Raw genomic sequence first — 70,264 nt, forward strand, 5'->3', positions numbered from 1 at the left:
ATACATATATATATATATATACATATATATATACATATATGTATATATACAGCTGACTGTTTTTCTACTTCCTGCATTTAAAAAAGAAAAAAATAATTTCCTTCCAAAATCAGACAGAATACCCTGAATATTCCTGATTAAATCAGACAGAAACCTGAATATTCCTGATTAAATCAGACAGAAAACCCTGAATTTTCCAGATTAAAGTGTCATTGTTGACTCTGACAGTAATGTTTAACCTCCTGCCTGCTCTGAAACATGTCCTCAGTGAAACACAGACTAGTTTGTGTTTCATTAACTTCAGCTGAGGATCAGAGAGCAGCTCTTCAGTGTGTTTCTGGTGAAGCTCCTGGTCCTTAAAGGTCAGCTCCATGTCTTCTCTCCAGCCTTTATTCCCTCAGACTCTCTTGGAGGAATCTTTGACCTCGGAGCTGTTAATCATTCAGGAGGGAAACGGAGGAGCTCAGATTCCTGCATCAGAGCTGAGAAAACATGGAGGACTCGGAGAGGAAGCAGAACCTGAGCAGAATATTCCTGCAGAAGATCAGGAGCTTCAGACCGAAGGAGGTTTTTACTTGGTGAGTGACCAGAGAGACCGTCAGAAGGACAGACGGTTTACCTCCTAAACACCTGGTTCTTCATCAATGATCAGAGTTCTACCTTCAGACTGGGAATATTTCTAGAGTTCATAGAGGAGGGTCCAGATTTATCACTTTTAATGGACTTTTTCAGAACTTCATCAGTCCAGCAGATAGATGGATAGATGGATGGATGGATGGATGGATGGATAGATAGATAGATAGATAGATTAAACCTTTATTAACCCCTTACACTGTAGTCAATTTTCGCCTGAAATTTCTACTGAAGATGTACAGAAAGTAAATTGAATGCTGTTCTTGAACTGTTTGGAGTACAGGCATGGTTGGGGTCTCCTTTGAAAGCAGACAACCTGAATTTTCACCCAGTGCAGTCAGAATTACTCTAGGTGCTACTGAAACAGAGTATTTTATGTTGGAACACACTGAATTAGGATGAATTTTATTTTTGCCTAAATTTTTTCCCTAATAAAACACCTGAAAATCAGTGTGGCAGCACTGTGACAGCTTGAAAACACAAAAAAGCAACAGCCTGGGGTCTTACATAGTTCAGGACAAAATTTCAGCGCAATACTACAAGAAATGAGTGTTTCACACATGTTTTTGTACTAATATGGCCAGGCGCTGTCAATTTTGGACACCCTCTGTACACCCTGGGCAAAAATGGTAAATGTTCGTTTTCACATTATTTTCACTCCAAAAACTCATAAAGAACTCAAAAAAGGCACTTCACAGCAGCTCCAGTGTGGATCAGACACAGAGACAGGGAGGGAGACAGAGAGGCTGCAGCTGCAGCGGAGGTGTGAAAAGTCACAGAGTCATAAAAGGTCTTCAGAAGTGCTCCCTGCACCCCGAAGGACCTCAGTTTTCTGAGCAGTGGAGTCTGCTCTGACCTTTCTTGTAAAGTGCGCTGGTGTTAGTAGTCCAGTCCAGGTTCTTGTTCAGTGAACACCCAGGTACCTGTAGGAGTCCACAATCTCAATGTCCGTTCCCTGGATGTTCACTGGTGTAGGAGAAGTGTGTCTGTTCCTGCTAAAGTCCACCACCAGTTCCTTTGTTTTCACCGCATTGATCTGGAGGCTGTTCATCAGGAACCAGTCCACAAAGTCCTGGTTAAGTTCTCTGTACTCCTCCTCATCTCCGTCTGTGATGAGGCCGACGATGGCAGAGTCGTCAGAGAACTTCTGAAGGTGGCAGTTTGTGGTGTGATGGGAGAAGTCTGCAGTGTAGAGGATGAAAAGAAAGGGGGCAAGGACAGTCCCCTGTGGGCCCCCGTACTGCAGACCACAGTGTCAGACAAACAGTCCCCTGTGGGCCCCCATACAGCAGACCACAGTGTCAGACAAACAGTCCCCTGTGGGCCCCCATACAGCAGACCACAGTGTCAGACAAACAGTCCTCTGTGGGCCCCCATACAGCAGACCACAGTGTCGGACAAACAGTCCTCTGTGGGCCCCCATACAGCAGACCACAGTGTCGGACAAACAGTCCTCTGTGGGCCCCCATACAGCAGACCACAGTGTCAGACAAACAGTCCCCTGTGGGCCCCCATACAGCAGACCACAGTGTCGGACAAACAGTCCTCTGTGGGCCCCCATACAGCAGACCACAGTGTCAGACAAACAGTCCCCTGTGGGCCCCCATACAGCAGACCACAGTGTCAGACAAACAGTCCTCTGTGGGCCCCCATACAGCAGACCACAGTGTCGGACAAACAGTCCTCTGTGGGCCCCCATACAGCAGACCACAGTGTCAGACAAACAGTCCCCTGTGGGCCCCCATACAGCAGACCACAGTGTCAGACAAACAGTCCCCTGTGGGCCCCCATACAGCAGACCACAGTGTCAGACACACAGTCCCCTGCTCTCACAAACTGTGGCCGGTTGGTGAGGTAATCCAGCAGCATTGTGAGGTGAGAGTCCACTCCTGTCTGCTCCAGCTTGTCCCCCAGAAGCGTAGGCTTGATGGTGTTGAAGGCATTGGAGAAATCATACAACATGATTCTCACAGTGCTCTTCGTCTTCTCCAGGTGAGAGAGACATCTGTGCAGGAGGTAGATCACTGCATCATCAACCCCGATGCCGGGCTGGTAGGCAAACTGCAGCGGGTCCAATAATGAGCTCACCAGGGGTCGCAGATGACAAAGGACCAACCTCTCCAGGGTCTTCATCAGGTGGGATGTTAGTACCACCGGCCTGAAGTGGTTGAGGTCCTTGGGGTGCGATATCTTCGGCACTGGTACCCCACAGGATGTCTTCCACAGCTGTGGTACTCTCCCCAGCTTCAGGCTCAGGTTGAAAATATGTTCCACAATCCTGCTCAGCTGATCTGCGCAGGACTTGAGGAGCCTGGAGCTGATGCCATCTGGACCCGTAGCCTTCCTGATCTTCAGTCTGCTCAGTTCTCTCTTCACCTGGGATGTTGATAGGGACAAGCTGGGGCAGGGGGGCTGTGTGCTGGTTGTGAGTGTGGGGCCCTGTGGAGGAGGGGAGGTGTGAGGTGTAGAACCATGACATTTAGGAGGAGAAACATCTGAGTTCTGGTAGAAACTGACCCCAGATCAGTTTAAATCCATCCAGGTATCTCAGTCTGAAGATAGTCCAGATTCAATTGGATCATTGAAATTGGATCTTTTCAAGCAATTTAGTTTAATTCTCATTTCATTTTCAACTAATTTCCTGTAATTTTGGATCATTTTCGAGTCGTTTTACACAAATTTTGAGTCATTTTCTATCATTCTTGAAGTCTTGTGGAGTAATTTTGTGTCTTTCTGCAAATCATCAGTCAGTTTGGATCATTTTTGAGTCATTTTGGGTGAATTCTGATTCATTTAGGACAAATTTCATGTCGTTCTGAAGTCATTTTCTGGCATTATGGACCATCTTTTTAAAGTTCCTGTAGAGAATCAGCTGATCAGTTCTCCTGTTGGTCTGTAGGAGGCAGAGCAACATCTCCCATCATCCCTCACTGCTCCTCCAGAACACTGGAGTCACTCTATACTGGATCCAATGACGTAAATATACCTAGACTGCTCACTGGTTGGCGGACAACAGCGGCGTCATGGCCAAGTGGCGCTGACTTCCGGTAGTGGCAAGAAGCTGTGGTGCGCTGTTTGATCCTGTGTGGATACACCAACTTCAAGGCCTGCTTGTCATCACTGATGGGACAAAATGTGTTATGTTACGGCTTTTACTGTTAGCAGACAATAAAATCTCTGTCCTAGGCACGTTTTCACGGCAATCACAGCGTTGTTTAGCCCTCACAGACAAGCAATGGCACGCCCTTTGATATCCTTTCAAACAGTACTGTTTCAGTGTTTGATGACTAGTTCTGGCCTATTTGATGACACGCTTTGTGTTGTTTCATCACACCAACTGACTGAAAAAGATAAAAACAAAGCACAAGGCATGTTTCTACGGCAATCACACTCGTATAATAGCAAACACAGAGCCTCCATTCCAATATCCTTCAAATTTAGCCTCTTCACATGTTCTGCCTACAACAGAGACCACCACACAATAATGAGTGCTGAATGCTGCTGCAGTGATTGTGTCAATAACAAATATTTCATACTTTCTGCAGCATTAGTGTTTCACTTACATGGGCTCTAGAAAATATTCGAACAAATGCCAAATAAGAAAATTAGTTTTTTAAACAATTTTCCTCCAATTCTAATAATTTAGTTGGACTTTGAAAAGCAGCACATGCAGTAGTCAAAAATTCCAAATTATGTTTTAGTGTAAAGAGGGATGGAAAATTCACAAGCCTCAGCCTTGAGTACTGCAAATAGAGTTTTTTTTTGAGGTTCATAATGTCAAAATAAAGGTTTTTAAAGGTTCCAAATTGGTCAATATGGACTCAATACAGGCTCTTCTAAGGCATATACGCATGGATGTGATAATGAAATTGGACCGATCTTACCTTTTTATGAGGAGTCTCCTCAGCTGCAGTCACTGAAAAACCCAGCCAGTGCTGGTCTAGGGCCTCCTGGTCTGGTGTTCTCAACGTATTTCAAGCATTGTGACTTGATTCCAACACAGAAGTTTACTGTACCTTGGTAAATCACGAAACACAAAGTCACATTCCGTGCTGACGCTCGAATCTGACACCACGTCTTGCCACTACCGGAAGTCAGCTCCTATTTGCCACCTCTCAGCGGCCAGTGAGCGGTCTAGGTATATTTACGTCATTGACTGGATCGATGTGGACAGGAAGTGATGTCATGTTGGTTCAGAACTAGAACCAATCCTGTCCAGTCTGAGTCTTACATCTGTTGGTTCATTAACCAGACCCGGTTCTGTTCCAGGCGTCTGGTTCGGACCCTGGCTATGGGTCAGGGTCTGGCGGTTCTGATCTGTGGAACCGCCGTCTCCTCCCAGTTCCTGGCCTCCTTCCAGGTGAACACCCCCATGCTGCAGAGCTTCATCCACTACCTGCTGCTGCTGCTGGTCTACAGCGGAACCATGCTCTGCACTGCAGGTACCAGGACGCTAGAACCACTAGAACCAGAACCACTAGAACACTACAACTACTACAAACACTGGAATCAGAACCACTGAAACCACTAGAACCACTAGAACCAGAACCACTAGAACTGCTGGAACCGCTAGAACCAGAACCACTAGAGCCGCTAGAACCGCTAGAACTACTAGAACCAGAACCACTACAACTACTACAACCACTGGAATCAGAACTACTAGAACCACTGCAACCATTAGACCCATCGGACCCACCAGAACCACCACAACCACTGGAACCACTAGAACCACTAGAACCAGAACCACTAGAACCACTAGAACCAGAACTAGAAACTAGAAGTGGTTCTAATTGATTATTAATGATTATTAGTGAACAGATCATTATTGATTCATTAATGATTGTTGATTATTGATTATTAACTAACAACAACAATAACAATAATAATAATAATAATACTTTATATGTAAGCGCCTTTCTTTACAAGATAAAACCAGACATAAAGATAAAAACATACTTAAAGATAAAAACATACTTGAAGAGGCAGCTAGAGAGAATAAATAGTGTTGAACTGATGAGCTTTGAGTTTGGATTTGAAGAGAGACAGAGAGTCAATATTTTGGATGTCCAGTGGGAGTGAGTCCCAGAGTTTGTGAGCAGACGCTGAAAGCCCTGAAGGTTGCTCATGGTGCTGAGGAGGATGGAGGAAGAGAATCTGAGAGAGCGGGTGGAGGAGGAGATTTGAAGGAGATCAGACGGATAGGGAGAGGAGAGGTTGTGGATGGTCCTGAATGCATACAGGAGGATTTTGAATTCTATGGTATTCTATTCTAGGTCGGATGGAGGTAGGATGGAGGTGGTATGGAGGTAGGATGAAGGTGATGGAGGTAGGATGAAGGTGATATGGAGGTAGGATGGAAGTGGGATGGAGGTGGTATGGAGGTAGGATGGAGGTGATATGGAGTTGGTATGGAGGTAGGATGGAGGTGGTATGGAGGTGGTATGGAGGTAGGATGGAGGTGGTATGGAGGTAGGATGGAGGTGGTATGGAGGTGATATGGAGGTAGGATGGAAGTGGGATGGAGGCGGTATGGAGGTAGGATGGAGGTGGTATGGAGGTGGTATGGAGGTAGGATGGAGGTGATATGGAGGTGGTATGGAGGTAGGATGGAGGTGATATGGAGGTGGTATGGAGGTAGGATGGAGGTGATATGGAGGTAGGATGGAGGTGATATGGAGGTGGTATGGAGGTAGGATGAAGGTGATGGAGGTAGGATGAAGGTGATATGGAGGTAGGATGGAAGTGGGATGGAGGTGGTATGGAGGTAGGATGGAGGTGGTATGGAGGTGGTATGGAGGTAGGATGGAGGTGATATGGAGGTGGTATGGAGGTAGGATGGAGGTGATATGGAGGTGGTATGGAGGTAGGATGGAGGTGATATGGAGGTAGGATGGAGGTGATATGGAGGTGGTATGGAGGTAGGATGGAGGTGGTATGGAGGTAGGATGGAGGTAGGATGGAGGTGGTATGGAGGTCGGATGGAGGTAGGATGGAAGTGGTATGGAGGTGATATGGAGGTGGTATGGAGGTAAGATGGAGGTGATATGGAGGTGGTATGGAGGTAGGATGGAGGTGGTATCGAGGTAGGATGGAAGTGGGATGGAGGTGGTATGGAGGTAGGATGGAGGTGGTATGGAGGTGGTATGGAGGTAGGATGGAGGTGGTATGGAGTTGATATGGAGGTGGGATGGAGGTGGTATGGAGTTGGTATGGAGGTGGGACGGAGGTGGTATGGAGATGGTTTGGAGGTAGGATAGAGGTGGTATGGAGGTAGGATGGAGGTGGTATGGAGGTGATATGGAGGTGGTATGGAGGTAGGATGGAGGTGATATGGAGGTGGTATGGAGGTAGGATGGAGGTGATATGGAGGTAGAATGGAGGTGATATGGAGGTGGTATGGAGGTAGGATGGAGGTGGTATGGAGGTAGGATGGAAGTGGGATGGAGGTGGTATCGAGGTAGGATGAAGGTAGGATGGAAGTGGTATGGAGGTGATATGGAGGTGGTATGGAGGTAAGATGGAGGTGATATGGAGGTGGTATGGAGGTAGGATGGAGGTGGTATCGAGGTAGGATGGAAGTGGGATGGAGGTGGTATGGAGGTAGGATGGAGGTGGTATGGAGGTGGTATGGAGGTAGGATGGAGGTGGTATGGAGTTGATATGGAGGTGGGATGGAGGTGGTATGGAGTTGGTATGGAGGTGGGATGGAGGTGGTATGGAGATGGTTTGGAGGTAGGATAGAGGTGGTATGGAGGTAGGATGGAGGTGGTATGGAGGTGATATGGAGGTGGTATGGAGGTAGGATGGAGGTGATATGGAGGTGGTATGGAGTTGGTTTGGAGGTAGGATGGAGATGGTATGGAGGTAGGATGGAGGTGGTTTGGAGGTAGGATGGAAATGGTATGGAGGTGGGATGGAGGTGGTATGGAGATGGTATGGAGGTGGGATGGAGGTGCTATGGAGATGGTTTGGAGGTAGGATGGAGATGGTATGGAGGTGGTATGGAGGTAGGATAGGGGTGAGGGAGGGAAATTGAAATATGTAGACCAGGTGATGCTATTGATGCAAGATTAGAAGGAAAGTGAGGAATCAAGAATGACAACCAGACTCTGAACCTGAGGGGAGGAGAAAGTGAGGAGCTGTCAGTGGTGAGGGAAAGTGTTGATTTGGTTCTTATTAGAAGAATCTCTGTTTAGTCTGTTCAGTTTTAGGAGGTTTGAGGTGAACCAGGAGCTGGGTGTCATCACCGAAATAATGAAAATTAATGTTGTATTTATTGTGAATAATTGATTAATAATGACTGATTATTAATTATTCATTGTTAATGACTGAAGCTGAGACGTTTCCTTTAAAATGCAGGAGATGGAAATATCTTACAGGTTCTCAGGAGGAGCTGGTGGAGATACCTCCTGCTGGGCCTGGTGGACGTGGAGGCAAACTACACCGTGGTGAAGGCCTACCAGTACACCACCCTGACCAGTGTCCAGGTGAGTTTATACACCAGTACACCACCCTGACCAGTGTCCAGGTGAGTTTATACACCAGTACACCACCCTGATCTTTGTCTTCTCCTCCTCCTCAGCTACTGGACTGCTTCGTGATCCCGGTCCTCATGGTTCTGTCCTGGTGGGTTCTGAAGACCCAGTACCGCCCAATCCACTACGTGTCGGTGGTGATCTGCCTACTGGGAGTTGGAGCGATGGTTGGAGCAGATCTTCTGTCTGGACGGGACCAAGGATCCAGTAAGAATCTCAGGGTTAAACTGGAGAAGATCCAGTAAGAACCAGGAAACATCTCAGGGTTAAACTGGAGAAGATCCAGAGACCAGAACACATTAAAAAGGAACCAACTGTAAACAACATCCACAACAAAAACCTATTTTTATATAAACAGTAATCTGACTTGAAAATATCAGTTTTACAGTTTCTAAATGAACTGATAATGAAATTATAATTATTGTTACGACATTCAACATAAATATAAACGCAACACTTTTGTTTTTGCTCCCATTTTTTATGAGATGGATGAACTCAAAGATCTAAAACTTTTTCCACATACACAATATCACCATTTCTCTCAAATATTGTTCACAAATCTGTCTAAATGTGTGATAGTGAGCACTTCTCCTTTGCTGAGATAATCCATCCCAGCTCACAGGTGTTCCATATCAGGATGCTGATTAGACACCATGATTAGTGCACAGGTGTGCCTTAGACTGCCCACAATAAAAGGACACTCTGAAAGGTGCAGTTTAATCACAGCACAATGCCACATGGTGTATGTGGAAAAAGTTTTAGATCTTTGAGTTCATCTCATAAAAAATGGGAGCAAAAACAAAAGTGTTGCGTTTATAATTTTGTTGAGTTTATATTGAAGTAGGGCTGCACAGTGGGTAGTGGTTTTGCCTTGCAGCAAGAAGATCCCCGGTTCAAATCCCGGCCTGGGATCTTTCTGCATGGAGTTTGCATGTTCTCCCTGTGCATGCGTGGGTTTTCTCCGGGTACTCCGGCTTCCTCCCACAGTCCAAAAACATGCTGAGGTTAATTGGTTACTCTAAATTGTCCGTAGGTGTGAATGTGAGTGTGATTGTGTGTCTGTGTATGTAGCCCTGTGACAGACTGGTGACCTGTCCAGGGTGTCCCCTGCCTTCGCTCCAGTCAGCTGGGATAGACTCCAGATTTTCTACTGATTTTTTAATACAGATGTTTCCTTTTTACAGATCTTTTGCAGATTTTTGACATGCTGTTTGATAATTTTTTTTTCAGATTTCTTCCAGATTTTTTCATAGTTTTTTACAGATTTAACTGATTTTTTTCAGAGATTTTTCAAAAAGACATTTTCCAGATTTTTAACAGATTTTTTACATATATTTTACTTTTTAAAAACATTTTTTACAGTTGTTTTACTCATGTTTTACTGTTTTTTGCTTTTGTTTTTACAGATTTTCTTAACAGATTTTTGGGGGACTTTTGCAAAAAACATTTTTCCAGATTTTTTTGTTTTATAGATTTTCTACAGATGTTTTTTTACAGATGTTCTGCAGATTTTTTGACAAATTGTTTGACAGATGTTTTTCAGATTTCTTCCAGATTTTTTCATTTTATTTTATAGATGTTTTTACAGATTTCTTCAGAGTACATTTTTTGATTTAATTGTTCACTCAGTCTGTCACTTTAACCTAAATTGTCATTTAGTGTTTTTATGGAGGTGAACTCATTGGGAGTTCCTGACTGTTTGTTGGTCAGATGTTCTGGTTCTGGTTCTGTTCAACCTCTAACCTGCTGCTAGGTGACGGTCTGGTTCTGGTTCTGTTCAGCCTCTAACCTGCTGCTGGGGGATGGTCTGGTTCTGCTCAGTGCGACGCTCTACGCTGTATCTAATGTCTGTCAGGAGTACACAGTGAAGAGACGCACCCGGGTCGAGTTCTTGGGGATGATTGGACTGTTCGGTGCCATCATCAGTGCCGTGCAGATGTAAGAACTTTAGATTAACGTGAAGGCTTGGTCCACTTCATCACTAACCTGCAGCTGTTCTGTCTGTCCAGGGTGGTTCTGGAGAGGAACCAGGTCGCTGAGATCCAGTGGAGCTGGAGAGTCGGTGAGTGTTCAAACAGAGACGCTGTTTTCATTCAGTTTATACATTAATACTGGATCAGATTAAACCAACCCAATCTGAACCAACCAGAACCTCCTCAGAAACAGATGGTTCTTTATTAATGATCAGAGTTCTACCTTCGTGCTGAGAATATCTCCAGAGTTCCAGGTCCTTGAAGTCCAAAGAGGAGAACGTCCCCGGAGAAAGTTCTAGAGTAGACCTACCGACAACTGGACAGTTGTCGGTAGGTCTGCTCTAGAACTTTCTCCAATTGTCGGTAGGTCTACTCTAGAACTTTCTCCAGTTGTCGGTAGGTCTACGCTAGAACTATGTCCAGCTGTTGGTAGGTCTACTCTAGAACTTTCTCCAGTTGTCGGTAGGTCTACGCTAGAACTGTGTCCAGCTGTTGGTAGGTCTACTCTAGAACTTTCTCCAGTTGTCGGTAGGTCTGCGCTAGAACTATGTCCAGCTGTTGGCAAATCTACTCTAGAACTTTCTCCAGTTGTCAGTAGGTCTACTCTAGAACTTTCTCAAGTTGTCGGTAGATCTACGCCAGAACTATGTCCAGCTGTCAGTAGGTCTACTCTAGAACTTTCTTCAGTTGTCAGTAGGTCTACTCTAGAACTTTCTCCAGTTGTCGGTAGGTCTACTCTAGAACTTTCTCCAGTTGTCAGTAGGTCTACTCTAGAACTTTCTCCAGCTGTCGGTAGGTCTACTCTAGAACTTTCTCCAGTTGTTGGTAGGTCTGCTCTAGAACTTTCTCCAGGTGTCGGTAGGTCTACTCTAGAACTTTCTCCAGTTGTCGGTAGATCTGCTCTAGAACTTTCTCCAGTTGTCGGTAGGTCTACTCTAGAACTTTCTCCAATTACTTATAGAAAAATGGTGCTAAATAAGAAACTGGTTTTGCAACAGATGAATGTTTGTCTTCTTTTCACATTGATACAAGGTGCTGTAGATTGATAAAAGAGTGATATAAAGTGATAAGTGCTATAAAGTGATGCGAGGTGATATGTTGTGATCTGTTGTGTTTTCAGGGCTCCTGTTTGCCTCCTTTGCTCTCTGTATGTTCGCTCTGTACAGCTTCATGCCCATCGTGATGAAGCTCAGCAGCGCCACCTCTGTTAACCTGTCGCTGCTCACCGCCGACCTGTTCAGCCTCTTCTGTGGAATCTTCCTCTTCCAGTACAGCGTGAGTCCACATTATACACTGATAGTACTCTACATGTGCTGGTAACATTAAAGAACTCAAACAGATTAAGTTCCTCTGCCTTTAACCAGAGGCATTCATACCACACAATGAGGAGGAGGCAGTGAATAAGGCTCAGGGTTTGTCTCACTAATATGGAATTCTTTTGATTTGACTCAGTCAAACATTGATAAGTTGCAGACAGTGTTGGACTGTTGGCAGTAGTTATGGCAGATAATCCAGTGGGTCACTGTGACCTGCTGAGCTAATGGTTAATGAGAAAGTTAAAGTTTGACTCAGCTGTACTTCATAAAGTTCACCTGAACAAGTAAACCATCACTGATTGGTCATTCATCAGGTCTGTACCTTTCTATGCTGAGATGACATACAGTCAGGATTATTAATATCTGGACGATGACTCAGTTTTCATTCTGTGGGCTCTGTACACCACAATGGATTTAGATGAAACAATCCAGACAGTTGTTAAGTTCAGACTTTTAGCTTTAATTTGAATATTTGGGTCCAAAATGGTGGAGGTAGTATCATGGCCTCATCAGTGAAGCATGGTGGAGGTAGTATCATGGCCTCATCAGTGAAGCATGGTGGAGGTAGTATCATGGCCTCATCAGTGAAGCATGGGGGAGGTAGTATCATGGCCTCATCAGTGAAGCACGGTGGAGGTAGTATCATGGCCTCATCAGTGAAGCATGGTGGAGGTAGTATCATGGCCGCATCAGTGAAGCATGGTGGAGGTAGTATCATGGCCGCATCAGTGAAGCATGGTGGAGGTAGTATCATGGCCTCATCAGTGAAGCATGGAGGAGGTAGTATCATGGCCTCATCAGTGAAGCATGGAGGAGGTAGTATCATGGCCTCATCAGTGAAGCATGGGGGAGGTAGTATCATGGCCTCATCAGTGAAGCATGGAGGAGGTAGTATCATGGCCTCATCAGTGAAGCATGGGGGAGGTAGTATCATGGCCTCATCAGTGAAGCATGGCGGAGGTAGTATCGTGGCCTCATCAGTGAAGCATGGTGGAGGTAGTATCGTGGCCTCATCAGTGAAGCATGGAGGAGGTAGTGTCATGGCCTCATCAGTGAAGCATGGTGGAGGTAGTATCATGGCCTCATCAGTGAAGCATGGTGGAGGTAGTGTCATGGCCTCATCAGTGAAGCATGGAGGAGGTAGTGTCATGGCCTCATCAGTGAAGCATGGTGGAGGTAGTGTCATGGCCTCATCAGTGAAGCATGGGGGAGGTAGTATCGTGGCCTCATCAGTGAAGCATGGCGGAGGTAGTATCGTGGCCTCATCAGTGAAGCATGGTGGAGGTAGTATCATGGCCTCATCAGTGAAGCATGGAGGAGGTAGTGTCATGGCCTCATCAGTGAAGCATGGTGGAGGTAGTATCATGGCCTCATCAGTGAAGCATGGTGGAGGTAGTATCATGGCCTCATCAGTGAAGCATGGAGGAGGTAGTATCATGGCCTCATCAGTGAAGCATGGAGGAGGTAGTATCATGGCCTCATCAGTGAAGCATGGTGGAGGTAGTATCATGGCCTCATCAGTGAAGCATGGAGGAGGTAGTATCATGGCCTCATCAGTGAAGCATGGTGGAGGTAGTATCATGGCCGCATCAGTGAAGCATGGTGGAGGTAGTGTCGTGGCCTCATCAGTGAAGCATGGAGGAGGTAGTATCGTGGCCTCATCAGTGAAGCATGGCGGAGGTAGTATCGTGGCCTCATCAGTGAAGCATGGTGGAGGTAGTATCATGGCCTCATCAGTGAAGCATGGGGGAGGTAGTATCATGGCCTCATCAGTGAAGCATGGCGGAGGTAGTATCGTGGCCTCATCAGTGAAGCATGGCGGAGGTAGTATCGTGGCCTCATCAGTGAAGCATGGAGGAGGTAGTGTCATGGCCTCATCAGTGAAGCATGGGGGAGGTAGTATCATGGCCTCATCAGTGAAGCATGGTGGAGGTAGTATCACGGCCTCATCAGTGAAGCATGGAGGAGGTAGTATCATGGCCTCATCAGTGAAGCATGGGGGAGGTAGTATCATGGCTCACATGGGTTCATCTTAAATTTGTTGTAGTTCCTCCACCATTCTCCTGGTTTGGATGTAAATACCCTCTAATTAAAGCTGAAAGTCTGGAGTTGTTCTTCAGTATTAGTAGTATTAGTAGTAGTATTGTTGGTAGAATTACTAGTAGTATTCTGTGAGGTACTGCAGTAATCTGAAGCTGTTCTCTGTCAGTTCTCTGGACTCTACCTGGTCTCTCTGGTCATCATCCTTATTGGCTTCATCACCTTCAACGCTGTGCCGACACCCTCCGACCAATCTGACCCCGATGACCTCAGCATCTCTTCATCTTCCTCACTCTCCTCCTCCTCGGTGGACCCTGAGCGTCCTGAGCAGAGAACGGAGGAGGATTTGAAACGGCAGGACGATGTTTTGTGCAGCACCAAAATGTGACCCATCCATACTTAAAACACATTTATTTATTGAGTTTTACTTTACTTCCTGTACAGAATACAGAAAATAACAGAATAAATAAAAGTATAGATCTAATTTAATCCTGTTCTGTTAAGTTCTGTTCTGTTCTGCTGTGGTGAATCTGAGTTCTGTAGATCTTGTACACAGATCTTGGACACAGTTGGATGTTTCAACCAGACAATGAGTCCAAACACACATCAGATGTGGTAAAGAAATGGTTCCATCAGGACAGAATGAAGGTTCCAGACTCGTCTTCCCAATGTCCTGACTTAGACCCATCAAGAACCTGAAGAACCAAGACAGAAAAACAACAAATGTAGTGGAACTGAACCAGTTCTGTCCAGAGGAGTCAAAGATAAACAAGAAGAGCTTTAATGAATCCAAGGACTAAAATACAAGATTGTTTTTTTATTGTGACAAAGATTTGTGTGTTTCAGTGATTCCGGAGTTCTAGAAGTCGTTATAAACTGAAGGCTGCCGTCATAAATATTGTCTCTGCTGTTAAAGTAAACTTTAGTTCATGTTTAATATCCTCAGATGTGATGAAACAACTCAAAAATGATCCGAAACGACAAAATGTTACGATTTTTGGAGGCTCAGGCACAGGAAAGAGACAGACTGGAGCAGTTTATTCACAGAGAAGGTATTTACAGAAACAGTCCCGGAATATGTTACCAGAAAAATCCTCGAGGAACAAAGAAGGTCAATAAACTCAATACTGCCACTCCAGGTGGGAGGACTCAAAGAAGAAATACTCAACTTAGAAATGAACCCACTGCAGGTACCACCTGGACAGGGACGCAAAAAAACAAAACAAAAAAACTACAGAAATGTAGTTTCACTAACAAGAACTCATCCAAAGAGTAATTCGAACTAGAAGAGGCTAGAACCATAAAGGTGGCTGGGCTGCAAAAATAGATTCACAAAAGAGTGCCTACACTCACAAAACTGGCCTGGGCACTACTAGAGATCAGAGCTAAATACTCAGGATTCTAACGTGGTTGGATTACAAAAACACATTCACCGAAGTGTGGCTTCACTCGACCAGAAATGCTGAAAGTCAACCACAGAGATTACTCAGTCAAAACACGAACAAAAAAGGCTGCCAAAACTCTATTCTAATTACTTGGCAGAACAATTCTACAATTCAGTGAACAATGTAAGTCTGTACATGCTTGGACTGGGACCAGACGAGGGCAGACAGCGGAGGGGCAGAGGCTGGGGCTTTGTGGCTGAAGGCTGGAGGCTGGAGCAGCAGGTGTGTGGGAGAGGAGCAGTAGGTGAGCTGGGTGACCGTCTGAGGGGGAAAGCTGGGGTTGGAGGTGGTGAATGGAGAATCCACACGAGCTTGTTTGATCCAGGTGGCCAGGAACAAATTGTACTTGGACAGGCAGCAGTCCAAACTGGAAAAGACAGAGGTTACTGAAGCTCCTTCAGCAGGAGAGGCTGAATGAAAAGAGCTGAGGACTGACTGGCTCATACAATGATCCGGCATCGAGTAGTGAATGGCGTCTGGTTATATGGCAGTAGAGTGGAATGGTGATTGGCTCGGTCTGGCTGCCTGTGCTTCTGCAGATTGCTGATTGCGGATATCACCTGACGCCACAACCTCCAAACCCATCCATCCATCCATCCATCCATCCATCCATCCATCCATCCATCCATCCATCCATTCTCTTTTTTGTCCTCACTTATTTATCCTCATTAGGGTCATGGGGGTGCTGGAGTCTATCCCAGCTGACTTGGGTGAAGGCAGGGGACACCCTGGACAGGTCACCAGTCTGTCACAGGGCTACATATACAGACACACAATCACACTCACATTCACACCTACGGGCAGTTTAGAGTAACCAATTAACCTCAGCATGTTTTTGGACTGTGGGAGGAAGCCGGAGTACCCGGAGAAAACCCACGCATGCACAGAGAGAACATGCAAACTCCATGCAGAAAGATCCCAGGACCAGGCTGGGATTTGAACCGGGGATCTTCTTGCTGCAAGGTGAAAGTGCTAACCACTACTGCACTGTGCAGCCCACCTCCAAACCCAGCATACCTAAAAAGGAAAAAATAGAAGGGAGGGGGAAGGGGGAGCCCTAGCCAGGATCTGCAGCAGCAGGACTGACACAAAACATCCAAAATTACTTAAAATTGGTCCAAAATGGTTTGAAATGTGCCCAAAATGACAAAAAAAATGGTCCAAAATGACTTACAATTGGTTCAAAATTACATAAAATTACTCCAAAATGGTTTAAAATTTGACCAAAATGATAAATAGATTGTCCAAAATAACTAAAAAATGGTTCAAAAAGACAAAAAAATGGTCCAAAATGGTTTAAAATTTGCCCAACATGACTCAAATTTGTCCAAAATGGTTTAAAATTGGTCCAAAATGACTAAAAAGTGGTTAAAAATGACTTAAAAATGGTTTCAAATTTGCCCAAATGACTCCCAAATGATCCGAAATGATTAAGAATTGATTGAAAATGACAAATTGACTCATAAATAGCTTGAAATCTGTCCTAAACTGCTTTAGAATGGTTGAGGCAGTAAAATCGAGAGTACAATGATACCGCCACCTCCATGCTTGATGGTAGGTTTAGAGTCCAGAGGGGTCGAAGATAAACCAGAAGACTGAAACCAGAGGGACTGAACTGAGGAGTAAATGGACAAATTTAACCAAATATTAACATGTATGTTTGTGTATTAATGATCCAGCAGGTGTAGTTGTATTTCCAGAAGACTGATGAATAAAACTGGACACCCTGTTGCTTAAAAAATATGCAAACCCAAAGATTTTCCTAATATAGCTGAAAAAAACAGCAACAGCTTGTAAATAATAAATACAAATAACCAAAAGTTTAATAAAAGACATCAGTAAAACGTGTTCTGTCGTTATTGCATGGAATTATTCTACAGGTTTTTACCTCCAGATCACAGCTTCACAGTTCAGCACGCTCTGCTCACATACAGGGGCGGGGCCAGAGTTAAGAGGGGCGTGGTTATCTGTCTGAAGGGCGTGGTCTGCGCTGATCCTCCAGCCTGCTGCAGACGGGGATCAGAGAGTGGAGAGCTGCCGTCTGTGGGACATGGCCTGTCTGATGGCTGCATGGTCCGTCCACAACCCCACCGTGACCAACTCCATCATCATGGTGAGTACAGCAGGAGGTTCTTCAGCAGAACCAGGATGGAGCCATAGATTATTTGCTTTACAAAACTGTCAAAACCGAGAACCATCACGTCCACCAGGTCTCCTCAGATGTTAAACTCTGATCTAATGTTGTTCCTCAGACTTCTGTGGAGGTTCTCAGTCATTCAGGTCCTGGAGATCAGAGGAGCTTTAGGAGAAACATCTTCCAGAACCTCCAGGTGGTTCTTCCTGAAGCTCCAACCATCTTCTCATCCTGTAGATGTTTTTCTATCTCCATGTTTCCTCTCTACTCTGCTCATCATCAGTAAATGTTCCTCCATGCTGGATGGATCTTCAAAAACCTGCTCCTCTGTTCTCTGTTTCTGCTGACTTTATTTATTCATGCAGTAGCTTTGGTTTTACTCTTTTTGTGTCTCGTTTTTGCCATTTGTCCCATTTTTGTTGTTTTAGTCGTCTTTTGTGTTAATTTTGTTGTTTTGTGTCTTGTTTTTGTTTTGTACCTAGTCTTTGTTGTTTTGTGTGTTTCATTTGTCTCTTTGTGGTCATTTTATCTCCTGCTGTACATATTCTTCTCTCTGAGGAAACACTGCCTGCAGTTCAATCTAAAACTCTGATTGTTCTGGTTCTCGGCTGAGTTGGTCCTGAAGATCCAAGGTTCAGTTTTTATAGAATCTGCTGCTTTTTCTGGAGCTTGAAATGAGGCGTGTAGAATAAAGATAAAATATAACCGTTTCATTTTCACATTTCCTGTCAGAACTACAGTCACAGATGATCCTCTGCAGATAGACACACATGACATTAACATGATCTAAACATGACATTAACATGATCTAAACATGACATTAACATGATCTAAACATGACATTAACATGATCTAACCATGATCTAAACATGCTATAAGCACACTATAAACATGCTATAAACATGATATTAATATGATCTAAACATGATCTAAACATGCTATAAACATGCTACAAACATGCTATAAACATAGTATAACATATTATAAATATGCTATAAACATACTATAAACATGCTATAACCATGTTATAAACATGCTACAAACATGCTATAAACATGTCATAACATGCTATAAACATGCTATAAACATGTTATAAGCATTCTATAAACATGTCATAACATGCTATAAACATGTCATAACATGCTATAAACATACTATAAACATGCTATAACCATGTTATAAACATGCTACAAACATGCTATAAACATGTCATAACATGCTATAAACATGCTATAAACATGCTATAAACATAGTATAAACATGTTATAAGCATTCTATAAACATGTCATAACATGCTATAAACATGCAGCGCTGCAGTGAGGTCCCGCCTGTTGTAATTAAATGATGTGCTGAATCACAGCAGCACTAACTCCTCCTCAGCTGCTTCTCCCTAACTAAGCTCTGTCCTACAGTTACCCCAGCTCTCTGCACAGGGGCAGATTAGTGCCCCGTGGGGGGGCAGGTAGATCCACACCGTCCTACATAGACAGCAGCTAATCTGACAGCAGAACAATGAGGAGCTCAGGAAGCAGAACTTCAGTCTGACAGCTGCTGGTCGGATTCTACAGATTCTACACATTCTACTGGTTCTATAGATCATACAGAGGATCTAAGGTAACATCTTAATACTAATACTATTACTACTACTAATAATAATTCAAGTTCACATCCTCACATTTAATGCTCCAAAAAACAACATGGCTGCTGCTCATCAAACTACCTAGAGTTGGTACACGCATGAACACATACATGAACATTCATGTACATACATGTACATACCTGAAGATACATGTTTACATACGTGTATATCCAGGGCATCCACAGTGATCCTTATTAATCTGGTCTTGATCCATTGGAGTGCTTCAGAGATTATTAAATTATTATTCAACAGCTGTTGGAGGAGCTCCAGTTCTGGTCCAGATGTTCCGTCGGGTTCTCACTTGGACCTCTGCTCTGTTCCTCAGAACACCAACGGGCCCCCGGACCTCATGTTGGACCCCCGGTCGGTGTGTGTTTGCATGGAGGAGGCAGGCGGCAGGCGGCCGGCAGCCAGACGGCCGGCACCACCCAGGAGGGCGGAGAACAGCCTGACGGAGGCCCAGAGGTTCTCTTCGTTACCACGACGACCAGCCGTCAACATCGAGTTCAAGAACGTGTCGTATTCGGTCAGAGAGGGACCCTGGTGGAGGAAGAAAGGTAGGAACTCACCTGGTAAAGAACCTCTTCATGAGAGGACGGTTCCTCACCTGCTTTATATGGTTCCATAAAGGTTCTCTATGGTTAGAGGAGATGTTTGATTTGGTACCAGCCTGAAGTCAGAGCTGCAGCTGGAGAACATCTGGATAGGACATCAGGAACCAGAGAAACATTTGACATCTTAAAACCTGTTGTTCCATCAGATCTACAGTCCAGAACCCAGAATATTCTATGTGTTCTAATGGAAGGAACCCAGAAATGCAAAATGATCTTATTTTTCATTTTGAAAAACTATTCCAGTGAGTAAGTTCTCTAATCAAAGCAGAACCTGGCGGATCCACAGAGAACCATTTATGGTGCCTGAAGGGACCATTCTTTACTCTTTGATGGTTGTTCTTTTGAAGAAACTCTTTGAAGACATTATTCTTGAGGGAACCTCTTACTAAAAGGTTCTTGGTGGAGCTAAAAGGTTCTCCTAAGGCGTGGCTGTGAAGAATGGCATGTGGTTCTGGTCTGAGTTCTGTTTCTGGATGATCCAGATGTTTCAGGACGGCCTTGCCTTGAGGTTCTTCATCCTGTTTGGTTGTTCTGTGTTGTTACCTGGCAGGTAGAAGTTCCTGCTGGTTCTCAGAGTTCTTCAGGTTATACTGTTGCTCACTCAGCTGGTAAAGACAGAAATAGCTCCTCTGGTCTGGAGGGTTCTATTTAAATCTCAGATGGAACCTCTGCAGATGTTTCCACCTCTCAGGTCAGAGAACACATTAGATCCCATAGATCATCAAACGTCTGGTTCTCAAAAAGTTTTTCTGAGACGTTCCATCAGGAAAAAGAACCAAGGTTGAGCTTCAGACTGAGAGGATTCATCAAAACCGCTTCATTTAAACTTTCACTAGAAAGAAAACATTCATCTAATCAGGAGAACCAGAACCAGAACCTTCCTCCTAATTCTGGTTCTCCAGGACTGCGTCAGGCCGAAGTTGGAACCACTTCAGACACCCCCAACAGGTTCACTCCAGGTTCTTCAGTTCTCAAACCAAATGTTCCAGGTGGTGGTCAGGTGTTTCCAGGTGTTTCCAGGTGTTTCCAGGTGTTTCCAGGTGGTCAGGTGACTACAGGTGTGTGTTCTCTCCGTGGATTATGGGCTGTAATCTGTTAATCTGCCTCCTGCTGGAAATAGCTGCAGCTCAGATTAGAACCAGGAACATGTTCTGATCTGTTCTCTCCTTTAATGATCAGCTGAAGGAACCAGGAAGCAAACAGAGACAGTGGAGCCCCTGTGAGGTGTTTGGGTTCTCCACCGACAGGAACATGAAGGTTCCACTAGTCCTCAGTGATTCCTCAGACAGAATACAACACAGAATGATCCGATGCATCACTTCCTGTCCTCATGTTGGACATTTCTGTCTTTTTATCCACATTTGGATCCACTTTGGATGATATCTGAGTTCCCTGAGACGATGACAACGAACATTAAACACTGTTTTAAACATTTTGTGGGTTATTTTGGACATTTTTTTAGTCATTTTAGTCATTTTTTGGGTGGTTTTGAACATTTTTGAGTGATGTTGGGTCACTTTTGACATTTTTGAGGCAATTTAGGCATTTTTTGTTATTTGTGACATTTCTGGGTAAATTTAGATTTTTTTCGGGTCATTTTAGGCATTTTTTGGATTATTTTTTTGGTGTCATTTTGTACATTTTTGGGTCATTTTTACCATTTTGGGTAATTTTACGCATCTTTTTCAGTGTTTCTGAATTTTTTTGGATCATTTCAGACATTTCTTGAGGCATTTTGTCCATTTTAATGAGAAACATTTGTGATAAACTGTGAGATTTATCCGAGCTGCCAGCAGGTGTTCAGACTGTAAAATGTTAAATGTTTGTACGTTCGGCTCAGCAGCAGCTTTGGATGCTCGTCTGTGTGAAAGCTGAACAGAAGCTGCTGTGAAGTGAAATCAAAGCAGATTCAGTGAATGTGGGAAGAAAAGCTCAGATCCAGTTTCAGCTTCTCACAGAGGAACAAAAGAACGTGAGGAGAACCAGAGCTGCAGGAACAAAGAGTCCAGAACTGAGGATTTAAAGGAACCTTCAGGAACTGATTTAACCTCCAACAGGTTTGATTATTAACACTCAGCTGGTTGTTTTGTTAATAAAATGTATTCATATGCAGTAAAAAGGAAGGTTTCACTCTCTTTTATTTAAACATGAATAAATACAGTTATTTAGAGGCTACTTTGTTTTATTTATGTTTAAAATGGGACAGTTGACATAACAGATAACAGCAGTAATTAATTAACATCTACACATGATTCTCCTGTGAATATCCCTCTATCAGTACCACACATACATATGGATAGAAACTGCTTTTATATTCTATGTGAACATGCAGGTCTGTGTCATTTTATCTGATTCCATTTAGTTGTTCTTCATAGTAAAGATCAGGGGAGTCAAAGTCATCTCAGCCCAGTCTGATCTCCAGTAGAACCAGTAAAACCAGTAAAACCAGTAAAACCACAGCGTAATAACCTCTAAATAACCACAACTCCTAATGGTTCCTTTGTTTTAGTTAAAAAATGTTCACATTTAAGGAATTATCTTTTTTACTAAACATCATGAACAACCTGAACTTTCTGAAGAAAAATAAATTCAGTTTCATCCACATTCATCCTCAGTTTATCATTTCCACATTACAACTTCAGATCACAGAGTGTCTACAAAGAAACACAACATTTAGTCACCTGGAGCTGAACCAGAGGATTTACTGGAGGATCAGAACAACTGGTTAAGGTCTAGAAATTATCTAAAATTTACAGTTTTACTAATTTACAGTAAATGTCGTCTCTGTAACTTCTACTTTTTGTGAAGTCCCAAATGGACCCTCTGGAGGGCCGGTTTTGGCCACGGGCCGCATGTTTGACACCCCCGGCGAAAATAATCAGAGTAGAGGAGTCCAGATAGTGACGTCATCAAGTAAACCAGTGTTCTAAATGCATGTTAACGACACGTTCTCCTGTTCTCAGGAGTCTGTACTGCTGGCTGATGGGGAGTCCGTCCCAGACCGACCTGACAACAGTAGTTCATTAGTTCCACGTAGACGGAACTTTTCCTTCCACGTCCTAGTCCTACATTTGAGAAACACTGCTTTAACATCAGATTCCACTACATAGATCCCTCTGACACTATCACACATAAACGCACTGCACATGACCCTTTATCTCCATCACATATGCCGGTATTACAGTGATTGGGCCAGTAAACTGCTGCGATGGTTTTATGGTTGTTTTGCTCTACAGTATCTACATATTTTTAAGTCATTTTGGACGTTAATCACATCATTAAACTGTTTTCAGTTCCACTGCTGCGACTGATTTAGAGGAAGAACTGAGTTCAGCCTCCAGTCTTTAGATGCTCTTCCATCATTTTCAGTCTGTAGATTTTCGTTTCTAGTTGCTGTTTTCTGTTGAGTTGACCTTCAGCGAGTCGCAGCCTTGAGTCATTTCCAGTCTCAAGACTTTTGCTTCGTTGACAGCTGCTTTCTGTTTCCATTCTGGTGACTTTTATTTCACTAGCGTTTGTTTACGGTACGCTATAGTAGTGTTACAGTGTTTTATATTGTGTTTTGTTGTGTCTCTGGGGGTTACTGCCGGTCAGATTAAAGCTCTAATCTCATTAAACACAGTTCAGCCTCCATCAGTAGATTAGCTCCTTCTCTGTTTCCATGGTAATGCCACATCTATGGTCGTTATTCAGATCTCTGCAGGTTTCTTTATTTATTTCTGAACAGATCTCTGCAGGTTTCTTTCTCTCCATCGTCTCGTCCCTGGAGCTGGACGGTTTATTTCCCAGGTGTTCTGGTTAAATCTCAATGTGAGAACTGCCTCCTGATGGAACCGGAGCCACAGAAGAACAAAGAGCTGCTGTGGGAACCTTCAGGCTCTTTGTCTGTGTTATCTCTCAGGTTACAAAACACTCCTCAAAGGCATCTCTGGGAGGTTCACCAGCAGGGACCTGGTGGCCATCATGGGTCCGTCTGGAGCTGGGAAGTCCACGCTGATGAACATCCTGGCCGGCTACAGGTGAGTCTGCTGTGTTCAGGTACGTTCAGGTGGATGTGGTGCATTCAGGTGCATTCAGTTGCTGTTTTTCTGAGTGTTATTTCTGTGAGCAGGGAGACGGGGATGAAGGGGGAGATCCTGATCAACGATCAGCCCAGGGACCTGCGTTCCTTCCGGAAGGTTTCCTGCTACATCATGCAGGACGACATGCTGCTGCCGCACCTGACTGTGCACGAGGCCATGATGGTAGGAGCGCCAACACAGTGCCAGCGCAGTGCCAACGCAGCGCCAACGCAGCGCCAACGCAGCGCCAACGCAGCTCTAAAGCAGCTCTAACGCAGCGCTAACGCAGCTCTAACGCAGCGCTAACGCAGCGCTAACGCAGCTCTAAAGCAGCTCTAACGCAGCTCTAACGCAGCGCTAACGCAGCTCTAACGCAGCGCTAACGCAGCTCTAAAGCAGCTCTAACGCAGCTCTAACGCAGCGCTAACGCAGCTCTAACGCAGCGCTAACGCAGCTCTAAAGCAGCTCTAACGCAGCTCTAACGCAGCGCTAACGCAGCGCTAACGCAGCTCTAAAGCAGCTCTAACGCAGCGCTAACGCAGCTCTAACGCAGCTCTAACGCAGCGCTAACGCAGCTCTAACGCAGCGCTAACGCAGCTCTAACGCAGCTCTAACGCAGCTCTAACGCAGCGCCAACGCAGCTCTAACGCAGCGCCAACGCAGCTCTAACGCAGCGCTAACGCAGCTCTAAAGCAGCGCTAACGCAGCGCTAACGCAGCTCTAACGCAGCTCTAACGCAGCGCCAACGCAGCGCCAACGCAGCTCCAACGCAGCGCTAACGCAGCTCTAACGCAGCTCTAACGCAGCGCTAACGCAGCTCTAAAGCAGCTCTAACGCAGCGCTAACGCAGCTCTAACGCAGCGCTAAAACAGCTCTAACGCAGCTCTAACGCAGCGCTAACGCAGCTCTAACGCAGCGCTAACGCAGCTCTAAAGCAGCTCTAAAGCAGCTCTAACGCAGCGCTAACGCAGCTCTAACGCAGCGCTAACGCAGCGCTAACGCAGCTCTAACGCAGCGCTAACGCAGCGCTAACGCAGCTCTAACGCAGCGCTAACGCAGCGCTAACGCAGCGCTAACGCAGCGCTAACGCAGCTCTAAAGCAGCTCTAAAGCAGCTCTAACGCAGCGCTAACGCAGCTCTAACGCAGCGCTAACGCAGCGCTAACGCAGCGCTAACGCAGCTCTAAAGCAGCTCTAACGCAGCTCTAACGCAGCGCTAACGCAGCGCTAACGCAGCTCTAAAGCAGCGCTAACGCAGCGCTAACGCAGCTCTAACGCAGCGCTAACGCAGCGCTAACGCAGCTCTAACGCAGCTCTAACGCAGCGCTAACGCAGCGCTAACGCAGCGCTAACGCAGCGCCAACGCAGCTCTAACGCAGCGCCAACGCAGCGCCAACGCAGCGCTAACGCCGCTCTAACACAGTTTCTCCTGCATCAGAGCTAAACTTCCGTCTGGTTGCAGGTTTCAGCCAACCTGAAGCTACAGGAGAAGGAGGAAGCTCGCAGGGAGATGGTGAGTTCAGAGTTTAACTGTCAGAACCACAAACAACCAGAAAGACGAGTTCAACATAGAAACACTGGAAAAACACACAGAATCATCAGAGTTTCATCTGAGAAGCGTTGTTCTGCCAGGAAAAATGTGAGCCTAAAACAACAACATTTGATCAAAATCACCATATTCTATGTGTCACTTAAAAATGTACGGAAAATAAATGCTTGGAGCAGATTCTGCTAAAAGTAAAGCACAAGACTGAACCAAAACCACTGAAAGTAAAACCAGAAACAGCAGAAAATCAAACCTGAAACACAACTTAAAAGAAAAGAACTCCATTTATCAGTCAGAAACTAGAAACAAGAAGAAGCAAATTCAGTATTCAACTTTCTGACTGTCCTTAAAAGTCACATCTGTGATGTTCAGTCTGGAAAACTAAAATGGATGTTTCATTTATTCTACGTCTCTCATTTAAAAATTCTGTTAAAACCTTCTTCCTCCTGGTTCTGGTTCTGGTTCTCCAAGACTGACTCATTCAGAGTTTCAGGTTGAACTGCAGCCAGAGAGACTAAAATAAAGTCAGCAGAAACAGAGAAGAGAGGAGCAGGTTGTTGGAGATCCATCCAGCATGGAGGAACGTCTACAGATGATGAGCAGAGTAGAGAGTAAACATGGAGATAGAAAGACATCTACAGGAGGAGGAGACAAGACCACCACAGAGAGACATAAAAGGACATGAAGAAGATAATATGACAAAAGCAACACACAGAACAACACAGACAAGGTACAGAATAACATAAACAAGAATAAAAACGGCATAAACAAGACTCAAAATGACAAAAATGAAAGACAAAACGACGTCTCTGGTTCTGACGGTCCCTCATTAAGTTCTGGTTCTGGTCTGTCCAGGTCCGGGACATCCTCATGGCTCTGGGTCTGCTGGACTGTGCTAAAACCAGGACGTCTCACCTGTCGGGGGGTCAGAGGAAGAGGCTGGCCATCGCTCTGGAGCTCGTCAACAATCCTCCCGTCATGTTCTTCGATGAACCCACCAGGTAGAAACACAACAGATATCTGGTTCCTAGACATTCTCCAAAGGTTCTGGGGGGAAAGAAACACTGAACGTCATCACAGCACGGTGGTGGCAGCATCATGATGTGAAGCATGGTGGAGGCAGCATGTTTTTCATGAATTATTAGATGTTCAGAGCATCAGGACTTCTCGAAGACATCTAGAAGACATCTATCTAGAACCCTGCTAGTCATGACAGCACCTCAGAATACTACTTCCTGTCCGAGTTCCTGTAGATTCTTTTCGCCAAAATAAAACTTTTCTGACTAAAAACTCCAAGGTTTATTCCACACAAACCTGTTCTTCTTTTACCAGTGTCTGCAAAAGTTAGCTTCACTGTGGTGTCAACAAGTTGAAGAACAGTGCAAGACCTGGTGTCTGGTCTGACCATGGTCTTTGGTCTCTGGTCTCCTCTGATCCTAGTCTCTGGTCTCTGGTCTCTTCTGATCCTGGTCTCTGGTCTCTGGTCTCCTCTGATCCTGGTCTCTGGCCTCCTCTGATCCTGGTCTCTGGTCTCTTCTGATCCTGGTCTCTGGTCTCTGGTCTCCTCTGATCCTAGTCTCTGGTCTCCTCTGATCCTAGTCTCTGGTCTCCTCTGATCCTGGTCTCTGGTCTCCTCTGATCCTGGTCTCTGGCCTCCTCTGATCCTGGTCTCTGGTCTCTGGTCTCTTCTGATCCTGGTCTCTGGTCTCTGGTCTCCTCTGATCCTAGTCTCTGGTCTCCTCTGATCCTAGTCTCTGGTCTCCTCTGATCCTGGTCTCTGGTCTCCTCTGATCCTAGTCTCTGGTCTCCTCTGATCCTGGTCTCTGGTCTCCTCTGATCCTGGTCTCTGGCCTCCTCTGATCCTGGTCTCTGGTCTCTGGTCTCTTCTGATCCTGGTCTCTGGTCTCTGGTCTCCTCTGATCCTTGTCTCTGGTCTCCTCTGATCCTAGTCTCTGGTCTCCTCTGATCCTGGTCTCTGGCCTTCTCTGATCCTGGTCTCTGGTCTCTGGTCTCCTCTGATCCTGGTCTCTGGCCTCCTCTGATCCTGGTCTCTGGCCTCCTCTGATCCTGGTCTCTGGTCTCTGGTCTCCTCTGATCCTTGTCTCTGGTCTCCTCTGATCCTAGTCTCTGGTCTCCTCTGATCCTGGTCTCTGGCCTCCTCTGATCCTGGTCTCTGGTCTCTGGTCTCCTCTGATCCTGGTCTCTGGCCTCCTCTGATCCTGGTCTCTGGTCTCTGGTCTCTTCTGATCCTGGTCTCTGGTCTCTGGTCTCCTCTGATCCTAGTCTCTGGTCTCCTCTGATCCTAGTCTCTGGTCTCCTCTGATCCTGGTCTCTGGCCTCCTCTGATCCTGGTCTCTGGTCTCTGGTCTCCTCTGATCCTAGTCTCTGGTCTCCTCTGATCCTAGTCTCTGGTCTCCTCTGATCCTGGTCTCTGGTCTCCTCTGATCCTTGTCTCTGGTCTCCTCTGATCCTGGTCTCTGGCCTCCTCTGATCCTGGTCTCTGGTCTCTTCTGATCCTGGTCTCTGGTCTCTGGTCTCCTCTGATCCTTGTCTCTGGTCTCCTCTGATCCTGGTCTCTGGTCTCTTCTGATCCTGGTCTCTGGTCTCTGGTCTCTGGTCTCCTCTCATACTGGTCTCTGGTCTCCTCTGATCCTGGTCTCTGGTCTCTGGTCTCTTCTGATCCTGGACTCTGGTCTCTGGTCTCCTTTGATCCTGGTCTCTGGTCTCTGGTCTCTTCTGATCCTGGTCTCTGGTCTCTGGTCTCCTCTCACACTGGTCTCTGGTCTCTGGTCTCCTCTCACACTGGTCTCTGGTCTCCTCTGATCCTGGTCTCTGGTCTCTGGTCTCCTCTCACACTGGTCTCTGGTCTCCTCTGATCCTGGTCTCTGGTCTCCGGTCTCTTCTGATCCTGGTCTCTGGTCTCTGGTCTCCTTTGATCCTGGTTTCTGGTCTCCCCTCTGATCCTGGTCTCTGGTCTCTGGTCTCTTCTGATCCTGGTCTCTGGTCTCTGGTCTCCTTTGATCCTGGTTTCTGGTCTCCCCTCTGATCCTGGTCTCTGGTCTCTGGTCTCCTCTGATCCTGGTCTCTGGTCTCCGGTCTCTTCTGATCCTGGTCTCTGGTCTCTGGTCTCCTTTGATCCTGGTCTCTGGTCTCTGGTCTCTGGTCTCCTCTCACACTGGTCTCTGGTCTCTGGTCTCCTCTCACACTGGTCTCTGGTCTCCTCTGATCCTGGTCTCTGGTCTCTGGTCTCCTCTCACACTGGTCTCTGGTCTCCTCTGATCCTGGTCTCTGGTCTCTGGTCTCCTTTGATCCTGGTTTCTGGTCTCCCCTCTGATCCTGGTCTCTGGTCTCTGGTCTCTGGTCTCCTCTGATCCTGGTCTCTGGTCTCTGGTCTCCTTTGATCCTGGTTTCTGGTCTCCCCTCTGATCCTGGTCTCTGGTCTCTGGTCTCTGGTCTCTTCTGATCCTGGTCTCTGGTCTCTGGTCTTGTGTCCTCAGTGGTCTGGACAGCTCATCCTGCTTCCAGGTGGTGTCTCTGCTCAAAGCTCTGGCTCAGGGAGGAAGAACCATCATCTGCACCATCCACCAACCATCGGCTAAGCTGTTTGAGCTGTTCGACAAGGTGACAGCGACACAACAACACAGCTACACAACAACACAACTACACAACAACACAGCTACACAACAGAACACCTACACAATAACACAGATACACAACAACACAGCTACACAATAACACAGATACACAACAACACAGCTACACAACAGAACAGCTACACAACAACACAGCTACACAATGGAATAGCTACACAACAACACAGCTACACAACAACACAACAACACAACTACACAACAACACAGCTACACAACAACACGACTACACAACAACACAGCTACACTACAGAATAGCTGCACAACAACACAGGTACACAACAGCACAACAACACAACAACACAACTACACAATAACACAGATACACAACAACACAGCTACACAACAGCACAACAACACAACTACACAACAACACAGCTACACAACAGAATAACTACACAACAACACAGCTACACAACAACACAGCTACACAGCAACACAGCTACACAGCAGAACAGCTGCACAACAACACAACTACACAACAACACAGCTACACAACAGAACAGCAACACAACAGAATAGCTACACAACAACACAGTTACACAACAACACAGCTACACAGCAACACAGCTACACAGCAACACAGCTACACAGCAGAACAGCTACACAACAACACAACTACACAACAACACAGCTACACAGCAGAACAGTTACACAACACAAATACACAACAGAACAACTACACAACACAGCTACACAACAGAATAGCTACACAACAACACAGCTACACAACTGAATAGCTACACAACAACACAACTACACAACTACACAACAACACAGCTACACAACAACACAGCTACACAACAGAACAGCTACACAACAGAACAGCTACACAACAACGCAGCTACACAACAGAACAGCTACACAACAGAACAGCTACACAACAACACAACTACACAACAACACAACTACACAACAGCACAGCTACACAACAACACATTTACACAACACAGCTACACAGCAGAACAGCTACAAAACAGAACAACTACACAACAGAACAGCTACACAATCAACTGCACAACCAGGGTTCTCGGCAGAATTTTTTTTCAGCGTAACGGCAGGTCCTCCTGCGCGCGCAATAGACGGGAACGGGTCAATCGACAGGAAAGTACGGCTGAGGTGGGGAGACATAAATTAACCTAGATAGGCACCCAGTCGATAAAAACAAACACACATGGCGTTATCTGTCAAAATAACAGCAGTGGCCCTAATTACAGTGTTAACCCTTCCTGTTCGGCCCGACCGTGGTCAGGAAGCCCGGGGTTAACCCCCTTCACTTCCTCAGCAGCCGTAGAGGCAAAGACACAGGAGCCCAGCCGTATCGAAGAACACTGCAGCCTTTATTGTCTATAAACAGTGGCTGAACCGCACTGTACCACCAACCAGCAACTACACACCTCTCCACCTCTACCGACTGCACAGACTGCCCGTCTGTCTCACTTGCTCCCCCCCCCCACACACACACACACGCTGCTCTCTCTCCCTCTCTCATGACGGAGCCACACACTCTCATAACAAACAGCGTAATCTTTGAAATGCGCTGGCGTAGCGGCCCTAATCACAGTGTAATCTTTTAAACTGAGCGTAACGGGCCGTTAAGACTGCGTAACGGACCGTTAGACAGTGTAATGGGCCGTTAAGACTGCGTAACGGACCGTTAGACAGTGTAATGGGCCGTTATGACAGCGTAACGGGCCATTACGCTGAAATGCGCTGGCGAGAACCCTGACAACAAACAACAAACAACTACAGAACACAATACACAACAAACAACTACACAATAAACTACACAACTACACAACAAGCTACACACCAGACCCAGCAGCTCCTCCAGGAGACCAGGTTATGTTTTTAGTTTATTTCATGATTCTGAGAAAATACAAGAAAACATCTACAGTACTGTGACTGTGAGACGTTTAGGGAGCATCAGTAAACTACAGCGTCTACTGGTGACTGTGAGGCGTTTAGAGAGCGTCAGTAAACTACAGCGTCTACTGGTGACTGTGAGGCGTTTCGGGAGCATCAGTAAACTACAGCGTCTACTGGTGACTGTGAGGCGTTTCGGGAGCATCAGTAAACTACAGCGTCTACTGGTGACTGTGAGACGTTTAGGGAGCGTCAGTAAACTACAGCGTCTACTGATGACTGTGAGACGTTTAGGGAGCATCAGTAAACTACAGCGTCTACTGGTGACTGTGAGGCGTTTAGGGAGCATCAGTAAACTACAGCGTCTACTGATGACTGTGAGACGTTTAGGGAGCATCAGTAAACTACAGCGTCTACTGGTGACTGTGAGACGTTTAGGGAGCGTCAGTAAACTACAGCGTCTACTGATGACTGTGAGACGTTTAGGGAGCGTCAGTAAACTACAGCGTCTACTGGTGACTGTGAGGCGTTTAGGGAGCGTCAGTAAACTACAGCGTCTACTGATGACTGTGAGACGTTTAGGGAGCGTCAGTAAACTACAGCGTCTACTGGTGACTGTGAGGCGTTTAGAGAGCGTCAGTAAACTACAGCGTCTACTGGTGACTGTGAGGCGTTTCGGGAGCATCAGTAAACTACAGCGTCTACTGGTGACTGTGAGGCGTTTAGGGAGCGTCAGTAAACTACAGCGTCTACTGATGACTGTGAGACGTTTAGGGAGCGTCAGTAAACTACAGCGTCTACTGGTGACTGTGAGGCGTTTAGAGAGCGTCAGTAAACTACAGCGTCTACTGGTGACTGTGAGGCGTTTCGGGAGCATCAGTAAACTACAGCGTCTACTGGTGACTGTGAGACGTTTAGGGAGCATCAGTAAACTACAGCGTCTACTGATGACTGTGAGACGTTTAGGGAGCGTCAGTAAACTACAGCGTCTACTGGTGACTGTGAGGCGTTTAGAGAGCGTCAGTAAACTACAGCGTCTACTGATGACTGTGAGACGTTTAGGGAGCGTCAGTAAACTACAGCGTCTACTGGTGACTGTGAGACGTTTAGGGAGCGTCAGTAAACTACAGCGTCTACTGGTGACTGTGAGACGTTTAGGGAGCATCAGTAAACTACAGCGTCTACTGGTGACTGTGAGGCGTTTAGAGAGCGTCAGTAAACTACAGCGTCTACTGGTGACTGTGAGGCGTTTAGAGAGCGTCAGTAAACTACAGCGTCTACTGGTGACTGTGAGACGTTTAGGGAGCATCAGTAAACTACAGCGTCTACTGGTGACTGTGAGGCGTTTAGGAAGCATCTGGAAACAGGATGTGAGGACACTTCAGGTTTAACCTGCAGACAGGTAGATCTGTGGTTTCCAGAACAGAACCAGTTGATGTATGTGTGTGTTCTGCGACATATGTTCTACTACGTGTGTGTGTTTTCTATTAAGTGTGTGTGTGTTCTGTGATGTGTGTGTGTTCTATGACGTGGTGGTATCTGTGTGTTGCAGCTCTACGTTCTCAGTCACGGTCAGTGTATCTACAGAGGACAAGTGAGCAGCCTGGTTCCTTATCTGAGACGCCTCGGACTCAACTGTCCCACCTACCACAACCCTGCTGACTTTGGTGGGAAACACTGTCAGTCTGTAACCTGTCTGTCTGTCTGTCTGTGTGTTATTAACCTGTCCCTCTCCCTACCTGTCTCTTTGCCAGTGATGGAGGTGGCTTCAGGTGAATACGGGGACCAGATGGTCTGTCTGGTGAAAGCTGTCCAGGATGGGAGGACTGAGGATCCTCAGACAGAGCTGAACGGAGACTCCAGTCTCCACCCGCTGCTGTGGCAGGAGGTGAAAACAAACAGACTCAAACCCAGCGCTGTGATTGGTTCGTTAAAAACACCTGTAATTCATGAAGAACATGATGGCAGGAGTCCTTAGTGACCAGTAGATAACAGGCTTCAGTCCGTTCAGTTCCACAACATTTTGTCTCTTAGTTTTTAATAATCAGTGGCCGAATGGCCACTCAACATTCTGTCTTCAGTTCTAGTTGTTTTTAATTTAGTGGACATTAGAAGATCACCCAGAAGATCAGGAAACACCACAACCCTCAGACTGCTGTTATAAATTGTAATAAACAGGAAGTTAAGGTTGTCTTTCATTACATTTCCTCTTTGTGTTTTCCAGGAGAGTTGTTCTTCTGAAGGTTGTCACAGTTTCTCAGCCAGCTGTATGACTCAGTTCTCCATCCTGTTCAGGAGGACGTTCACCAGCATCCTCAGAGACTCGGTAAATCCCAAATCTAACCTTAACCTAACCCTATACTGACAGTAAACTAACCCTACACGTACCCTACACTAACTCTACACTAAAACTAAACTAACCCTACACTAACCCTACACTAAAACTGAACTAACCCTACACATACCCTACACTAAAACTAAACTAACCCTACACATACCCTACACTAAAACTAAACTAACCCTACACATACCCTACACTAAAACTAAACTAACCCTACACATACCCTACACTAAAACTAAACTAACCCTACACTAACCCTACACTAAAACTAAACTAACCCTACACATACCCTACACTAAAACTAAACTAACCCTACACATACCCTACACTAAAACTAAACTAACCCTACACATACCCTACACTAAAACTAAACTAACCCTACACTAACCCTACACTAAAACTAAACTAACCCTACACATACCCTACACTAAAACTAAACTAACCCTACACTAACCCTACACTAAAACTAAACTAACCCTACACATACCCTACACTAAAACTAAACTAACCCTACACATACCCTACACTAAAACTAAACTAACCCTACACTAACCCTACACTAAAACTAAACTAACCCTACACATACCCTACACTAAAACTAAACTAACCCTACACTAACTCTACACTAAACTAAACTAACCCTACACATACCCTACACTAAAACTAAACTAACCCTACACATACCCTACACTAAAACTAAACTAACCCTACACTAACCCTACACTAAAACTAAACTAACCCTACACTAACTCTACACTAAAACTAAACTAACCCTACACATACCCTACACTAAAACTAAACTAACCCTACACTAACTCTACACTAAACTAAACTAACCCTACACATACCCTACACTAAAACTAAACTAACCCTACACATACCCTACACTAAAACTAAACTAACCCTACACTAACTCTACACTAAAACTAAACTAACCCTACACATACCCTACACTAAAACTAAACTAAGCCTACACATACCCTACACTAAAACTAAACTAACCCTACACTAACTCCACACTAAAACTAAACTAACCCTACACATACCCTACACTAAAACTAAACTAACCCTACACTAACCCTACACTAGGATCAGATTTGGTGGTCGGTGGTGAGCCGGTGATAAACAAACATTTCTGAGTAAATGACCTGTATAATAAAACCGGTTGGGTTCCATCTCAGTAAGAGGTGCTGTCATTGGTGGAGCAGGTGCTGACTCACCTGAGGATCTCGTCTCATATCGGGATCGGTGTTCTGATTGGTCTTCTCTACCTGGGCATCGGCAACGAGGCCAAGAAGGTTCTCAGCAACTCTGGCTTCCTGTTCTTCTCCATGCTGTTCCTGATGTTCGCCGCTCTGATGCCCACAGTGCTCACCTGTGAGTTCAACACCTGGACCCAGAACACGCTAATCACCTTTTCACGCTGTAGAGAACTTAAATGTAGGAACCCCAAAGGAGCCTCTGAGTTCCAGGTCCTTGAAGTCCATAGACAAGAACATCCCCTGAAGAAAGTTCCAGAGTAGACCTACCGACAACTGGACAGTTGTCAGTAGGTCTACTCTAGAACTTTCTCCAGCTGTCAGTAGGTCTACTCTAGAACTTTTTCCAGTTGTTGGTAGGTCTGCTCCAGAACTTTCTCCAGCTGTCAGTAGGTCTGCTCTAGAACTTTCTCCAGGGGACGTTCTCCTTTCCTGCTTCCAGTCTTTACATTTAGTCTCACTTAGAACATTCCAGGTCCTTGAAGTCCATAGAGGTGGGTCCAGATTTATCACTTTTTAATGGACTTTTTCAAAACTTCATCAGTCCAACAGATAGAACCATGACATCTAGGATTAGAAACACATCTGAGTCCTGATAAAACCTGCAGGACCAGAGCGAGTCTTCAGTGTGATTGTGTGTTTCAGTTCCTCTGGAGATGGGAGTGTTCCTGAGAGAACACCTGAACTACTGGTACAGTCTGAAGGCGTACTACCTGGCTAAGACCATGGCCGACGTCCCCTTCCAGGTGAACCAGCTTCTCTAAAGACGACACGTTTCTACACTAGACTGTAAATATGATGATTGTGATGGACTTCAGAGATTCAGAGGAAAATATTTTGTTTCTGCAGATTCATAAAAGTTTATAAAACATGAATAGCAACAGAAATCAGCCAACAGACCTGATCACCGACAGAACAGAAATTATTCTTTATCTTCTGAATAATCACCTGCACAAGACAACAATCAAATCAAATTAAACTTTATTTATAGAGAACTTTTCTTAGAGTCAAAAATGCAACACAAAGTGCTGTACAACATTTAAAAACAATAAAAACATGACAATATGACAAAAACTAGACACAAAATGACAAAACAAAAAGTGAAATAAAACAAGAAAGAACAGATGAACCTGTACACCTGTACCCATGTACCTGTCCAGCTGTTTACCTGTCCAGCTGTTTACCTGTCTGACCCGTACTGGTGCAGGTGTTTACCTGTCCAGCTGTTTACCTGTCTGACCCGTACCGGTGCAGGTGGTGTTCCCGGTGGTGTACTGCAGCATCGTGTACTGGATGACGGCTCAGCCTCCGGACGCCGGAAGGTTCTTCCTCTTCCTGTCTCTGGGCGTCCTCACCTCCCTGGTGGCTCAGAGTTTGGGTCTTCTGATTGGAGCTGCCTCCACCTCGCTGCAGGTTAGCCCCGCCCCCTCACCTCTGTGTGTGTGTGTGTGTGTGTGTGTGTGTGTGTGTGTGTGTGTGTGTGTGTGTGTGTGTGTGTGTGTGTGTGTTCACCTGTGGCTCAGGTGTGTTTGTTCCTGCAGGTGGCCACGTTTGTGGGTCCAGTCACGGCAATCCCGGTTCTGCTGTTCTCCGGGTTCTTCGTCAGCTTCGACACCATCCCCTGGTACCTGCAGTGGATGTCCTACATCTCTTACGTCAGGTGGGGGCGCCATTAGAGAAGACCTCACAGCTGGCCCCTTCATCCAAGCAAAATAAAATAAAATGAAAAAGACTGAAGGAAAATAAAACCAAAACAGTTAAATGAAATGAACTCATGAAGCTATTGCTGATGAGAAGCTACCTTAGAAATTATGGTTATTAGTTCCAGGTTTCTGTCGTGCAGACGAGCTGCTAGAAGATCCCTGGACCAGCTGGTCCACGTCTTCTCAGGTTCTGTCTGTGTGAGTCTCCATGTTCTCCCTGCTGGGTTCTCACTGGGTTCTCCAGCTCTAGTCCACAGACCTGCTGAGGTTACCAGTGGTTCTAGACTGTCTGTAGGTGTGAATGATGGTCTGGTTGATGCACCATTACCTGTCCAGGTGAAGCTCCACCCTCAGGCAGCTGAGATAGGCTCCGCCCCCCACGAAGGATTAAACGAAGTAAACTGTAACTAGAGATTGTCACAGTTTACTTCATCTGAAGGACCAGAAGATGGTTCCTCGTGTAGCAGGTTCTAGTAGTTGATCCTCCAGACAGCAGGGGGTGCTGCAGCTCTGACCGTCCTCTAACCCTGTTCCAGGTACGGCTTCGAGGGCGTCATCCTGTCCATCTATGGTCTGGACCGAGAGGATCTGCACTGCGACGAGGATGACAACTGCCACTTCCAGAAGTCCGAGGCCATCCTGAAGGAGCTGGACATGCTGGAGGCCAAACTCTACCTGGACTTCATCGTCCTCGCCGTCTTCTTCTTCTCCCTCAGGCTCACCGCCTACTTCGTGTTGCGCTACAAGATCAGCTCTGAGAGGTAGACCTTCTGGAAGAGGTAGACCTTCTGGAAGAGGTAGACCTTCTGGAGGACCATGAAGAGATGACGTGAAGGTTCTGCAGAACCCGGAGCTGGACTCCTGGTTCCTGCAGGTTCCACGAACACAGAACTTCCTAACATGAGATGTTAAAGGTTCTCAGGACTCTTCAGTAGCTGAAGCTCACAGACTGTATCTCTCTGATCTATAAAAGATCATTTCATGTTTTATCATCTGCACTGTTTCTGAAGCTCCAGTTCTCTGTGAAACATTAAACTTTGGACTTTGGTTCTTCAGAACGTTCTTCACCAGATCACTAACTGAAGAAGCTCTCTATTTAGGAGACGGTTCTTCATCTACTTTATCAAATCAAATCAAATCAAACTTTATTTATATAGCACCTTTCATCCATTTAAAATGCAACACAAAGTGCTTCACAAAATAAAAGAATAAAACAACAGAGAGAATAAAAAACATAGTAAAACCAACAATATATATATATATATATATATATATATATACATACATACATTATGTTCTTTGAAGGTTTTCCGTATTTATTGGAGATCTTTGGTTTGAAGTTAACATGATCTGGATGATAAAACATCAAAAAACAGAGGACTGTTCTTCACAATTCCATAAATTACAAACTGGTCTCTTAGAACATGTTGTTCTGTCTGACCAACATCCAGAACCAGAACTAATAAACAAGTTCTAATCTAATGTTCTCACGTTAAAGTTACTCAGAGCAGAACCAGCTGGTCCACCAACGTTCTCCAGGGCACTTTTGATGGTTCTTAAAAGAATAAATACAAATAATTTATAATAACTATTACAGTTTCAACTAGAGAACCACTCAGGGACGGAGTACTACCAAGGCTGCTCAGTCCAATGAGAAATCTTTAACAAATCTCCACATTTATCCAAAATTATTAGAAATTGGTCCAGAACTTGTTCAAAAAATACTCTTTTCCTGTTCACCATCTGTCCACAATGAGTTCAACATCTAGGATGGCTGAGAAGGGTTCCAAAGATGACTAAAAACAATGAAAACACGTCCAGAAGGACTCAAATGTGACCTCAATAAGTGTGTTCTCCAAATGTTGTCAAAAAAAATTGAATCTAAATCTGTTGGTTCATTTTTGATGAACCAGAAATAGACCAACGGCTGTAACGTTACAGACAGACAAACCAACGCCGATCGTCACATAACTTCCAACAAAAATGACAAAAATGAGAGGTGGAACGTCTTAAAGAACCTTCAAGAACCTACAAGGCAAGTCTCTTGTAGGTTCCTGAAGACGTTCTTTTGGCCCTTGTGTCATTTCTGACCTTCCCTGAATGTTTAATCTACAGACAGATGATGGAAAATTATTTAAAGACCTGAGAACAGGTGAGAACAGGTGAGCAGCTGTTACCTGAGAACTTGATGCTGCCTCCAGGACCACTCCTCACAACCAGGGGGCAGAAAAAAGCAGCAGGTTGTTTTCCAGCCGTCATTAAAACTGATGCGAAGAAGAATACGACGAAGAAGAAGAAGAAGGAGGAAAAGAAGGAGGAGAAGGAGGAGGAGGAGGAGGAGGGGGAGGCCAGAGCCCTGTTGGCCAGGTGCAGCTCAGGTGTTGGTGTGAATCCAAGTGAGTTTGTTCAAGTAACTGAACTGTTCAGCTGGTTTTCTAAAATATCATTACAGGTCTGAGGATTAAAACTGTAGAAGCTGAACCAAGTTCTCCTCAGATCTTCAACTTCTGCTGGACCATATCTGACCAGCTGGAGATGTTTAATCTGATCGATCTGGTCCTTCCTGAGATCAGATGCTGATAAATTTACCGTTGACCGGTTTCAGCAAGTCTGTGTTCAGCTTTATAAACACTAACTAGTTATAATGACTTCAACAGCCTGACTGATGTCCCGGACCCCCCCTCTGCTGGCTGGACAAACACACAGCATGTTCTCTATTATGTTCTGGATTTCCATCCATCCATTCATCCTCTATCCACCACTTTATCCTCACTAGGGTCATGGGGGGTGCTGGAGTCTATCCCAGCTGACTGAAGGCAGGGGACACCCTGGACAGGTCACCAGTCTGTCACAGGGATGTTCTGGATTTAATGCAGATAAATGAAGGATTCTTTCAGGAGAACTTTCTGGTGGTTCATCTAGAAATTATTCCATCTTTTCTTGCTGTTCTCCTCTGGATGTTCTTCTGTTTGGGTTTAATCCATGTATCTGTATCATGAACCAGAACATTTTGCTTAGAGTTTTTTTTGTGGAACTAAAGGTAGTCCTTCTATGGTCTCACTGTGAACAACCACTGTGGTTCAAGTTGGAACCTTTATTTTTCTGATGAAAGGTGCTGCAAACATCAGTGCTGCTGTTGATTTTAACAACAGTATCAATGATTTTACAATCAAATTTGCAACTCATTTGAAGCAAATTAATGTTCCCTCCTTATCGTCCAGCAATCAGTTAACGATGATTATCGTTAATTGATTGCGGCAAACTGAAATCCTAATATTTATCAGAAACACCAAAAGAAGGTGTTTTGTGATGGATTCCGGTGACTGAAGCCGAGAAAACTAAGTACAAACTTGAGCACAAACTCATTTTACCCTGTTTTGTAACTAATGACAAATGTATACACGTGTTTATGGATGTTTAATGGTTGGAGTTCATTAATGAAGTCCCTGAAGTGGAATGTTGTCCGAACGTCAACACGTCCGTCCCTGAGGCGTCCTTTCATCAGCCACACTTTCCAATAATTCCCTCTGAAGGAAATTACAGTGAGAACCAGAGAGACCAATCATCCTGAGCAGACCTCTGACTGGTCTGACTGGTCCACACAGGACAATAATGACGTCCCTTTGGACACACCACACTCGGGAGTTTGTCCAACATCCCAGCATTTTGTTTGTATGAGTCTAATGAGACATGAAATGTAACTTTAAATCTAAGAACAACTCTGTTTCATCTTTCTGCTCTTTGAAGCTAATGCTGAGAATTAATACAGATAACGTCTTTGCAGTTCATCCCAAACCCAACAGTCCGAGTTGTGAAGCCTCAAATCAAATCAAGTTCAGCTCTGTAGCACGTTTGAAGCAACCTGAGTCCATCACCTCGCTGCACATCTTACCAGTCAGGCATCAGGATGAGACTTATACAACCACTTTGTAAAGTCAGACTGCATAAAACACGAAACCCAGCAGAACGGGATTGTTTGTATTAAGACGACTCAGGACAACCAAACACCACTGAGAATATGTATGCCTGGAGATTTTTCTGAAAAATATGAATGGAGGAGGAACATGTGGTTTAAGGAGGATCTGCCAGCTGTTCCTGTAAAGGAACCATGGTCATTCTAAGATGACCTGAAGGCAGTGCTGCAGTTATTCCAGGACTGAGCTGCACCTAGAGTTTCACTTCACACATTTAAATGAACACGACTGACTGTGATGGAAACATTTAAAATGATCCGCTCAGTGAAATCTTCACTGCAAATCAAATCTGATGCTTTCTGATCTGATGGAGCCATCCAGATGTTCAGCTTCATTTTAGGCCCTGCAGCCTGAGACACGAGACACAACATGACCATAAAGAGACAAAAGTGTTCCCAAGAGGCATCACATCACTTCATCAAGACACAAGACAGTAAAAACAAGATACAAGACATCATAAAGGAAACAAAGAAAATGACAGAGGAGACAAAACGGCCACAAAGAGGCAAAAGTCTGACAAAGAGACTAGCTGTTTCTAGCATGAATAAGACTGAAAAGAACCAAAACAAGACTGAACATGATGAGAACAAGACTGAAAACTACCAAACAAGACCGAACACAACCAAAACAAGACTGAAAAAGAGCAAAACAAGACTGAACACGACTAAAACAAGACTCAACATGACCAAAACAAGACTGAAAAAGAACAAAATAAGACTGAACATGACCAAAACAAGACTCAACACGACCAAGACTCAACACGACCAAAACAAGACTGAAAAAGAACAAAATAAGACTGAACATGACCAAAACAAGACTCAGCACGACCAAAACAAGACTTAACACGACCAAAACAAGACTGAAAAAGAACAAAACAAGACTCAACACGACCAAAACAAGACTGAAAAAGAACAAAATAAGACTGAACACGACCAAAACAAGACTCAACACGACCAAAGCAAGACTGAAAATGAACAAAACAAGACTGAACACGACCAAAACAAGACTGAAAAAGAGCAAAACAAGACTGGACACAACCAAAACAAGACTCAACATGACCAAAACAAGACTGAAAAAGAACAAATAAGACTGGACATGACCAAAACAAGACTCAACACGACCAAAATAAGACTCAACACGACCAAAACAAGACTCAACACGACCAAAACAAGACTGAAAAAGAATAAAACAAGACTGAACACGACCAAAACAAGACTCAACACGACCAAAACAAGACTGAAAAAGAATAAAAAAAGATTGAACACGACCAAAACAAGACTGAAAAAGAATAAAAAAAGACTGAACACGACCAAAACAAGACTCAACACGACCAAAACAAGACTCAACACGACCAAAATAATAATAATAATAATAATAATATTAATAATAATAACTAGAAAAGCACTCGGAGAGCGGATACCTCCGCCATCTCGTTTGTCTGTCCGTCTGTGTGTGTGTGTGTCCATGTGTGTGTGTGTCTGTTTGTCTGTTAACAGCATAACTCAAAAAGCCATGGACGGATTTTCACCAAATTTTTACAGGATGTCCGGAAGAGCATGAGTAAGAATCGATTAGATTTTGGAGGTGATCTGAATAACCGTCTGGATCCAGGAATCCAGAATCCAGCCTAGCGGCTGCCTGGCCACCTGGCAGCCATCTCTCAATTGTCCTTCGACCTTCAAAAAATTCCTGGATCCAGACGGTGATTCAGATCACCTCCAAAATCTAATTGGTTCTTACTCATGCTCTTCCGGACATCCTGTAAAAATTTGGTGAAAATCCGTCCATGACTTTTTGAGTTATGCTGTTAACAGACAAACAGACACACACACACACACACACACAGAAGGACAGACAAACAAACTCCGGTGATTACATAACCTCCTGGCGGAGGTAATAATATGTTCAATTTGTATAGCGCCTTTCACAAACCCAAGGTCACTTTACATGAACAAAGAGAACAACAACAAAACAAAAACAAAACTACAAGGAGGAGGAGGCAAAATGATTACTGAAAAGATGAGTTTTGAGCAGAGATTTGAAAGTAGAGAAGGAGTGACAATCACGGAGGGATTGGGGGAGTGAGTTCCAGAGCTTCGGGGCAACAGCACTGAAAGACTGCCCCCCCCCACGGAGAGAGTTTGGTTTGAGGGATGGAGAGGAGGTTGGAGCTGGAGGACCGGAGAGAGCGAGAGGGTGAGTAGGGGGTCAGAAGTTCATTGAGGTACAGAGGGGCCAGATTATGGAGAGCTTTGAAAGTGAGAAGGAGAGTTCTGAAAATGATGCGGGACTGAACGGGGAGCCAGTGAAGCTGACGAAGGATGGGAGTGATGTGAGAGGAGCGGTTGGTGTGAGTGAGGACACGAGCTGCTGAGTTCTGGATGTACTGAAGTTTCTGTAGGGATGATGCTGGGAGACCAAGGAGCAAGGAATTAATTAAAATAAGACTCAACACGACCAAAATAAGACTGAACACGACCAAAACAAGACACAACACGACCACAAAGAACCATACTGCCTGAAAGACACAATTCAACCAAAACAAGACATCTGCAGTCCAGACTGGAAGAGATAAATACAAACGGATCATCATCTGGTTTTTGGAAGCGTGCTGGATTTCAGTCAACTGATGCCGCACAGAAACACAACTGACTTGCTCAACCAGTGAATAAAACAACTGCAGGCCAAGAACAAAAACATCACTGATGTTTCCTCACTGAATCTCAGTGACACCAAACATGTGAAGACAAAATGACCACAATCAGACAAGACTGGCGTAAAGAGACGCAGAACAACAAGAGGCTAAAAACGAGACACAAACCAAGAAAGATGAGACGAGACAAAAGAAAGGAGATTAAAACATTTAAGCTGCAACCAGCGTTGGTCGGGTCATCACATCTTTGCTGGTCAGCGAATTCAAGTATGTCCACCAGATGGCGCTGTGACTCAGAGTGTATTTTGGTCTATGGATGTCATGAGGGCCGGACTCTGATCACACATGTAGGGTGTGAGGCAGATTGGAGCTTGAACAGGAGAGTTATACATCATTTCCTGTTTCAAATGCACAAATTCCATGAACTGCCATTTCCATCAGACATTTGTGGAGCATTCTGATAACTTTTGATGCATGCCTGGAGTATGTCCTGGCCTGGCTCTGTCAGAGTTACCCTGACTGAGTTTAGAGCTTTTGAAATTGTGCAAAAAATTGGTCCAAAATCATTGAAAATATGACCCATAATTCAAAATGGTCGACTTCCTGTTGTGTCTTGATCAAATACAAATGCCTACCAAATTTCATAGCTGTTGGTCACAATACTGTTGGTAGTTCCTGTTTGTAATTTTCCAGGTGGCTCTCATGAGCTATTTTGACTCTGCTGGTTAATCCTCTAATGTACAGACTGAAGATTGCCTGTAAAAACCTCACGTCAAATATGAGACCTTTCCTTCATCCATAAAGACTCTCAGGTTAATGGATTATTAGGATGATTGTTTCATTTCTGACTCATCTGTGGATCCATCAGTCAGCCTGACTAATCAGTGAATAGCTGCATGTCTGCTGTCGATGGTTTCATATCTCCTGTTGGTCAGTTTGGTTTGAATCTGTGAAGATGCTGACTCATGATGGTGGATGGGGGGGTGGGAATGGGGGTGGGCTCTTCGGGTAAGCGCGTGTGTGTGTGTGTCTGTGTGTGTGTTTTATTCCATGTAAAGCACTTTGTGCTGCATGTCTAATGTATGAAAAGTGCTTTATAAATAAAGATTGATTGATTGATTGATTGAATAAAGAAGTAGACAGAATGTCTAGCTCCTTGAGCTCGAAAGCTTTCGAGCTAAAGGAGTCTTTCAGAACCTACCAGAGAAGTCCAGTAGATTCTACCAAAGCGGATTACCATGGTTACCTGGATGACTGAGGATCTACAGACACATTTGTCATTTTCTGTTCATGACACTCAATAAAACAGAACTGTAGCAGTTTTAAATATAAAACTTTCAGAGTTTATGTCTTTAAAACATCATATCAGTGTTTCTTAATAAATGACTGTCGTCTGTCATAACAGCTCATCATAATAAAGCTAATCACATAGTACTTCAAACAGTACAATGTGTTGTAGTGCTGTGTGTTTTGGAACAGTTTGTTGTACTTTCCTGCTCAGTATTGGCATGTCAGAAAGAACTTTACACAGATCGTGACAGAAAAATACACATTCCAGTATGTTGTTGAAGGGTCCAAAGAAAGTGTTCTGTGTGTTGTAAAGTACTACAACAAAGTACCAGAAAATGTCGTAAAAACTGTGTACTGAATCTGAGATGGAAAAAGTTCACAGTTCAGAAAAACAACAACATAGTAAAGTCTGTCATGACAAACACGATATGGTATTTTACAAAAAATTAAAAATTACTCCAAAATGATGTATAGTATCTGTAATACTGTCTTTGCGGTGTATTTAAAAAACGTCTCTGTAGTATTTTATCTTAAAAATTGTACTTTATAGTATGTCAGCATCAGCGGTGCAGATATTTGACCAAAAACAGTTCAGTATTTCATAAAAACTGTGTAGTGTAGAACCACATCAAAATGTCACAGTATTTATACACAGTATAGCATTTACAGTATTATGTTACAAAAACAACACTGTGTAGTATCATCATAGTGCAGTAGTTATTGTAAAAAAAAGCTGTGTAATATAATGTGATGATAGGGGGAGATGATGGGGAACCGGCTCTTTATTGACATTCGTTCTGTTCTATGGTAAAAACTGAAACTACAGGAAATTAAAAATGATTAAAATGGTCAGAGTTCAGATGAAAGTGATCAGAGTTTGGATTAAAGTGATCAGAGTTTGGATTAAAGTGATCAGAGTTTGGATGAAAGTGATCAGAGTTTGGATTAAAGTGATCAGAGTTTGGATTAAAGTGATCAGAGTTTGGATTAAAGTGATCAGAGTTTAGATTAAAGTGATCAGAGTTTGGATTAAAGTGATCAGAGTTTGGATTAAAGTGATCAGAGTTTAGATTAAAGTGATCAGAGTTTGGATTAAAGTGATCAGAGTTTGGATTAAAGTGATCAGAGTTTGGATTAAAGTGATCAGAGTTTAGATTAAAGTGATCAGAGTTTGGATTAAAGTGATCAGAGTTTGGATTAAAGTGATCAGAGTTTGGATTAAAGTGATCAGAGTTTAGATTAAAGTGATCAGAGTTTGGATTAAAGTGATCAGAGTTTGGATTAAAGTGATCAAAGTTTGGATTAAAGTGATCAGAGTTTGGACTAAAGTGATCAGAGTTTGGATTAAAGTGATCAGAGTTTAGATTAAAGTGATCAGAGTTTAGATTAAAGTGATCAGAGTTTGGATTAAAGTGATCAGAGTTTGGATTAAAGTGATCAGAGTTTGGATTAAAGTGATCAGAGTTTGGATTAAAGTGATCAGAGTTTGGATTAAAGTGATCAGAGTTTGGATTAAAGTGATCAGAGTTTAGATTAAAGTGATCAGAGTTTGGATTAAAGTGATCAGAGTTTAGATTAAAGTGATCAGAGTTTGGACTAAAGTGATCAGAGTTTAGATTAAAGTGATCAGAGTTTGGATAAAAAGTTAACCAATGAATTTCAGTCTGATGACAAACAAAGACTTTATTCAGTCACTAAGTCAATATTTAATCTGGTGACTAACCGTTTTTCCTGGCAGATCAAATGTTCCATGTTCTTAAATGTTCCTCCAGCAGGAAGCAGGTGATGGATCTGATGAGATGGTGAGATGATATTAATAGAATAGATTCAGATCTGAAGATTCAATAGAAAGATTAGTGTTAGAGTTGAATTTGTAAATACATTTATCATAATCGAGCCTTAGAGCATTAACTGTGTGTGCATAGTGTTTTACATGACTATTTTTATAGAATACCACTCACTCACTCCTATCTGCACACATCTCTCTCTCTCTCTCTCTCTCCCTCGTCTCCACATCCCAGTATATTTCCACTCTTACAGCTTAGCACACCCCCTTGTGTAACTCGAGCTATTTCTTATCTTATGCTATGTTTTCATTTCTGCTCGTGTATAAAATAAACCTTGTATGGGAGCAGTCTTTGTAGCTCGCACTAATGTGTCTTGTTACACTGTGCTGTGTTACCCTTGCAAGTAAAATTACAGTCTCCGTGTCTTTCTGGTTCGGTGAACATCTTCTTATGTTATGTGGGAGCTCTCAGCGGAGCTTCTCTCTGACATTAGTTTCTAACTTCTCTGTGTTTGGTTTTCACTGTAACTTTCTGAACTTTGACCTAGTTTGTGTTTGTGCTGCAGGTAACCATGGCGATGGCAGAGCTTCCTCCCATAGTTCTAAGTACCTAATTAGCTCATTAGCAAAGTGAAGCCTCCAGAGTGTCCGAGTGTCCTGAAGACTCCGGCCTCAGAGACCAGCCGAGTCCTTGGAGACTCATTAGTGAGAGGAAGTTCGTCAACATGTTGATGGAGCTGCTGAACCCCAGAACCTGAAAGAACCACCAAACCGACCAGAACCCCTACAGAGCCCCAGAACCTGAAAGAACCACCAAACCGACCAGAACCCCTACAGAGCCCCAGAACCTGAAAGAACCACCAAACCGACCAGAACCCCCTACAGAGCCCCAGAACCTGAAGGAACCACCAAACCGACCAGAACCCCTACAGAGCCCCAGAACCTGAAAGAACCACCAAACCGACCAGAACCCCTACAGAGCCCCAGAACCTGAAAGAACCACCAAACCGACCAGAACCCCCTACAGAGCCCCAGAACCTGAAGGAACCACCAAACCGACCAGAACCCCTACAGAGCCCCAGAACCTGAAAGAACCACCAAACCGACCAGAACCCCTACAGAGCCCCAGAACCTGAAAGAACCACCAAACCGACCAGAACCCCCTACAGAGCCCCAGAACCTGAAAGAACCACCAAACCGACCAGAACCCCTACAGAGCCCCAGAACCTGAAAGAACCACCAAACCGACCAGAACCCCTACAGAGCCCCAGAACCTGAAAGAACCACCAAACCGACCAGAACCCCTACAGAGCCCCAGAACCTGAAAGAACCACCAAACCGACCAGAACCCCCTACAGAGCCCCAGAACCTGAAGGAACCACCAAACCGACCAGAACCCCTACAGAGCCCCAGAACCTGAAGGAACCACCAAACCGACCAGAACCCCCTACAGAGCCCCAGAACCTGAAAGAACCACCACACCGACCAGAACCCCTACAGAGCCCCAGAACCTGAAAGAACCACCAAACCGACCAGAACCCCTACAGAGCCCCAGAACCTGAAAGAACCACCAAACCGACCAGAACCCCCTACAGAGCCCCAGAACCTGAAGGAACCACCAAACCGACCAGAACCCCTACAGAGCCCCAGAACCTGAAAGAACCACCAAACTGACCAGAACCCCTACAGAGCCCCAGAACCTGAAAGAACCACCAAACCGACCAGAACCCCTACAGAGCCCCAGAACCTGAAGGAACCACCAAACCGACCAGAACCCCCTACAGAGCCCCAGAACCTGAAAGAACCACCAAACCGACCAGAACCCCTACAGAGCCCCAGAACCTGAAAGAACCACCAAACCGACCAGAACCCCTACAGAGCCCCAGAACCTGAAAGAACCACCAAACCGACCAGAACCCCTACAGAGCCCCAGAACCTGAAGGAACCACCAAACCGACCAGAACCCCCTACAGAGCCCCAGAACCTGAAAGAACCACCAAACCGACCAGAACCCCTACAGAGCCCCAGAACCTGAAAGAACCACCAAACCGACCAGAACCCCCTACAGAGCCCCAGAACCTGAAGGAACCACCAAACCGACCAGAACCCCCTACAGAGCCCCAGAACCTGAAAGAACCACCAAACCGACCAGAACCCCCTACAGAGCCCCAGAACCTGAAGGAACCACCAAACCGACCAGAACCCCTACAGAGCCCCAGAACCTGAAAGAACCACCAAACCGACCAGAACCCCTACAGAGCCCCAGAACCTGAAAGAACCACCAAACCGACCAGAACCCCTACAGAGCCCCAGAACCTGAAGGAACCACCAAACCGACCAGAACCCCCTACAGAGCCCCAGAACCTGAAAGAACCACCAAACCGACCAGAACCCCTACAGAGCCCCAGAACCTGAAAGAACCACCAAACCGACCAGAACCCCCTACAGAGCCCCAGAACCTGAAGGAACCACCAAACCGACCAGAACCCCCTACAGAGCCCCAGAACCTGAAGGAACCACCAAACCGACCAGAACCCCTACAGAGCCCCAGAACCTGAAGGAACCACCAAACCGACCAGAACCCCCTACAGAGCCCCAGAACCTGAAAGAACCACCAAACCGACCAGAACCCCTACAGAGCCCCAGAACCTGAAAGAACCACCAAACCGACCAGAACCCCTACAGAGCCCCAGAACCTGAAGGAACCACCAAACCGACCAGAACCCCTACAGAGCCCCAGAACCTGAAAGAACCACCAAACCGACCAGAACCCCTACAGAGCCCCAGAACCTGAAGGAACCACCAAACCGACCAGAACCCCCTACAGAGCCCCAGAACCTGAAAGAACCACCAAACCGACCAGAACCCCCTACAGAGCCCCAGAACCTGAAGGAACCACCAAACCGACCAGAACCCCTACAGAGCCCCAGAACCTGAAAGAACCACCAAACCGACCAGAACCCCTACAGAGCCCCAGAACCTGAAAGAACCACCAAACCGACCAGAACCCCCTACAGAGCCCCAGAACCTGAAGGAACCACCAAACCGACCAGAACCCCTACAGAGCCCCAGAACCTGAAAGAACCACCAAACCGACCAGAACCCCTACAGAGCCCCAGAACCTGAAAGAACCACCAAACCGACCAGAACCCCCTACAGAGCCCCAGAACCTGAAAGAACCACCACACCGACCAGAACCCCTACAGAGCCCCAGAACCTGAAAGAACCACCAAACCGACCAGAACCCCTACAGAGCCCCAGAACCTGAAAGAACCACCAAACCGACCAGAACCCCCTACAGAGCCCCAGAACCTGAAGGAACCACCAAACCGACCAGAACCCCTACAGAGCCCCAGAACCTGAAGGAACCACCAAACCGACCAGAACCCCCTACAGAGCCCCAGAACCTGAAAGAACCACCAAACCGACCAGAACCCCTACAGAGCCCCAGAACCTGAAAGAACCACCAAACCGACCAGAACCCCTACAGAGCCCCAGAACCTGAAAGAACCACCAAACCGACCAGAACCCCTACAGAGCCCCAGAACCTGAAGGAACCACCAAACCGACCAGAACCCCCTACAGAGCCCCAGAACCTGAAAGAACCACCAAACCGACCAGAACCCCTACAGAGCCCCAGAACCTGAAAGAACCACCAAACCGACCAGAACCCCCTACAGAGCCCCAGAACCTGAAGGAACCACCAAACCGACCAGAACCCCCTACAGAGCCCCAGAACCTGAAAGAACCACCAAACCGACCAGAACCCCTACAGAGCCCCAGAACCTGAAAGAACCACCAAACCGACCAGAACCCCCTACAGAGCCCCAGAACCTGAAAGAACCACCAAAGTGAAGACTGAAAACAGAAGATGTTCTAGATGGTGTCTTCTGAAAGTTCTGCTTTGTTCTGCAACCAAACAAATGTCACATTCTGTAAAAACCAAAGAATTCTGAGCTCATCGATGTGGCTGATTATCCAGAACCGACCTGGCAGTGGCAGAACCTCAGAGACTAATGGTCTGGATGGTCTGTTCCACTTCCTGTCCTCAGAGTTCCAGTATCTGTCAAACGTGTTTTATATTTATATCAAATAAATTATTAAGAAATTCTACTTCTGGTACATTTAATTTCAACACAACACACACACACTAAACAACAAACACACACTGAACAACAAACAGTGCAGAAACATCTAGAAACTGCTGGAGATCAGAAAGTTGAAGGGAAAAAAAGACAGAAAAAGTCACATCTGTCCTGAGGAATGTTATGAAACGCTGTGGAGAAAAGTTAAAGTAGAAAAGCAGGCAGAGAGTGGAGTACTCTGCCAAGGCTGCTAAATTCATTAAAACGTCAGAGTCTAGACAAACTAAACTATGACGTTTTTCAGTATAAAGACAATAACAATAATAATTAAGAATTAGAATTGTGACTTTCTCAACCTCTCATTTAAAGATATCAGTACTTGTTTATAACTCTTGTATATATAGACAAATTAATTGCTGTCTTGGGCAAAGTGGATAGTCAAACTCAGTAAAAGCACAAATACATTTAAATACATGATTTCTGTATCTTTTTTTACTTTATTATTAGCACTCCAAATAATAAAGGACAGATTATGAATCAGGACCATGGAGCAAATCTGTGGCTTCAAGTCCCACCACTGGCATTTTTCTTTCTTTTTCAGGATTTTCAAAAAATTTAAGAAGGGTCTGGTCTTGAACCAGCAACCTGCAGCTCCATAGGCAAACCCTTAACTCACTGAGTTAAAGATCAGATCAAAAGAAATAAACTCGTCATCCATTTGATATCGTAGTTTCCAAATGACCACATGGCAGCCTCCCCCTCTACTCCACCCACCTCCCCGCCTACTCTCCACCCTGACTCCACCCTGACTCCACCTTGGCTCCACCCACTGCCCCCCTCTACTCCCCCACCACCCACCGCACCTTCCCCCGCCCGACAAGTTTTTCAAAAATCCGAGTCTTGACGGGTTTCAGCATCCCTAAAATCCATGGAGTCGCTCCAGAGAAATGAAGGGAGGTCAACTTTTATCAGCCTCCATCCAGATGTTCAACTTGATATCTTTACTTTGACATTTTTAGCTCCACAAACCTTTAGTGTCACACTTTATGATCATTTATTAGGACTTTAATGGAATCCAGCAGCAGATTTAGTGTTTGTTGAAAAACTTTATTCTTGTCGTCGTGGGACTGCAGGATTTAAAACTGTTCCTTCTATTTGACCTCATGTTATTAGTTTTAGTGCAGAAAGTTATTTTAATTGTCCATTAGTCTCTTAAAAAACAAATAATAAATTGGATTAGTCAAGAGGTTTAAATTTCTTACTTTGTCATGTTTTAAATATGACCAAAAAATAAATAAAAATAAAGCGTCTTGAGACAATTTGACCTGTAATTGGTGTTGTATAAATAAAATTTAATTTAAATTGTGTCAATCTTGTCATGTTGGAGAAATTCAGCCATAAATGTTGGAAAACACATTTTCTTTGTCCATTAAGCTGTTGATTAATGGACATGAAAATCAAAATATAAAATGAAAATCAAAGCATTTTTACATTTTGTATATCCCTTTTTGATCATGAAAAGGAAAAATGCCTTGTATTTCAATTTCTTTTGTATTTCAAAACGAAAATCAAATAAGCACTCGATTTTTGATTTTCAAAACCCGCTTCAGAACGGAAAATCCAATTGCCAAAATATACACAGACCATCATCACTTAGAGAGGATGTGTATCTGGATTTGTTGAACGTCGTCACTGAGAATGTTTGTTTGCATACATAAGTGGATCCAAAGAGAACCAATATCTTCTGAGCATGCTTCATCAAGTTTGTAGTTTTGCTACATACATGACCTAAATATGTAGCGGGACTCAGAAACACCCCACAGTTTAATTATTGGTTCCTTGTGTGATTTCCAGCTGATAAATCAGTCAGTTTGTCATCGGATCAATCATGCGATGGTCAGCAGGTAACTGACACAGTGTTCACTTGTTGTCATGGTTACAGCTATATCTGGCAATGGGAAACAACAAAGTCATGGATCCAGACTATAAGCCGCATCACTGTCAAAATTTAATCAGCTGGTCCTTGTGTCACTGACATCGACTTCCCCTCAAAATTTTATCCAAATCCGTTAGTCTGTTTTTGAGTAACGTTTCACACAGACAGACAGACAGACAGACAGACAGACAGACAGACAGACAGAAAAATGTACGCTGATCATCACATAAGTGAGCTGTTCCTTGGCGGAGTAAAAATGTTTCTGAATTATTAAGATGTGATTTGAATCCTCAGACAGCAGCTGATCTTCATTCTTCCTGAAGACGAAGGAACCAAAGCTTTAGTTCAGCGTCTGACCACCAGATGTCAGCGTTCCACATCTGTACAGCTCAAACATCCAGCAGCTGTTAATACTACATTATCCATAGAAACATCTGGATGGATGTAAAGCTGATCTTGGGTCAGCTTTTTTTTTATCAGAGTTATGCTAAAAACTGACACTGGATCAGTTTTACATCCATGAAGATGAGAACCAGAATGACATTAAAATTGTCCAAAAATAACTCAAAATCATCCATAATTCCAGAAAATGAGTTCAGAATGACATGAAATTTGTCTTAAATGACTCTAGAATGATCCCAAAGACACAAAAAATGATCCAAAATCATGAGAAAAGATGCAATCTGACATCAAACTTGTTGAAAATTACCAGAAAATTGTCCAAAATGAGTCAGAATAACTCAAAAATTACCCAAACTGACTGAAGATTTGCAGAATGACACAAAATTAGTCCATGATGCTTCTGATCTTCACAGAGGGACTCGTATGAAAGCTGTACCTGACGTTCAGGAGGTTTTTTGATGCTTTTAGAACATGGACATAAGGATATGAATGAGCAGGAACTCACCTGGAGACTCCTGAAGGTTAAACCAGCAGCTCCTCCATCCTGGTTCAGATCTAACCTCCATCAGTGTCTCAGAGCAGCTCTGCTCCCAGAGCTCCAGCAACATTTCAACCCTGGAAACCCTGGAGACTCTGGAGACTCTGGAGACCTGGTTCATCTGTGGTGGATCTCTGAAAATGAGTCCAGTTTGTTGTGGTTTGGTGTCTTTTTTAGTTGGCTTTGTGTCTTTTGTGGTCATTTGAGTCCTTTTTTGTCAGTTTTGTCTCTTTGTGGTGGCTTGGTGTCTTTTTGTTGGTTTTGGGTCTCTTTGTTGGTTTTGTATCTTTTTGTAGTGGCTTGGCATCTTTTTGTTGGTTTTGTGTCTCTTTTTGTTGGTTTTGTGTCTCTTTGTGGTGGTTTGGTGTCTTTTTTGGTCTTTTAGTTGCAGTTTTTGTGGTCATTTTGTGTCTCTTTGTGGTGACAGCTGGAATAATTTTGGTGTTTTTTAAAGACATCGTGCTTTTTAAACTCCTTCAAAGACAGCATTGTTATTATTTGATCTCTGTCTGTCCTGCAGGAGGTTAAAAAGTGTTAAATTAACAGTTAAATTGTGTGGAACCTTCAGACTGGAACACCGTGAAGCCGTTTAACGCCTCAGAATCTCATTAGAGCTGTGAGTCCCTGCAGGACAGGACAGAATAATTAAGGAGAGCAGATAATGAATCCCAGCGTCCTCCAGACCAATTAGCTCCAGCAGAGACGACAACAAACAGATTCCTGAAGGAGGAAAATTAGATTCCAACCTCCAAGGAACCAGTCTCTGATTTATTGTTTCGATAAAGCAGCACAACGCTGAGATGAATCCATGGTTATGTCCAGCCTTGTTTTTGTTGTTCTGTGTCTTTTTTTTATCATTTTGCATCTCATTTTTGTCATTCTGTTTCTGGAGGAAAACCTGGAGGCTCTCAGCCAATCACAGAGCTGCTGCGTTTGAGTCCTGTGGGATGTCTGGACATTGGGCTTTAAGACGAGCTGAGAGGAGACCAGGTTTCCCCGACGACTCGCTGAGGCTCTGCAGGTAAGAAGCTCTGATACCTTCACCGATTCTGAAATAAAAAAGTTTTCGTGCTTCTGACATAATATCTCTACATATATGTGGATATATTCATACATATATAAATATACTGTAACATCTTATGAATTTCTATGCTGTGATGTTTTTGATGACACACTAAACTATGAGGCTTTTATTTTGTTTTGTCATTTTGCGTCTCTTTATGGTGATAACTGGAATCATTTTGATGTTTTTTTAAAAAGACATGACTTTTAAATTCTTTCAAAGACAGTATTTTATTTATTTGTTCTGCCAGAAGTTGAAAGTGTTAAATAAGCAGCAGATTAACAGGAAATCATTTGTTGTTGTTTTTATTTGCTTTGTGTCTCGTTTTTGTCATTTTGTGTCTTGTTTTTATCATTTTATGTCTCATTTTTTGTCACTGTGTGTCTTGTTTTTGTCATTTTGTGTCTCATTTTTTGTCATTTTGTTTCTTGTTTTTATCATTTTATGTCTCATTTTTTGTCATTTTGTGTCTTTTTGTCATTTTGTGTCTCATTTTTTTGCCATTTTGTGTCTTGTTTTTGTCATTTTGTGTCTCATTTTTTTGTCATTTTGTGTCTTGTTTTTGTCATTTTATGTCTCATTTTTTGTCATGTTGTGTGGGGTTAGAAGAACTAGAAGCTAAAGCTGCTTTGTGACATACAAAGATCACCATGTTCTACCATAAACCACACCAACCGATGGGTAAATCCATTGATTCCATGTCTCAACTGTCCTGATCTTGTCATTTTTTTCCGGTTGTCTGTCCAGGGAGCCCTCAGGATGTTGGGTCAGAACTTCTCCCACAGCAGCTTCGTGTTCAGAGGGTTTCCTGAGCTGCAGAAGCACCGGCGGCTGCTGGCGCTGCCATTCTCTGCATCCTACCTGCTGGTGCTGCTGGGGAACTCTCTGGTGGTCTACGTGATCCGCAGCGTGGCCGGTCTGCACAGCCCCATGTACCTGCTGGTCTGCCTGCTGTGTGTGGTCGACGTCCTGGTGGTCACCACCATCGTTCCCAACATGCTGCTGGGCTTCCTGTTTGACTGGGACCACATCTCGCTGGCTGGCTGCCTGACTCAGATGTTCTTCACCCACTTCCTGTCCTCAGTCGAGTCCACGCTGCTGCTGGCCATGGCATTGGACCGCTACGTCGCCATCTGCAAGCCGCTGCGCTACGCTGAGATCATCGACTTGTCCATGCTGGCGAAGCTGCTGCTGTTCACGCTGCTGCGCAGCGTCTCCATCATGGCCACGCTGGTGGGTCTGGCAGGTTCTCTGAGGTTCTGCAGCTCCAACGTCATCCGACACTGCTACTGCGACCACATGGCACTGGTCAGCCTGGCCTGCAGCAGCACCAGCAGGAACAGCGCCGCAGGCCTCGCCGTTATCATCTGCTTCGTAGGTGTGGACATACCGCTCATCTTCTTCTCCTACATGAAGATCATCAGTGTCGTGTTGCGAGCAGCAGCCGGCGAAGAACGTCGGAAGGCCTTCCACACCTGTGGGACTCACCTGATGGTGATGATGTGTTTCTACCTTGTGGGCAGCGTCAGCTTCCTGTCTCACAACCTGAACATCCCCATACCCACCGATGCCAACTCCTTCATGGGCCTCATGTACATCCTGCTCCCAGCGACGGTCAACCCCATCATCTATGGCGTCCGGACCAAAGAGATCCGCAACGGCTTCCTGAGGATCATTAATCTGAGAGCAAAAACAATCATGTCTGTGAAGGTTTGTCCTACTGGAAAACCACAAACACGACGTCCACCAGCGGAGATAAACTCAGAGAGAACCAAATAAACCCTGTCGGCGCAGTAGGTCTGAGGTTTACTGTGTTACAGCCCTAACTCTAACCCACCCCACCTCTAACCTAACCCTAACCCACTCCACCCTAACCTAACCCAGTTCCTCCAGGATTTTGCGGGCGTTTTTCGGTGCTCCCGAAAATGCCTGAATTCGCTGAATTGCGAAAAAAGTTGCGATGTTTTAAGCTTATTTGTTGTGATGAAATTGCGGGAGACAGTGACAATTGCTAAAAAGCTGCATTTTTCCAGCTTGTAGGACATGTTTAAATGCTGTAATTGACAATATTTATTCCGAAATTTCCACAAAAGCTGGCACACCACGGTGGGACATTAGCAGCAGTAAGATACTGGTTTAACGTGAAGTGGTTGGTAGATTTGCAGCACAAAATGATCATTTACTATTGAATGAATCATATTTGGACATATCTGTCAGTGGCTTAAGAAGTTAATTTCACTTCCTGGTACACGTGTTCACACACACACGCTCACGTCTTGTCACGCCAATTAACAAGAAGAGAGCACAGTCCTCCACCAAGACTGTTCATTACCTGACCTTGTGCTGAGTGCAGGTGTGTGTTCTGCATGTGTACGTACCGAATCACGTGACCTTAATATGTAGCCGGCGACGGGAATTGATGGGACTCAGAAACACCCCCACAATTTAATCAGTTGTTCCTTGTGTCATTTCCGATTCGTCCACAGTGGTAGATTTGTTGGTTGATCACAATCATGTGATCGTCAGCAGGCCGCTGAGGTAGTGTTCACTTGTTGCCATGGTTACTGTGCTGCTATCAGATGCCGTGCCGTTACCTCAATGGGAAATTCTTAACAAATCCGTGGATCCAAACTTTAGGCCGTATCACTGCTGAAGTCTAATCATTTGGTCCTTGTGTCATTTCTGACCGACCCTGAAAACTTCATTTAAATCTCTGAGTCTGTTTCTGAGTGATGTTGGTAACAGAGGAAGGATTCACACACGCTGATCGTCACATAACTCTGCCGTGTTCTTTGGTGGAATAAATAATCTAATTTACCTTCATTCTTTCAGAGCTCTAATGGATCTGGATGCAACAGTTTCCATCATGGTGATTTGTCTGGTCTGTTTTCTGATCATTTCAGTCGTTCTAACATGTTTCATGTTTTAAAAAAAGTGTGTATCAATCGATGATTTTTTTCTTTTTTGTATTCCACCACAGTATTGCATGAGCGTAAAACAGTTTAGCTGCGCTTTGGTGAAGAACATCAGTGAATTAATTGTTTATCATGGTCTTCAGCAGTAATTTTTGTTGGTAAATCAGAGACATTAGTATCGCACATGTCTGCATCATCAAACCATAAACAGGAAGTGAATTCGGTGACGTACGTGCATTAGTTTGCGCTGGGAGCTGCTACGATTGGTGGAACTCACGGGAGGCGGGACAAAATTGTGGGAAAGTTACAGTGATTGGACAAAATTGCAAGGCCGCGCAAAATTCATGAAGATTGGTTGATTTCACGTGAATTCATGCGAGCGCAACATTGCGAATTCCTGGAGGGACTGCTAACCCTAACCCACCCCAATCCAACCCAATCCTAACTCCTAAATAACTTTATTTTCACCTCTATCATAAAGACAAAACACACAGCGATGGCCACAAACGTCCTTTTATTAAAGATGCAGTGAAATATACAAGTTGGGTTCTTAAATTCCGACTAGCTGGAACAAGAGGAGAACCCATAGAGACATTCTGATCCTGGAATGAAACTCGGAAATAAAAACTACAGTTGGTGTTCTGGTCCTCTGTCATCACACAAACCATTACACACCTGCACAATGGTCACCCGAAGGAAGCTGATGCTCTGGTTAGCTTTCAGAATAAAGGTTCAGTAATTGCACTGAGCCTCCTGAATAACTGATCATTGAAGGAGTGATTTTTGTTAATCGATAAACGTGATCAGTTTGAAAACAACCAAAAAGGAATAGATGTGTAAATGTTCTTGTTCTGAGACCAAATCTAAAACCACTAGGAGAAAAGAATGTTTGAAAATATCTTGAAAATACCAAATAAATCAGGAGTTCCCCTAAAATGTTATTTTTCTCTTGTCCTACCCTAAGATGACTAAACTGGATCTCTAATAAAACAGTTGGAATCTAATTTAAATTTCCTTTTTTGGTTTTATTTTTTCATTGATGTTTCTTGTAAGTGTGGGAACACTTTTCAAATCAACATAGTATTTTAAATAGTTATTATTCATGGAACGTTTCCCACAACATGTCAGCAGAACCTGCAGATGACCTTTCTGTTGTTTTTGTCAATGTGTCTCGTTTTTGTCGTGTCTAGTTTTTGTCATCTCGTTATTGTCGTTTTATGTCTTGTTTTGTCATTTTCTGTCACGTTTCTGTTGTTTTGTGTCTCATTTTTGCCGTTGTATGTCTTGTTTTGTCATTTTCCGTTTATGTCATTTTATAGGAACGATGTGAAAGATTACCGTGAATACTGACGATGAAAACATGAGACAACAAACACTCGGATGCTCTTTAAAATCAGGGCGTTGCTATAAAGGCTGATTATTGATGAATCATACTGATGTATTCCATGCAAACAGGCCAGCGTCCTCCCAGCTGATGGTTTGAGGTTCTACTGGCAGCTCGGGTGTCCTGCATATCACACGTATGTTCCTTCAACATACAGACCGACCGTTAGCCTCCTGGTCGGCTGAAGTCGTGGCTCCGACGGTGAACTGTTCAGTTGGCAGTGTTGTTGTTACGAAGACCCTCTGATACACAATATTGAAACTAATCTCAACACAACTGGACTCCTGTTCATCGCTAATGGAAACACGTAGAACAAAGAGACGCTAGAGGCATGCTACCAGCTGGCGTTACGACGCCGCGGTTCAGAGTTCCAGCTGGCTAACAAAGAAGAGCTGCTTCACCCGGAGGATTCAGGACACAGAGGACGGACAGGAAACACAAACACCAGCGAGTGTTGAAGGGTGTCCAGACTGACCTAAAGCTGACCTCCGTTAGCTCCACGCTAAACACCGCCGTTTATCTCTATCTGTCGTCCAGTTTGGGCGAATCCACCGGCTCCTCGTCTTCGTCCTTGTCGTCTTTCGCACCAATCAGCCGCTGCCGGGCGAAGTCCTCAAAGATGATGTCATCGTCGCTGTGATGAGGAGAAGGTTCTGGTCAATTGGAAGTTTGGCGTTCAAGAGAACACATTTAGCTGTTAGCGGAAAACATCCAACTGTTTACTCGTAATTTTAGCTAATTCAAACATTAGCTAAAACTATGGGTTTTAGCTAATGTTAAAACCCATGCTATATGATAAATATTTAACTATTAACTATTCCATTACCCACCCACACGGCTAGCTAAATAATTCTGTTAACTTATTGTTAGTCCATGCTGTTAGCTAACTCTTTCAACTGTTTATTCATAATTTTAGCTACTGTTAACGTTTATGCTGAATGTTATTGCCTCTGAGGAGGTAAAATGATGAAGATCCAATGAGAATGTGGGCTGGATGTGAGTTACTCTGCAGAGAGGACCACCTCCTGGACTCTAATGTTAGACCTGGAGGTGATTTTATCTCAATCTTTGAGGCACAAATTTAGTATCTTTAGACTAAAATAGTAAAATTACCACAGGGCAGTTAGTGTTACTTTATTGACTATTGATGCTAAGCTAGTGATCACTGATTGGATGAGAACATCTCCATTGACCCTCCTGACTGAGCTGCTGCTGTGGTGCTGGTCCTCCCTCCAGCCCAGAGCCCATTTCCTGCTGCAGCCGCATTAAGACGCATTAAAGGCTGCGGCCCAAGAGACCGTCCATCACCGCTAATGTTCACAGGAAACCCCCGGACAACAGCCAATCACAGTGCAGACAGGAAGACCAGGCTTACTGTGTGTCGAACTCGATGAGGTTTGTGTCGATCGGAGCTTCATCTGGAGCTGAGAGAGGAAGAGGAGGAGCTGATTATACAGCGAGAACATCAACAACCCAACAACCATGATGTTTTTCTGTTCATCAGGAGTTAATACAGCCGGTCCTCCACACAGGACAGGAAGGACAGATGATTCAGAGACACAAATCTACAGTCTGTGTGCAGGAAGCAGCCATGAAAAGATCTGTTCAGCTAAGATTTACACAAAATACACTTTAAGGTCCTTAAAACGTTCCATAAAGCATCTAGAAAACAAACCATTAAACCCAACAGGAAGCAGGAAAAAACTGAAAATCCGAGAGAACAAGCTCAGAAACAGTAAACACAGCAGCAAGATGACGACAAAAAGACACACAATGACAAAAATGACACACAAAATGACAAAAACGAGACGAAATTACAAAAATTAGACACAAAATGACAAAAAATTTGACACAAAACAGCAAAAACGAGACACAAAACAACAAAAATGAGACACAAAATGAAATAAAGCTAATGTTAGCTTGACGCTAGCAGCTTCCACTAAAATAAACCTAATGTTAGCTTGACGCTAGCAGCTTCCACTAAAATAAACCTAATGTTAGCTTGACACTAGCAGCTTCCACTAAAATAAAGCTAATGCTAACTTAATGCTAGTAGCTTCCAGTAAAATAAAGCTAATGCTAACTTAATGCTAGTAGCTTCCAGTAAAATAAAGTTAATGCTAGCTTAATGCTAGCCGCTTCCAGTGAAATAAAATTAGTGTTAGCTAGATGTTAGCAGCTTCCAGTGAAGTTAAGCTAGCATTAGTGTTAGCCTCACCGTCTCTGTAAATGGATTCCTCCAGAGGCTTGGGGTGCATCAGCGTGAAGGGAAGCTCCACCGAGACGTCGCTGCAAGACAGAAGATCTGGTGAAGCTGAGCTCAGAGACAGGAGGAATGTGTTGGTGCAGGTGGAGCTTACCTGGCCGCCAGGTCTCCCAGGAGCCTGAAACCAACGGACAGGAACATCATCAGGTGTTTCATTCACATCCACCTACTACCTCTGACTGAGCTCACTAACATCTGCCATCATCAGAGCCTCCAGAAGAACCTGGAGCTGTGGACACAAACTGCACTTCAGCAGACCTGGAGGGACCTTCTGAGGAGGAACAACCCCAGTCTGAGCCTCAACAACCTGCTTCTACATCAGTCAGGTTCTACATCAGTCTGGTTCTACATTATCCTGGAGTTCACCTGAAGCTACACCTGAGCTCAGACACACAGAGGAACCTGAGGAACCAGAACGGAGTACCGACCCGCCTCGTGACACCACCAGCTTCACTTTGACCTTGTAGGACACGATGATGCCGAGGATCTCCTTGTTGGCTCCTTCCCTCAACCTGTAGACAGAACAGAGTCAGTAAGGTGTCACCCTGAAGGTTCTGGAGGTTCTGAAGGTTCTGCTGGACTCACAGGGTGCTGGACGCCAGGTTGGTGTCTTCGTGCTTCAGCTTCCCATCCAGAGCCAGACCTCGTTTCTCCCGGTTGTTGGCCAGGAATGGAGTCAGAGTGAAGACCTTGCAGAAGGTGGAGCTGGGAGCCACCATGTCGCTGCAGAGAGAAGAAACACTGGAGTGAACTGGAGAACTGAGGGAACACGTCTAGGTATTGTCAGGGTTCTATAGTTCAGGCACATCTGGCACCATCTGGACCAAGTTAGTCTTGTTTATCTTCACTGTGGTTCATGTTTCAATCTAAAGTTCTCTTTGGAACCAGAACAACACGAAGAAGGAGAACTCAGGCAAAGTTCTGTTCCTGGTTGTTCCATCTGTGTACCTTCAGACTGGAACCTTCTGGATCTGGATCCTGTTTACCTTCAGACTGGAACCTTCTGGATCTGGATCCTGTTTACCTTCAGACAGGGACCTTCCGGACCAACTGGACCTTCAGGATCTTCTGGATCTTCTGTACCTTCTGGACTTTCTGGACCTTCTGGACCCTCTGATCTTCTGGATCTTTTGGACCCTCTGGATCTTCTGAACTTTCTGGATCTTGTGGACCTTCTGGACCTTGTGGACCTTTTGGAACATCTCGGAGCTGAAACTAAACGTTAGTTTGGTTTAAACTCACTCAGACTCCTCGGTGGCGACGGGACATTTGTACTGAGCCGTGTTGAACAGGCAGATGTCAGCGTACTGTCGCACTGTGGACACACAACGGGAGAATGAAACACACAACTCATCACAAAACAAAGCACCACATCTCAACACAATGCAACTGAACACAACACAACACATCACAACTCAACACAATGCTACGCAACACATCACAACACAAAAAAACGCAACTCAACACAACATCACAACTCAACACAATGTAATGCAACACAATGCCACACAACTACCACAACACAACACAACAACACAGCAGCACCCACCTGAGATCTTCATCTTCTTCACCGTCTTGTTGGTGTTGTTGGTGACGTGGACGTTGACGCTGATGGGCTCACCGTGGTAATAAATCTGAGACAACAGGAGGATACAGCTGTTAAACCAACAGCAGCAGCAACAACACCAACAACAACAGCAAAAGCAACAGCAACAACAAAAGGAACACCAACAACAACAGGAACAACAGCAAAAGCAACAACTACAGCAAAAGCAACAGCAACAACAACAACTACAACAAAAGGAACAACAACAGGAACAACAGCAACAACTACAACAACAACAGCTAAAGGAACAGCAACAGGAACAACAACAACAGCAAACCGAAACAAAAACAACAGCAACAACAACAGGAAAAGCAAGAGCAACAACTACAACAGGAACAACAGGAACCACAGCAACAACAACAGGAACAACAACAGCAAAAGCAACAGCAGCAGCAACAGAAACAACAGCAACCGAAACAACAACAACAACAACAGGAACAACAGCAACAACAACAGGAACAACAACAACAACAACAGGAACAACAGCAACAACAACAGGAACAACAACAGGAACAACAGCAACAACCACAGGAACAACAACAACAACAACAGGAACAACAGCAACAACAACAGGAACAACAACAACAACAACAGGAACAACAGCAACAACAACAGGAACAACAACAGGAACAACAACAGGAACAACAGCAACAACCACAGGAACAACAACAACAACAGGAACAACATCATCACAGGTTGTAAAAGCTAAACCAAGGATCAGAGGTTCTTACTAGTAATAGTCACAGGTGCATTTATAGATGTACAGGTACATTTAGTTGTGCTCAGGTGTTCTAAGGTGTGTTCACGTGTGTTCTAAGGAGTGTTCAGGTGTTTTCTAAGATGCGTTCAGGTGTTCTAAGGAGTGTTCAGGTTTATTCAGGTGTGTTACAAGAAGTGTTCAGGAGTGTTCTAAGGATTGTTCAAAGATGTGTTCAGGCGTTCTAAGGAGAGTTCAAGTGTGTTCTATGGTATGTCCAGGTGTTCTAAGGAGTATTCAGGTGTGTTTTGAGGTGTGTTCAGGTGTTCTAAGGTGTGTCCAGGTGTGTTTTAGGTGTGTCCAGGTATGTTTTAGATGTGTTCATGTGTTCTATGGTATGTCCAGGTGTTCTAAGGAGTATTCAGGTGTGTTTTGAGGAGTGTTCAGGTGTTCTAAGGAGTATTCAGGTGTGTTTTGAGGTGTGTTCAGGTGTTCTAAGGTGTGTCCAGGTGTGTTTTGAGGAGTGTTCAGGTGTTCTAAGGAGTATTCAGGTGTGTTTTGAGGAGTGTTCAGGTGTGTTTTAAGGTGTGTCCAGGTGTTCTAAGGCGCTACCTCCTTGTCCAGAGAGGCCTCCAGGTGTAGAGGTTTGTCCGACATCAGGAACTGTCTGGTGGTTTCTGCTGTGGGCTGAGGACCTGCTTTCTCTGGAGCGTACTGAACCTTCCTGATCACCAGACGCACCGAGTTCCTGCAACAACAAACACCTCGTTCTTCTCTGTGGTTCACCTAACGTCCTGCAGCTCTGAGGAACCAGAACATCATGAAGAAGGAGAGAGAACTCAGAGATGTTCTTCTGGCAACAGGACTTTGATTCTTGAAATATTTATTTTACAAAAATGTGAAAACCTGGAACCAGTTAGTCCAAAACTATCAAACATGTTGTCTCCTCAGACTTATGTGGAGGTCCTCAGTCGTCCAGGTCAGATCTCCTCATCCTGTAGATGTATTTCTGTCCCCATGTTTCCAGGCTTTTCCTCTCTACTCTGCTCATCTGTAGAAGATGTTCCTCCATGCTGGATGGATCTCCAACAACCTGCTCCTCTCGTCTCTGTTTCTGAGCTGTGTTTATTTATTCATGCAGTAGCTTTGATATTACTCATTTTGTGTCTTGTTTTTGTAATTTAGATTAATTCAAGAACCATCAGAAAACTGAAAATCTGCAGATTCTTTCAGTTTTACCAGAACTAAACGGAGTAATTCTGGAGATGTTCCAGAGGTGAGTTTAGATGTTCTGGAGATGTTCCAGAGGTGGGTTTAGATGTTCTGGAGATGTTCCAGAGGTGGGTTTAGATGTTCTGGAGATGTTCCAGAGGTGGGTTTAGATGTGGCTGTCTGTGCAGATCTTTAGGCGTTGAGGTTTCTGGCTGTCAGCAGTGAGATGATGTGAGCAGGAAGCTGCTAATGCTCCACTGATTTCCCTTCCATTCATAATTCATGTCTGTAGTGTTTGGGAGGAACGAGAAGTGTGGGAGCGGAGCACTTTTACCTTTTGTGGATCTTTTCTTCAACATTTTCTGCACAAAAAGCTTTCACCTCGAAGTCGACTCCGCAGGCCTGAAGGCAGGACGAACAGAAACGGCTTCAGACTTCACACTGAGCTCCTTTCATTAACGCTGGATGTTAGCTCCAGGTAGTCTTACCTTCCCCGTGTCCTCCGGGCCCGGCTGCAGCGTGACCGAACACGGCAGGTTCAGAGGAATCTGGAACACATGAAGTAAAAACATCTGAAGCCATCAGCCAGAAACACAACAGACGTGAATTTAAAGGAGACAGAAACAAAGTGAACATATGTGATCAGTATGAGGCTACATTCATTTATTTATTACTCTGTTCGACATGAGCACAGCCAGGCACACAGATAAACTCTTCTATTGTCTTCTATAATGAGACGTATCCTTCATAAGCCAACAGAGTAAAACTGTAACAAAAACAAAATCACATTTTTCAGTATAATAAGCACGAAAATAACATTTGTGTGTTTTAACTCTTTACAAACAAATATAAAGATGACGTTAAAAATGTAGACAGCAAATCAGTCATTTAACAAACCAAAAGGTTCTGTGTAATAAATAATCACAGTGAAAATACTCACAGGCAATGCTTTCCTTAAGACAACAAAGAAGGGTGGATGCACATTTAACCGTGAAAACTCTGACCTCTGTCCCTGACAGCCACTCCCGTCCTGTTACCTGACTGAGGTATTTTATGGGCTGTAGCAGTGAACAAAGAATGAACGTAAAAAATAACAGCACCGCTTGCTGCAGGATCTGCCAGCACATACTCAGCGCTGAGTTTAAAACTAAATGTACTGAACAGTAATAAAACAAGAAAACATGAAAAGGACAGAATTTAACAAGAGTTTAACCCTCTGAAGCTGCTTTAAACGCCCATCATCTATACACCTGGACAAGTAACAGCCTATCATGGGTTTTGGGTCTCATTTTGGTCATTTTGTGTCTCTTTCTGTCGTTTTGTGTCTCTTTCTGCCGTTTTGTGTCTCGTTTTCATCATTTTTTTGTCTCATTTTGTATCTCATTCTTTTGGCGTTTTGTGATTTTGCGAAATTCTGCTGTGGAAGGGCCTGGAGAACCCGGCAGGGAGAACATGGAGATTCCATGCAGAAAGATCCCAGAACCAAGCTGGGATGTGAACTGAGGATTTTCAAGCTGTGAGGCGATGGCACTAACCACTGATCCACTGCGCAGCTCTGGTTTAAACACCTTTACATAAAATGACTCCATCTATGAGAGAACCATCCGTCTGTGAACTTACCAGCTGTCCTTGAATGCATCATCTGTGATGCGCTTCCATCTCGACCATAAGTCTAACATCCTGATATCCCATAAAAATCTCATTATTCTACATGTTTCACTTAAAAATTCTCCAAACATAAACAATTTTAAACAACGATTGACATTTCCCAACACCGACCTCCAATTGCAACAACTTTTAAGGAAGAAAGTGACCAGATCTGCTGAAACCTCAACAGAACTAGAAGAAGCTTCAACAATGAAACTGGTGTTTGTAGAGATGTAAGATCTCTTGGTGGTATTTTAGAAAACACCCCCGGGAAACACAAACACTTTTTTCCACAACTTGTTTTTTTTAAAACCAACAAAATTCTTCTTGAATGCATCAGAAAGTCTAAGTTCTACATTTCTTACGTATGAATCAGCTTCTTCCTACAATAACTCCATTCTTTAGAAGACCCGAAATCTGTATTTCTGGTAAAAAAAAAAAAAAAAAAAATTAATTAAAAAAAAATCATGTTCTACATGTGTTCCTTCGCTGACATCAGTACAAAAACTCTATAAAGATCTCTTAAAAGTCCGAAAAGTCTATAGAGACCTTGCAAAAACTACAAAAAGTCTATAAGCATCACAGAAGGAGAATGCTGAAGTTGGGTGATGTCAGAGAGTCACAGGCTTGATGCCATTATTAAAACTAAATATTAAGTCTTATTCATTTTATTCTGATTGAAGTCCGTCGGTTCCAATAAGCCGTTTATCAGATCTAGTTGTAAATACCTGGAATGAAAGCTGAAATGTTGATCTCTGGTCTCATTAGACCAAATGTTTTCAGTCTGCAGCTTTCTGGTATTTTAACTCACCATATGAATCTATTCTAGAGGAACCGGCTGGGTTCAGCTCTGATTTTAGCAGCATGAAGGATGGAGCGTGGTACCTCGAAGGTGAACGGGTAGGCGTGTTCTCCCAGCTTCTTGATGAGACGCTCCTGCAGGCGGGTCAGACTCTTCTTCTCTTCGGGCGGCGGAGGAAACGCCTGGATGTTGGCCACGAACAGATCTTTTCTGAACGTCAAGCCAAGGACGTCCAGATCCTCGCGGCCGTAACGGAAGGCACAGGTCAGAGTGACGAACACTGGAACAGCAAACAGTCACTTCCTGTTTAAGGCAGCCAAGCTAGCAGCTTCCACCCGCTTCCAGTGTTTATGCTAAGCTATGGTAGCTAACGTCGTTTTCACTTTTCACTGCAGCTTCAAAGTAAAACTGAGATGTTTTTTCCAGGTTAAAATGTAAAAGATAAAGAAAATCACATCTAAATAGAAAAAGCAGCGGCTCCAGGATGTTCCCCTGAGGGACTCCATGAGAACATTTTATGACACCATGGTTAGTTCTCTTCGTTCTGTTCTAGTCTGTTTCTGCTCTTTGCCAATTATTTTACATCTTAACAATCCAAAACTGCATGAAATGGAAACCGACATTTTAAAACTCCACTGCGACATTTGCTTTATGAAAAAAGCATAAATTTAAATGTGTTTGAGTCACAAAAGTTGGTACCAAGCTATGGCTTTTTCAACAACATATGAGACTACATTAAAAACAGTTTTAACTCAATACTTTGAACCACATTTTACACGCCTTTTTTAGCGACATAGCGTACTGCAACATTTTTAAAGACTTGCTTTATTAAATTTTTACCAAGTTGAACTGAATGTAATATTTTTCAGGCCATAATATATGACATTTAAATTTTTTTTCATGACATTTTGTGTCTCATTTTTGTTGTTTTGTCTCGTTTTCAGTGTTTTGTCTCATTTTTGTCATTTTGTCTCACTGCTGTCACTTGGTGTCTTGTTTTGGTCATTTTGTGTCCAGTTTTTGGCATTTTGTGTTACATTTTAGTCGTTTTGTGTCTCGTTTTTTTCATTTTGTGCTTTTGGTTATTTTGTGTCTATATAACATACAACAACGTGTTTTATGCTATTTTGTAAACCATTATGATCGGTTCCTTTGATTGGCTACAGTCTGGTGAGATGGTGAGAACGTTTAACTTGCCAGTGTTCTGAATTTCTCACCTTTCCTCTCCTTCAGGTACTCTGGGTCGATCAGAACGACACCGTCTGCAGGGACAAAACACAACAAAGTCAGATGATGAGCATTTGAAAGCTAGCACAAGCTAAACCCAGCTGTGTGCTGGATGGAGGTGGAGCTCACCGACAGGTTCTACCAGGTCCACATGGTCCACGAAGTCCCTCTTCCCCAGATAGACGGTGAGCTGGAGGAGGACGGACGGTTTAGTCCACAGACTGCTATTAGTAAACTGTCGGCTTTGAGAAGAAGGAAACTCACCTTTCCATTGGGACTGGCTTTCTTAAACACCCTGAAACAGACAGAAACAGGTTCTTATTTGGTTTGTTTGGTTAGTAGAGTGAAACATCAACAAGAAGCTCAATTATTGGATTTGATCAACTCCTCATTTTATAAACCAATAATGGGTTTTGTTTTTAAAATTTGAATTTAATTCCACACTTTTGTTCTGGAACTGATATAGTTCATCAATAGTTCATCAATAGTTCATCAATAGTTCATCTATAGTTTATAGTTTGCATCACGGTGAGAAAAATATGATTTCTGGCCATATGATCTTCAGAACATCTAGTATCTGTTACTGGTGGAGTTTTTCATGCTCATTTTCATCACCATCATCACCATCACCATCACCATCAAAATCTTCATCATCACCATCATCATCATCATCACCATCAAAATCTTCATCATCATCACCATCTTCATCATCCTCTCCCTTTTGATGCTGTGACATCACTAGCCCTGCCCCCTGTGCTAATGCTATCATAAATTAGCCTCCATTAGCTCTCAGCTTCCTCCTGAATGGATGTTGATCAATCAGCAACATTAGACGCCGTCCTCCAGGGAGCGTGCTCAGAACACCACCAGCTGCTCTTCATCGCCTCTGCAATTAGTCCAATTAGATTTTAGACAGAGTGGTGATGCAAATGGACTCTGATTGGATGGCCAGCCACGTTACAGAACGTTTATGGGATGTTTGTCAGCAGCTGATCATCAACAGCATTAAAGATTCATCCAGAGGACAGCATTCATGTGATTTACAGCCTCAACAAGCTCCACATCTAACAGCTTCTCATCTCACTGCTCTTCCTTCAGACTGGAGAACAAACATCTAAGATCCTTTAGACATTACAATATACCCGTTTCATCATTCCACAAACCCAACAGACCAACACTCCTCTTTTATTTTCATTGTACCATCCTGTAGTAAAGTTTCAGACTGGAAGCTTCAGCAGAGAAGAAAGTTCAGTATTCACATTTTAAAAGAAACATTTAAACTACAGCAAGATCAGATTTACTATGAAAGAGTCAAGATTCTAAGATTTTACTATCATCACATCATTTCAGTTTATCTCCACAACCCAACAACACCACCACTGTGGGACACAAACCGACTAAACAAGATGACTAAAACAAGACACAAAATGACTAAAACAAAATGACTAAAACGAGACATAAATGACAACAACAAGACATAAGATGACAAATATGAGACACAAGACAACAAAAAAATACACAACCAACTAAAACGAGACACAAAATGACAAAAGAGACACAAAATGATAAAAACGAGACACAAGATGACAAGAATAAGACAAAAATAAGATAAAGCCACAAAAAAGAGACACCAAACAACAAAAACGAGACACCAAATCACAACTCGTTTTAACCCTCACAAGGCCATGTTTCTGGAGAAGTACATATACTAAAACATATACTAAAACCACCTAATCCATAAAAATATCGATCAAGTCTTGCGAGGTCGCATTGTCGTTGACATTCGCCATTTGCCATTTTGAATTTCGGCCGTGTTATTACGGTACACGACCTCGATAAAAGCTTCGTAATTGCGGCTTCGTTATAACGGCTCATACGGCTTTATCGTTTGAAATAAGCAAATTTGGGGCCAATGTTTATATCTTACCATTGGTCGACTTAAACATACGGATGTGTGCATATTTTATGTTAATTAGCAAGCCGAGAATGTTCGGTTTTGGCTGTGTGTATGAGTAAGCGTGAACCGAGTATACTCCGTCCCGGCTTTTTAAGGGTTAAAGCAAGAACGTCACAAAGTCTTTAAAATCTAAAATATTTCATCCATTAGAGCTTTTTAAAGATTTAAAACCAGCAGCTTCATAACATAATGAATAAACTGAATATTTGCAGGTTGTTCTGTCCCACCATTCTACTGACTGATGGTAGAACCGTCTGACCTGAACTGTTGCAGAGTCAAATCTCAATATTCACATTTTACGGAAACAATATTTTAAAACAGATCTGATTTCTAGTTCAGTTCAGAAAAGTCCAGATGTTCTTGTTGTTCTCATCATGTCACTTTCTTTCTTTCCACAAACCAACCAGACCAACAACTATCTCTCAACAATAACTATCACCCAATCTCTATTTGACCTGTCCTGTCTAAGCTTCTTGAAAAAGTAGTCACTAACAACTGATAGACTATCTACAGGACAGAGAACTTCTTCTTCCACACCAGTTTGGTTTCAGACCAGGCCACTCAATAGAAACAGCAAACTGTTGCCTCATTGAAATATTAAACAGAGCCTGGATGGGGGTAATGTTGTGGAGCATTTGATATTGTTAATCATACTTTTCTTTCATCCAATTTGGTTTCTTTCGTTTTTCCTCTGAGACAATACACCGGTTTACATCAGAGTTCACCAGGACACATCCACGTTTTTAAATACCCACATGGGCGTTCCACAAGGGTCCATTCTTGGTTCCTTACTATTCAGTCTTTCCATTAATGAATGCAACATGTCAACTCTATGCAGATGACGCAGTAATATATACGACCAATAAGACACCAGCACAGGCTGTAGACGTCCTGTCTTCACGTATGGTTTAGGTCCAAGAGTGGCTCGTTCAAAATCACCTCGTGTTAAACCTGGAAAAAAGTGTCTGTGCTTCTCAGTAAGGAAATCAAACCAACAATGCTTTAAAGTTAATATACAAAATCTAGAAATCATTTCAGTGACAGAATTCAAGTATCTTGGAGTTGTACTA

The 70,264-nt window shown here is 44.1% G+C and overlaps 6 protein-coding genes across 8 annotated transcripts in view; 3 read left to right on the plus strand and 3 right to left on the minus strand.

The window, feature by feature from the left end:
• The first annotated feature begins 276 nt into the window (after positions 1-276).
• LOC110968056 (solute carrier family 35 member F2-like) lies at positions 277-14,379 on the plus strand. The gene is made up of 8 exons (XM_051957919.1): positions 277-578; positions 4,903-5,075; positions 7,993-8,120; positions 8,216-8,375; positions 9,950-10,106; positions 10,178-10,230; positions 11,262-11,416; positions 13,667-14,379. Exons 1-8 carry the CDS (start codon positions 493-495, stop codon positions 13,883-13,885), a joined length of 1,131 nt encoding a protein of 376 aa, XP_051813879.1. The 5' UTR covers positions 277-492; the 3' UTR covers positions 13,886-14,379.
• A 2,458-nt stretch (positions 14,380-16,837) lies between these two features.
• abcg1 (ATP-binding cassette, sub-family G (WHITE), member 1) lies at positions 16,838-36,801 on the plus strand. Of its 2 annotated transcripts, XM_051957907.1 has the most exons (15): positions 16,847-17,055; positions 19,041-19,272; positions 23,231-23,348; positions 23,441-23,573; positions 24,852-24,902; positions 25,791-25,936; positions 28,433-28,556; positions 32,004-32,118; positions 32,206-32,339; positions 32,676-32,777; positions 34,001-34,169; positions 34,697-34,797; positions 35,306-35,464; positions 35,593-35,711; positions 36,291-36,801. In XM_051957907.1, the coding sequence occupies exons 1-15, from the start codon at positions 16,993-16,995 to the stop codon at positions 36,517-36,519; spliced, it is 1,995 nt and encodes a 664-aa protein (XP_051813867.1). In that variant the 5' UTR covers positions 16,847-16,992; the 3' UTR covers positions 36,520-36,801. The 2 variants fall into 2 exon arrangements, with proteins under 2 accessions (XP_051813868.1, XP_051813867.1); XM_051957908.1 differs by lacking the exon at positions 35,593-35,711 and having other exon boundaries at positions 16,838-17,055; positions 36,291-36,488.
• LOC127536726 (zinc finger CCCH domain-containing protein 13-like) lies at positions 25,950-28,423 on the minus strand. Its single transcript, XM_051957918.1, has one exon. The coding sequence runs from the start codon at positions 27,561-27,563 to the stop codon at positions 26,508-26,510; it is 1,056 nt and encodes a 351-aa protein (XP_051813878.1). The 5' UTR covers positions 27,564-28,423; the 3' UTR covers positions 25,950-26,507.
• Positions 36,802-46,739: 9,938 nt separating the features above from the next.
• Positions 46,740-52,488, minus strand: LOC127536850 (keratin, type I cytoskeletal 10-like). Its single transcript, XM_051958188.1, has 11 exons — positions 52,386-52,488; positions 52,317-52,341; positions 49,292-49,366; positions 49,101-49,196; positions 49,006-49,053; positions 48,248-48,343; positions 47,869-47,964; positions 47,774-47,821; positions 47,489-47,632; positions 47,347-47,441; positions 46,740-46,873 (listed from the first exon to the last, which is right to left on the minus strand). Exons 1-11 carry the CDS (start codon positions 52,486-52,488, stop codon positions 46,857-46,859), a joined length of 843 nt encoding a protein of 280 aa, XP_051814148.1. The 3' UTR covers positions 46,740-46,856.
• A 1,743-nt stretch (positions 52,489-54,231) lies between these two features.
• or55e1 (odorant receptor, family 55, subfamily E, member 1) lies at positions 54,232-55,466 on the plus strand. The gene has a single exon (XM_051957920.1). It carries the CDS (start codon positions 54,241-54,243, stop codon positions 55,258-55,260), a length of 1,020 nt encoding a protein of 339 aa, XP_051813880.1. The 5' UTR covers positions 54,232-54,240; the 3' UTR covers positions 55,261-55,466.
• A 1,427-nt stretch (positions 55,467-56,893) lies between these two features.
• Positions 56,894-70,264, minus strand: part of arrb1 (arrestin, beta 1) — a 22,371-nt gene continuing 9,000 nt past the window's right edge. The window contains exons 2-16 of one of the 2 annotated variants that reach the window (XM_051957913.1): positions 67,502-67,532; positions 67,367-67,427; positions 67,228-67,272; positions 66,094-66,290; positions 64,050-64,109; positions 63,896-63,963; positions 62,962-63,097; positions 61,596-61,680; positions 61,289-61,361; positions 60,632-60,769; positions 60,475-60,558; positions 60,141-60,164; positions 59,999-60,069; positions 59,156-59,204; positions 56,894-58,414 (exon numbers count right to left, since the gene is read on the minus strand). In XM_051957913.1, coding sequence (XP_051813873.1) covers positions 58,303-58,414; positions 59,156-59,204; positions 59,999-60,069; positions 60,141-60,164; positions 60,475-60,558; positions 60,632-60,769; positions 61,289-61,361; positions 61,596-61,680; positions 62,962-63,097; positions 63,896-63,963; positions 64,050-64,109; positions 66,094-66,290; positions 67,228-67,272; positions 67,367-67,427; positions 67,502-67,532 — 1,234 coding nt within the window. In that variant the 3' untranslated portion in view covers positions 56,894-58,302. Of the gene's footprint in view, positions 58,415-59,155; positions 59,205-59,998; positions 60,070-60,140; positions 60,276-60,474; positions 60,559-60,631; positions 60,770-61,288; positions 61,362-61,595; positions 61,681-62,961; positions 63,098-63,895; positions 63,964-64,049; positions 64,110-66,093; positions 66,291-67,227; positions 67,273-67,366; positions 67,428-67,501; positions 67,533-70,264 lie in introns of those variants that run through there. The other variant, XR_007945841.1, reaches the window with a different exon arrangement.

The sequence above is a fragment of the Acanthochromis polyacanthus genome, chromosome 13, assembly GCF_021347895.1.
Source record: "Acanthochromis polyacanthus isolate Apoly-LR-REF ecotype Palm Island chromosome 13, KAUST_Apoly_ChrSc, whole genome shotgun sequence".
NCBI classification, from domain to species: Eukaryota; Metazoa; Chordata; class Actinopteri; family Pomacentridae; genus Acanthochromis; species Acanthochromis polyacanthus.

Bases quoted from the DNA above. Each gene is read 5' to 3' on its own strand.
- LOC110968056 (XM_051957919.1), top strand. From the start codon at position 493: ATGGAGGACTCGGAGAGGAAGCAGAACCTGAGCAGAATATTCCTGCAG. The intron at 579-4,902 runs GTGAGTGACCAG...GTTCTGTTCCAG, and splicing joins CCGAAGGAGGTTTTTACTTG to GCGTCTGGTTCGGACCCTGG. The intron at 8,376-9,949 runs GTAAGAATCTCA...GGTTCTGTTCAG, and splicing joins TGGACGGGACCAAGGATCCA to CCTCTAACCTGCTGCTGGGG.
- abcg1 (XM_051957907.1), top strand. From the start codon at position 16,993: ATGGCCTGTCTGATGGCTGCATGGTCCGTCCACAACCCCACCGTGACC. The intron at 35,465-35,592 runs GTTAGCCCCGCC...TTGTTCCTGCAG, and splicing joins CTGCCTCCACCTCGCTGCAG to GTGGCCACGTTTGTGGGTCC. The intron at 35,712-36,290 runs GTGGGGGCGCCA...ACCCTGTTCCAG, and splicing joins TCCTACATCTCTTACGTCAG to GTACGGCTTCGAGGGCGTCA.
- LOC127536726 (XM_051957918.1), bottom strand. From the start codon at position 27,563: ATGAGAGGAGACCAGAGACCAGAGACCAGAGACCAGGATCAGAAGAGA.
- LOC127536850 (XM_051958188.1), bottom strand. From the start codon at position 52,488: ATGTTGCTGGAGCTCTGGGAGCAGAGCTGCTCTGAGACACTGATGGAG. The intron at 52,342-52,385 runs GTGAGTTCCTGC...ATGTTCTAAAAG, and splicing joins TAACCTTCAGGAGTCTCCAG to CATCAAAAAACCTCCTGAAC. The intron at 47,633-47,773 runs GTTCTGGGGCTC...TGGTTCCTTCAG, and splicing joins CGGTTTGGTGGTTCCTTCAG to GTTCTGGGGCTCTGTAGGGG.
- or55e1 (XM_051957920.1), top strand. From the start codon at position 54,241: ATGTTGGGTCAGAACTTCTCCCACAGCAGCTTCGTGTTCAGAGGGTTT.